The sequence below is a fragment of the Bos mutus genome, chromosome 17 (assembly GCF_027580195.1).
Source record: "Bos mutus isolate GX-2022 chromosome 17, NWIPB_WYAK_1.1, whole genome shotgun sequence".
NCBI lineage: Eukaryota > Metazoa > Chordata > Mammalia > Artiodactyla > Bovidae > Bos > Bos mutus.
This window is the reverse complement of record NC_091633.1, coordinates 65,801,722-65,873,810: the sequence shown is the minus strand read 5'-3', so window position 1 is coordinate 65,873,810 and position 72,089 is coordinate 65,801,722. Positions and strand designations below refer to the sequence as shown.

Genomic DNA, 72,089 nt, shown 5'->3' with positions numbered 1-72,089 from the left:
CGCGCCACCAACTCGGCTCGGCCCAGGCCTCGAGGCAGCGGTGAGCGTCTCCACTACCCGTGTCTCCGCGACCTAAAAGCACTGGCAGTTTGCCTGGGTCACAATCTGAGGGACCTGTTTTTGGAACCTTAGGGCCAGTAGGTTGGGCGCCTGGCTACCTCAGAGATGAAAGCTTTCAGTGACTTTGGGGTTCTTAGGGCTTGAGCCACCCGTCTTCTTGTGTGAACCTTCCTCTGTTCCAGACTCCAATGTTTTAGTGTTATTTGGCCTCACTGTGTTGGACACTTAGACTTGCATTGTTCGGTATCATTGTCAGATGAGACTTTGGGCTTGGGGTGCATTCTGAGGTTAGTTATGAGGGTGAGAAGGTAAAACCGGTAGATTCCATGCATGACCAGAACACCCTTTCGTTATTGAGTAGCATGGGGAAAGATGTATTTTGTTCATCGTTACAGCCTCATAAACCACAAGGGTGCCTGGCACACATGTTCAATGCATAGCTGTCAAATAGAACACAAATAGAAAATGTTTTTAACGATTTAAAGTTGACTTTATTGTTCATTTGATTACATTTTATTCTAACCCGGATCCTTGTGTACACTGCAATGGTGAGGGAATTTCTACTCTAAGAGTGTCTCACTGAAACAGCATGCTCCAAGACCGCAAGAAGTTTTCTTGTTGCGTTTTCAGTAGTGATGAGGATATGTTTGCCACTTGGTGTTATCAGTACGGCTGGCACCAGGCTCTGGGCTGAGGCGGGCAGCAAGTGGACACGAAGCTCAGCGATCAGGGTCCTTCCTGGCGGCCTCCCTCGAGGGCCCCCCCTCCCGCCCCAAAGCGCTGCCACCCGGGGTCCCAGTCACCTCTGCTCTGAGATGTCGAGTGTGGATTTGGATGTTTGGCCAAGGAAAGGAGGCCGCTTTTCAGATAAAGAGGGAGACACTGGGAAGATGGGAGTCGCTGTTACTTACAGCAGCTCAGTTCAGTTCAGTTGCTCAGTTGTGTCCAACTATTTGTGACCCCATGGACTGCAGCATGCCAGGCCTGTCCATCACCAACTACCAGAGTTTACTCAAACTCATGTCCATCGAGTCAGTGATGCCATCCAGCCATCTCATCCTCTGTCGTCCCCTTCTCCTCCTGCCCCCAAAACCTCCCAGCATCAGAGTCTTTTCCAATGAGTCAACTCTTCGCATGAGGTGGCCAAAGTACTGGAGTTTCGGCTTTAGCATCATTTCTTCCAAAGAACACCCAGGGCTGATCTTTAGAATGGACTGGTTGGATTTCCTTGCAGTCCAAGGGACTGTCAAGAATCTTCTCCAACACCACAGTTCAAAAGCATCAATTATTCAGCTCTCAGCTTTCTTCACAGTCCAACTCTTACATCCATACTGGAAGAAGCACAAGCTGGAATCAAGATTGCCGGGAGAAATATCAATGACCTCAGATATGCAGATGACACCACCCTTATGGCAGAAAGTGAAGAGGAACTAAAAAGCCTCTTGATGAAAGTGAAAGAGGAGAGTGAAAAAGTTGGCTTAAAGCTCAACATTCAGAAAATGAAGATCATGGCATCTGGTCCCATCATTTCATGGGAAATAGATGGGGAAACAGTGTCAGACTTTGTTTTTTTGCGCTCCAAAATCACTGCAGATGGTGACTGCAGTCATGAAATTAAAAGACGCTTACTCTTTGGAAGGAAAGTTACAGCAGCTGCTGCCTCTTAGAAAGCTCCAAACCCCTTATCCATGGAATGGGAGGCGGGTGGATGTTAAGGATGTTCCTGAGGAGGGACGGACCAGCTGATGATGGATGGGATGTAGGCAGCGCAGCGAGGGCCAAGTCCAAGGATGCTGACCTGTCCTGACTCGGGAAAAGAAGCTTCCGATTGACACCTTCCCCTGGAGAGGGGAAATGATACACAAGGTTGAATAGTAAATCTTAATTAGAGCCTGTTTGCTCTTCCTGTTAAGCAGTGTGAAGAGTATTCATGTAGCACTCGGAACAAGCCTTTCAGTAGCTCCTTGAGCACATGAATTGTGTAAACCTTGAGGAACGTAATTTGGTACTGATCACCTCATAGGTTTCCGACGAATGTTTAATAAAGGTAACGAAAAATTAACGGTTTTAAGTGCAATAGTCTTTAATTCTTTGCTTTATTCATTGAAAATGAGATTTCTTGTAAGTAGGTTTTTAAAAGTACCAACTTTTTAGCATGTCTGAACAAAACATTTTATTGATCAATCAGTAACTAATTTTGTGTGTAAAGTATGCCAGGAACTCCTGTTAACTAACACAGAAAGTTAGGTTTTGTTTTCAAGATGAGAACAATGAGGCAGAGAGAAGTAGAGCTGGAATTTGAACCCCTGCAGTCTCTTTTTCTCCTTTAATTTTTAAATTTACATACATAAACTTACACATATAGTGTTGACTTCTTTTGGGTACATATTTTTGTGAGCTTTAATAAAGGTATTTATTCATGTAATCACCTCCATAGTCAGAATACAGATGCTTCATCACCTTGAAACTCCTGTGCTTCCTGTTGTAGTCAAATCTTCCCTATACCCTGCAACTCCTGATCTGTTCCATGTCTTTGTAATTTTGCCTTTTAATGGAATCATTTCTGCCTGCACAGTGTGGAGATTCATTCATGTTGTTCCATGTGTCAGTAGTTTGTTCCATTTTGCTGCTATTCAGTATTCAGTATTCAATGAATGCACCACAGTTTGTTCATCCACTTACCTGATGAGGGATACTTAGGTGATTTTCAGGTTTTGGTGTTTGTGAATAAGTTGCTCTAAACATACAGGTTTTTGCATAAACTTAAGTTTTTATTTCTCTAGTTTTAAGTACCTGGACATTGTTTTGATGGGTCATATGGTAAGTGTATGCTTAACTTTATAAGAAACTACCAAAGTGTTTTCAGAGTTGTGTTAAACCATTTTGCATTATCATCAGCAATGGATGAGAATTCCAGTTGCTCTACATCCTGATCAACCTTTGGTATTGTCAGGTTTTTTGCTTTGGCTTTTGTTTTAGTCTTTCTGATGAATGTGTAGTGATATTTTCTTGTGGCTTTAATTTGAATTTTCTTAATGTATAATGATGATGAGCATCTTTTCATGTGGTTAATTGCCATCCATTACATCATCTTTGGTGAAGAATGTCAAATCTTTGCCCATTTTAAAATTAGTTTGTTTGTTTCCATATGATGAAATGTTAGAGTTTTTAATATATTTTGCATTCAAAATATTTATTTTGCTGGATGTAAGATATGAAATATTTCTCCTGGTCTGCCATTTACTTTTTCGTTCTGTTAGCAGTGTGTGTAGCTCTTTGAACTTCCTGAAAATAGTTGATTTAAAGTCTTTGTCTGTGCTGTGCTTAGCTCAGTTGTGTCTGACTCTTTGTGGCCCCGTCGACTGTAGCCCGCCAGGCTCCTCTGTCCATGGGGATTCTCCAGGCAAGAATCCTGCAGTGGGTTGCCATGCCCTCCTCCAGGGATCTTCCCAACCCAGGATCAAACCCAGGTTTTCCACACTGCAGGCAGATTCTTTACTGCCTGAGCCACCAGGGAAACTCTAGTAAGTCCAATATCTGGGCTTTCACAGAACTGTTTATGTTGATTACTTTTTTTTCTGTGCATGTGTCTCATAATTTTATGTTGAAAACTGGGCATTTTGAATATTACAATATTACAACGCTAGAATCAGATTTTTATTCCTCCCTAGGGTTTATTATTGCTGTTATTATAATTGTTGTCACTTGTCTAGTAATTTTTCTGAACTAATTTTGTAAAGTGTATAATTCTTGTGTGATGTGTGGCACTGAAGTCTCCGTTTCATTAGCTTAGTGGACAGCTAGTGATTAGACAGTTTTCCTTAAATGCCTAGAACAACAGCAAGAAAACCACCAAAAACCTCCCAGTCATTGCAGGGGGGCTCTGTGTGTGTATCACAGCATACCTTCAATACTCAGCCAAGTAGTGGACACGACTGAGTGACTTCACTTTCACTTTTCACTTTCATGCATTGGAGAAGGAAATGGCAACCCACTCCAGTGTTCTTGCCTGGAGAATCCCAGGGATGGGGGAGCCTGGTGGGCTGCTGTCTATGGGGTTGCACAGAGTTGGACACGACTGAAGCGACTTAGCAGCAGCAGCAGCAGCAGTGTACAATTTACCTTAGCCTTCACTTTCTGCTTGTGCAGAGCTTGTAGGTCAGTCACAGATGAGAGCTTAGGGCCATCTCAGATTGTTTCTGAGCTTGAACCCACCCTGAGAATGCACACGGACTTTCAGATTCCCAGGAATATATGGGAGCTTTTCAAAGCCCTTATTCCCTAAAGCATCTCATCCTCTAGCCTTTCCTCCCAGTTTCTTTGGTTAGTCTGTTGTTTGCCCCAACTATTATCTATTGACTCATGCAGCAGCAACTAATATATTTATTTGTCTGTAAATGATTTCAATAAGCTTTCTCTGGCTAGCCACTTTTCAGGGTTTGGAGAGTTTTGGGTTAGGCAAGATAAAGGCAAGTATTTTGTGCTGGCCTTCTGCGGTGCCACCAGACAAGTCAAAACAAATTATTACAATTCTTTGTGAATGAAGTCTTTTCTGCTCCCTCTGGTACTAGTACTGGTACCAGGTAGACAGGTTATTATTTTCAAGGCTACCACTGAGCTGGAGAATGGGGAATGAGACCAGGGTTAGTTAAAATGCCACAAAGCTTGCTACTCCAACCAAAACTCACCTTGTTTTTCTTGATTGAATGTTGCATTGTACTTATATACATCAAGTGGTTGCTGCAAACTTTTGGTTAGTTTATAGAGGTCAAAAAAAGGTGATTCTGCCAGTTTCCGTTTTCCAGGTTCCAGTTTCCCATTGCTTTTCTGGAGAACAGAGTTTTGAAGTTCTTTACTCTGCCATTGTCACTGATGGCGCTCAAGTATGGGTTTAAAAGTAACTAAGATTGTCGGTCTTTTTAAGAGCAAAGTGGCCAAGTTTTTCCCAATAAAATACTAAACGAGAAGATGTGGATAGGATAGTCTTACTCATTTTGAAGTGTTTGTACATCCTACAGTAGCATTATCAAGGTATTTGAGGAGCCGCACTCATCGGTTACTGTGCTGGGGTCAAGACCCTTTTTCATTTAAACCCTGCATAGGCAGCTTGCTTATTTTAGTTCGAGGCACAGACACCCCCTAGCCTGCTGTTACTTTTATTTATTTATTTATTTTCACTTTTTAAAAAAGATAATTTATTTATTTTAATTGGAGTCTAATTACTTTACAGTGTTGTGGTGGTTTTTGCCATACATGATGTGAATCAGCCATGGGTGTACATGTGTCCCACCACCCTGAACCCCCCTCCTCTCTCCCTCCTCACCCCATCCCTCGGAGTTGTCCCAGAGCACCAGCTTTGAATGCTCTGCTTCATGCATCAAACTTGCACTGCTGTTACTTTTAAAAACCTGATTTTCAGGGAATATCTGGCCAGGAGAATCCATATTCCTCTTTGCTTTTTAAAGAATGACTCAGAGAAAGTAGCTTTGTTGCTATGTTCTGATATAAATCAGTCATTGTTAGCACTGGGGAGGGGAATTGAGGGCATGGAGTGTCACTTTATACACTTCTGTATTGAGTTTCCTCCAATGAGTATTACTTTGAAAGTTAAAAGAAAGGGACAATAAATTTAAAATACCATGTGAAATAATTGCTGACCTAGTGTATCTGTTGCTTATGTTGTGGTATTTTTTTTTAAACCTGTTTTGCCTTAAGATGAGCTACTGCAATGGCAAATGCTGTCATGTTGATAAAAGAAATGATTGATGAGTGTTAGAGAAAATGATAGTAGGAAAGAAGTATATAATTCTGTTTCCTCTGAAGATCATTTTTCAAACACCGGCTAATTTATCATTTGGTCACCTATTCCATCTTATGACATTCATTGTTTTTATGAAAGCCATAATCATTTAAAATGCAAATCCTCATAACCACACTGTTGAAAACTGTTTAACATAATCAAAACCTACCCTTTGTGTTCTCTACCTTTTTTCCTGTGTGTTTCATCTTCAAGTCGTGACCCAACAGAATCTATTCCAGAAAAATGGATTCAGGAAACCTGCATTCTAACACTCAACTTTCCACCAGCCAGCTGTATGTCCTTGATTTAATCTCTCTGGGTCTCAGATTCCTCATTGACAATATGAACAATTTAGACCAGGAATCTGAAAACTGTATTTCTGTGGTCCAAATCTGGCTCACTTCTTGTTTTTGTAAATAAAGTTTTATTGGGACACAGTCATGTTTATTCATTTATATATTATTTATGGCTGCTCTTGTGCCATACCTGCAGAGCTGAGTATTTGTAACAGGGTCTGTGTGGTCTGTGAGCCTAAAGTATGTACTGTTTACCCCTTAAAAGTTTGCTGACTCCAGACTATAAATTTTTCTTTCAGGTTAAATTTTTTTTAAAATTTTTGGATGCTTGGGCCAATTATTTCTTTTTTCCCATTAGATTGCTGCTTAGGAGATCACCAGAAAAATGCAGCTGGAGGAGGGGAAATACAGATCATGCATTGTTATTTGCTAGACGCCTGTATCCATCATACATCTGGCATATTTTGTTACTGCTGTGGTTATAAACTGTAACCACAGTGAGCTGTAGCTCAGCCTCACCTGTCTTCTTCATTCTGGGATCCTGGCTGTAGGTGTAATCCCTTACTGGGAAAAGGAGCAAGGAACAAATCGTGTGCCAGCTTTTAAAACTTCTCAGAAGTAGGTGTGTATTACTTCTACTCACATTGGCCAGCTGGATGTTAGTGGTGCGGGGAAGGGTAATCCTTCTGTAGGAGGCCCTGCAAGTCACCTGGTACCTTGAGTGGGTGTATCATCTTTCTGCACGGAGAGCTGGGAAACAGTGGGAACAACATCATCTACTGTAGCTTCTTTAAAGGTTCCCTAATGTGAGCAAACTAAAAGTAACGGCAGAAACTTGCTTTTAGAATTCTTTGTGTGTTACATTTTTAATGAACGTTCTGCAGCTAACAAGTAACTAGAAATTGGCCTGTTGAGCTTTTGGAACATATTCTAATTCTCTCTACTTACTTATTTAACAAATGCTCATTGTAAGAATGCAATATCTGTTTGGATTTCTTTTTATAGACTCTTGATGTCTGTAACTTATAATTCTCACCCCTAAGCTGCCTTTTCCAAGGTCCCATGTCTCGCTGAGACTAACACAGCTCAAGTTCCTGAAGCCAGAAATCTGGGTGAAATTCTTAAACTTCCTCCCTTACCAGGATTACTTCTAACCAGGCAGTTACCAGAGTCTGTTGAATACATCCCCTCTGCAGCCCTGACTGAGTCCTCCTCCCTCCTCCTACCATCCTGGACCGAGCATCTCTCACCATTCCCAGCAGCCTTATGACTAACTAGGCTTTCTGCCTCCTGTAATTCATTCTCTATACAGTGGCCAAAGTGATTTTTCTAAAATGCGAACTGATCATGTTATTCCTGTGCATTAAAACCTCTGTGTCTTATTTAATCTACCCCTTAAAGCTCAGATTTCTTAGCATGGCCTTGAACCTTTTCTTTCTTTCCTGGGAATTCCCGAGTCAGTCCTGTTATCCTTAGCTTACATTCTTGGCTGGAAAATATAATCTTTGTTCTGGAAAGATTTTTCTCGTTGTTCTGGAAAGATTTTTCTCGACCGTGTCCTATGAACTCACATAGTATCTGGTAGATGTTTTTCACTTGAAGAGACTCAAACACTAGATAAAAAGTGCTGTGCAGCGCTGTCTGTGCGGTGTGCAGGGCGCGCTCCTCCTAGTGCTCAGTGGCTTGCCCTTTCCTGGAAGGGCTTGGGTAAGCCAGGTGGGCTCCCGAAGAAAGGCTGACTGACACTGGTTTTGTTTTACTTTCACTGAGACCTGTTTTTAGAAGTTTAAAATGTGCCCCTTTTGGAACTTGTCATTTATTGGTCCTCTTTTCAGTGAGCTAACATATTTTTCCTTATGATACCAACTCAGCAGCTTCTGGACAAAAGGAATATGAAACAAATGCATCTTAAAAAAAATACTGTCTCCTGTGGGTCTTTCATGTTAGCTCTCTGTTTCAGAAATAAAAATAGCCTCATCGAACTCATAGGGGGATAGGAGAAATTCAGATACTTGCCTTTGAAGATACTCTAGTGATTTTAAATTTTCAGGCCAGAATGTTTTCATTATTTAAAACTCATTGACACAAAATTTCTTTGATCAACCAACTGCTTGCTATCCTTTCTTTTTATCTAGCCTAGTTATATGGAATTCTAATAGAAGAAATCAAAAGTCTCAACTCTGAAGCTTTGCAGCTGTTGTAACCACAGATTTCTGTTATCCTAAGCTAATTTTAAAAAGTAAGCTTAATTGAAGGGAAAAAAGCAAGATTAAAAGAAACTGTTTATCTGTATAAACATTTAAAAAGCAGTCTTACATCTTTAAGCAAGAGGAGAACATGTAAAGGGTAACAGTGATGAACACAGTGGTACGTGGGAATTTGAACTTTCTACGTTAGATATTTCTGTAACATTGGATTTTTTTACCACCCTTATGGCAGAAAGTGAAGAGGAACTAAAAAGCCTCTTGATGAAAGTGAAAGAGGAGAGTGAAAAAGTTGGCTTAAAGCTCAACATTCGGAAAATGAAGATCATGGTATCCGGTCCCATCACTTCATGGCAAATAGGTGGGGAAACAGTGGAAACAATGTCAGACTTTATTTTTTTGGGCTCCAAAATCACTGCAGATGGTGACTGCAGTCATGAAATTAAAAGACGCTTACTCCTTGGAAGGAAAGTTCTGACCAACCTAGATAGCATATTGAAAAGCAGAGACATTACTTTGCCAACAAAGGTTCGTCTAGTCAAGGCTATGGTTTTTCCTGTGGTCATGTATGGATGTGAGAGTTGGACTGTGAAGAAGGCTGAGCGCCGAAGAATTGATGCCTTTGAACTGTGGTGTTGGAGAAGACTCTTGAGAGTCCCTTGGACTGCAAGGAGATCCAGCCAGTCCATTCTGAAGGAGATCAGCCCTGGGATTTCTTTGGAAGGAATGATGCTGAAGCTGAAACTCCAATACTTTGGCCAGCACATGCAAAGAGTTGACTCACTGGAAAAGACTCTGATGCTGGGAGGGATTGGGGGCAGGAGGAGAAGGGGACGACAGAGGAGGAGATGGCTGGATGACATCACTGACTCGATGGACGTGAGTCTGAGTGAACTCCGGGAGTTGGTGATGGACAGGGAGGCCTGGTGTGCTGTGATTCATGGAGTCGCAGAGTCGGACACGACTGAGCGACTGATCTGATCTGATTGGGGAAAAGGTTTTTTGTAAGAAAGATTTTTATTTTTAAATGAAGAGAGTTACTTGGTTTCCTTTTATTTAGGGAGGGAGCAATCATCTTATCAGGTTAGAACAGGCTGCTTTGTGATTACTTACACTAGAGATTTCAGGAAAATAGGGATTCTTGAACATCTTGAAATTTCGTGAAAAAATGTGTTTGCGGTTGAGTGCTTTTTTGGGATGCAGGGTTAGAGCAACGTGGGGAAAATGATACACAATTCAAACAGATTCTTCTGGTTTTATTTGTCTAGTCCTGCCCTCTCTGAGCTCCAGACTGCTTACTCAGCATCTCTACTTGTATATCTAATAGACATCTCAAATCTAATATATATGTATTAGTTTCTCATAGTTATAACAAATTGCTATTGATACGGATTTAGTGGCTTCAAACAGCATGGATTTATTGTCCTACAGTCCCAGAGGTCAAAGGTTTGAAATCAGTTCAGTGGGCTAAAATCAAGTTTGGTAGGGCTGCATTGTATCTCTAGACCTAGGGGAGAATCATGTTTGCCCTTTTTCAACTCCCATAGGCCGGCGGCACTCCTTAGCTGGTGGCCCCTTGCTCCATCCTCAAAGCCAGCAGCATAGCACCTCTGTTCCTCTCTCCTTTCAGCTTCCATCCTTCTGCATGGTCTCATAAACATCTCTGACTCTCCTGCATTCCTCTTTAAAAAGATCTGTGATTATATTGAGCCCCCCCGGATAATCCAGGATATTCTCCATATCTCAAACTATTTAAGTTAATCATTATGAAGAGTTGCTTTTACTGGGTAATGTAACATAGTCAAAGGCTGTGGGGAATTAGACAGGGACGTCCTTGGGGGCCGTCACTGGATTTGATAGCCCAGCAAATCTATTCCTCCCCCAGCCTTCCTCATTTCCTTTAATAGCATGGCCATCCTCAGACCAGTAAGCTAGCAGCCCTTGTTGACTTCTGTTCTCAAATCTCTATCTTCCCCATTCTCCTATCCCAGTTACCACCCGCACTCCCACCACCCGCATCCAATCCACTGAGTCACATTCGAACCCACTCAAAATGCTTTCCCAGTCCTGCCACACAACTGCATCTAGAATTTGTCCACTTCTCACTAATTCCCACTGAAATCAGGATGCCTTCAGCATTGTGGAGCCTTCGGCCTCCATCCTCTTCTTTTTACTCCTGGATGTTAATGATCATCGTTAATTACGGTATAAGGCGGTGTGGGCTAGGTGTCAGAAGAGTGGTGCAAAGAGCCCAGGAATATACCTTAGTCACTTTATTGCAGCCACATGAAGATGGCAAGTGAAGACGCACATGCTAGAGGACACTGTGGAGGGAATTTGGGCTGGTTGAGGATAATTATCCTGGAAGCAATTCAAATTTCCCATGAAAGACTTCAGTCTTTTTTTATTCTCATGACAGTGAACATTTCCTCTCTATTGTTGGTATGGAATAAAATTAATCTAATCTCTGTTTTTTTTAAATGACTCCTTTCCTTCCTCTCCTTCCTGAAGAAGGAACATGTTTAACAAAATTCTCAGGCAACTGATTTCCAGTAAATGACCTGTACATAGTCAAAATTGGTGTAGAGAATATAGCTTCAGAATGAAGCCAAGTGTCTAAAAAGATAAAATACCCATTGTGGAAATAATATAAAAATATAACTTCCACATTTTATTGTTCTGAATTTTTTCTCTGAAATACTCCCATATGTTGTGGGAGACTTTACAGTTTAATGAAATAAAGGAAAGAAGTAGGTGATTACTTGGAATAGTCTGTGTTATACATAAGATCTGGAAATAATTGTATTTCCTCACTTTTAAGAAAAAAATTGTGGTTGGATTTTTAGCAGGCTAAGTATATATAGTTTTATATGTTCAGTATGACCTTAGCAAAACCAACCTTAATTAAAATTCCTCAAGATAAGAAAATGAAAATTGGAGCATATTAAATCAGATATTCCAAGGAATAAAGTGTTCTGCAAATTAAAATAAAATCTTAAGGCAGAAAAGCTATTGAAACCCCCATCCAAAATAAAGTATAAAGATGTTCCTATTAAGTTTCTCTGCATTTGGTCAGTGGTAGCATGGACTAAATTCATTACCAGTAAGCGTGACATTTTAGTTTTGTGAATACAAATGTTTATTGATTTATTTTTGTCTTCCAATAATGTGTTTCCAGGTGCTGTACTCATATATTGGGTTAAGCTTTATATTTTGTGTTTTAGCAGTGGAAACAGAAAATATATGTAGTTTGAGCCTTTTCTTAGAATACAATCACAAGAATTATATAGAAGATCCTAGAAAGCCCTAAATAACCACAGGCTAGTTGCTTCTTAGAGCAGGGAGAAAACTTCCCTGCTCATTTGTTTAAAAAATAGCTTTATTGAGACATAATTCACATACCATGTATTTCACCCATTGCTTTTTAGTTTTTAAAACCGTTTCCTAGGGTCCTTTCAGTGTATTTTTTCAGATATTCACTGCCTCCTTTTCTAATCAACAGATTGATTGGGTTGAGGTGTACAAGAGAGGGGTATTCCAAGTACAGAGGACAGATTTAAGGCCTTGAGGCAGAAAAAGAAGGAAGGAATGGGAAGAACATTGCCCTGGGTAAGAGGGGAAACAACAAGTAGTAAGATAGGTATATTAGTGATGAATTATAAAGTAGATGTTAAAAAACTTAGACTTATGCCTTCATCACCTTGATTACTGGGGCCTTATTATAAGGGTGGAGCCAGTAGAGAACAGGGAAAGCTAAAAACAGCCACAGCCTCAGAGAACCTTCCTTACTGATGTTCTAGTACTGTAGCCTTTTGGTGTTTTGCTGGTTAGCTCATTGGTATTGATTCTCATTCTCTCTGCTGCTTGTCTCATTCTGCTCCCAGCCAGCTATCCCGTCTACCATCCTAGCTCCCTCATGGCCTCTGCAGACTACCATGAGCAGTAATGTGTAATCTTCTTCTGTTCTGTTCTGTGATCATTCCCCTGCTCTCAGCCCTCAATGCCCTCTCATCCCACTGAGAATTTGATTCAGAGTCCTCCCTGCAGCTACCAGGGTGCTGCCCCCACTGCTCTGAATTTCCAGCCATTCCCCACCCCCGACCCCCAGCAATGACCTCTGTTCTAACACACAGACAGCATCCTCACACCTCAGAGCCCTTGTGCTTGCTGTTCTGTCTGCCTGGAATGTTCTTTCCCAGGTATTTGCTTTGCTTTTCTCCTTCATATGGCCTCTGTAAATGTCACCTCCTTAGAGAAACTTGCCTGACCACCCTACCTAAAGTGGAATCCCCACCCTCATACTTTATCTGCTGCTTCTATGTTATTTTCCTTTGTCAGATTTTCTTGTACTTGACATTATAATAAACATTTACAGTTGGCCCTCTGTAGGCTGGGGTTTTTGCATCCATGGGGTTGGTTGAATCTATGGATGTGAAACCACAGGTATGGAGGGTCGACTTACTGTGACGTTTTCTGTAAGGAACTTGAGCATCTGTAGATTTTGGTATCTGTGGAGGTCCTGGAACAAACCCCAAGTGAAGACAGAGGGAGGACTATATTTTGCGTTTACTTAATGTCTCTTGCCCACTGGAATGTCAACGCCTTCAAGGCAGGCTTGGTGCATTATAGACGCTGCGGTATCCTCAGTACCTGGACCGTGGTGGGCACTTAATACTGTTGATTGCACACTGACATACTATCGGGCTCATGTTCAGACTTCCCAAAAGAAGGATTCTGTTGGGTTGTCCAGTATTTAGTCCATCTGTTGGTTAAGATGCTAGGTCCGCTGTCCCACTAACCTCTAGGCAGCTCTAAAGTCAGATGCTCATCCCTAGCAAGTCCAACCAGTAGTGATCAGGACAATGAGGTCATGTGATCTTCTATGGATATCCCTTTCTTCCCACTTGAATGGCCTGGTCTCTCCAAAAGGTCTGTGTTTCAACTCTTGGTTCATGAGAACAATTTTGTCAGACCACCATGCTGTGGAGCGGTTGCTTCCAGAGGGTCTGGAGGAATGACTGGAAGCAGTGTTTTGGCTTTCTTCACCTTATTTATGTCCCCCTGCTGTGTGGTCCTGGCCCATGCATGTGTTTTCTCTTCCTATTTGTTCTTGATTTTCATCTGTCTTTTCTCCATTTTCCTTTCTAGCCAGTCTTTTATCTTGCGTGTTCTTTTCTCTCAGCTACCATTTTGCTTTGTCCTCTGAATCATTCCAGAACTTGCTTAGCTTGTCTCTGAGAAACATTTCAATCTCCCTGTTTTGTGTACTCTTTGCTCCTTTGTGCCTTATAGCTGGAGAGAGGTAAGAAAGAGAACGGGGCTGAAACATTCTTTCCTGCCTCCTTTTATTTAACCAGTATTTGAAAACCTGCTTTGTGTAAGATATTGTGCCAAGTTTTGGGCTATCTCTGCAAACAAAAAACCCGAGTTCTTAGTTGGTGAGACAAAGAGATTGTGTATTTATTTATCATTCATTTATTCATTCCCTCATTCAACAAATACTTCTTCTTTTTTTTTAAAGCATGTATCTAGGAACAATCTGAATAAGAGCTGTAGATTAGAGAATTTTTTTTTAAGGTCAGATTTTTATTTTTTCAGTTTATTTTAATTTGGAGGATAATTACTTTACAATATTGTGATGTTTTTTGCCATACATCAACATGAATTGGCCACAGGTATACATGTGTCCAGATTTCCCTGATAGCTCAGTTGGTAAAGAATCCATCTGCAATGTAGGAGACCCCGGTTCAATTCCTGGGTTGGAAAGATCTGCTGCAGGAGGGATAGGTTACCCACTCCAGTATTCTTGGGCTTCCCTGGTGGCTCAGCTGGTAATGTGGGATGACCTGGGTTCAATCCCTAGGTTGGGAAGATCCCTGGAGAAGGGAAAGGCTACCCACTCCAGTATTCTGGCTTAGAGAATTCCATGAACTATACCCATGGGGTCACAAAGAGTCAGACATGGTTGAGCGACTTTCACTTTCATACTTGAGTCCTGGAGAGGGAAATGGCAACCCACTCCAGTGTTCTTGCCTGGAGGATTTCATGGACAGAGGAGCCTGATGGGCTACAGTCCATGGGGTTGCAAAGAGTTGGACACTATTTAAGGACTAAACAATACATGTGTCTCCCCGATCCTGAAACCCCCTCCTACCTCTCTCCCCATTCTATCCCTCTGGGTTGTCCCAGAGCACTGGCTTTGGGTGCCCTGCTTCATGCACTGAACTTGCACTGGTCATCTGTTTTACATATGGTAATGTATATGTTTCAGTGCTATTCTCTCAAATCATCCCACCCTCGCCTCTCCCACTGAGTCCAAAAGTCTGTCCTTTATGTCTGTGTCTCTTTTGCGGCCCTGCATGTAGGATCATCAGTACCATCTTTCTAAATTCCCTATATGTGCGTTAATATACAGTATTTTTCTTTCTCTTTCTGACTTACTTCACTCTGTATAATAAGCTCCAGGTTCATCCACCTGATTAGAACTGACTCAAATGCATTCCTTTTTATAGCTGAGTGATAGTCCACTGTGTCTATGTACCACAATTTCCTTATCCATTCATCTGCCAGTGGACATCTAACAGATAGTTCTTGAGACTTGAATATAGTGACTGACAAAAAACAAAAATTCCTACTCTCCTGAACCTCTCTACTTTTTGATAACACAGATGTACATTTAGACAATTATACAAATGAATGTTAAGTTACACCTGTGTTGAGTCTGATCAAGGAGAGCTCTGGAGTTTGAGACTATACTGGGGGGATTTGTTCTCATCAGGAGAGCTGGGAACAGCTCCCTTGAGGAAATGAAGACTGAATTGAGATCTGAAGGCACAGAAAGAGTTAACTTGGCAAAGACAGCAGAGGAGTGGAAATGGCAGGTGTGAAAGTCCAGTGTTTATAAGGGGCTTCTGAAGCACTTGAGGACGTTGAGAGTGCAGAGAGCAGTCCAGGTGAGGATGAATGAGGCTGAAAACGCAGGCTGGGGTCAGATCCAGCAGGGCCTTTTATGTCCGGTTAAGGACTTGGGTCCTTATTTTCTAAGCAGTAGGATGCCTTTGATGTGTGGTAATGCCTCAGTGGTAAAGAATCCTCCTGCCAATGCAGAAGGCATGGGTTTGATCCCTCGGTTGGCAAGATCCCCTGAAGAAGGAAATGTTAACACACTCCAGTATTGTTGCCTGGAAAATCACATACTATACAGGGGAGCCTGGTGGGCTATAGTGCATGGGGTTGCAGAGTGAGACATGATTTAATGACTAAACAATAACAACAACAACCAGGGAAAGGAGAAGAGCATTTTACACATCTTTTAAAACACTAGTCTGAAATCTGGGGAGAACAAATGCAGTTGAGCATAGGTATGAGCGGCGAGTGGCGGCTATGCGGAGTTGGAGTAGCCAGCGGCCGAGAGGAGATACCCCACGTCCAAGGTCAGGAACAGCGGCCGAGAGGAGATGCCCCACGTCCAAGGTCAGGAGCAGCGGCTGTGAGGAGATACCCCATGTCCAAGGTCAGGAGCAGTGGCCGTGAGGTGATACCCAACGTCCAAGGTCAGGAGCAGCAGCCGTGAGGAGATACCCCACGTCCAAGGTCAGGAGCAGCAGCCGTGAGGAGATACCCCACGTCCAAGGTCAGGAGCAGCAGCCGTGAGGAGATACCCCACGTCCAAGGTCAGGAGCAGCAGCCGTGAGGAGATACCCCACGTCCAAGGTCAGGAGCAGCAGCTGTGTGGAGATACCCCACGTCCAAGGTCAGAGAAACCCCAGTAAGACCGGTAGGCACTGGAGCAGCTATGAGGAGATAACCCATGTCCAAGGGCAAAGGAGAAGCCCCAGCAAGACAGTAGGAGGGGCGAATTCACGTTCAGAATCAAACCCTATTCCCACCAGAGATGCTCAGAGGGCTCAAACAAACCTTGCGTGCACCAGGACCCAGGGGCCCCACAGAGACTGAGACAGAACTGTGAGCGTCTCCTGCGGAGGCACGGGTCGGCAGTGGTCTGCTGCAGGGACGGGCTTTGGGTGTGGGTATGGCGTAACTCCTCTTGGAGGAGGTCGCCATTAACCCCACCATAGAGCTGCCAGAACTCACATAAGACTGGGAAATACACTCTTGGAGGGCACCACAGAACCTTGTGCACCAGGACCCAGGAGAAAGGAACAGTGACCACACAGGAGACTTGCCTGTGAGTGTCTGGGAGCCTCTGGCGAAGGCATTGATCGGTGGTGGCCTGCTGCAGGGTTGGGGGCACGGACTGTAGCAGTGCATGCATGGGATCTTTTGTAGGAGGTCACCATTATCTTCACTACCTCCACCATAGTTTGGCCCAGGTAAATAGGGAGGGAACACAGCTCCACCCATCAACAGAAAATTGGATTAAAGATTTACTGACCAGGGCCTTGCCCAACAGGTTAAGATCCAGTTTCCCCCTCAGCCAGTCTATCCCATTAGGAAGCTTCCATAAGCCTCTTATCCTTCTCTATCAGAGGGCAGACAGACTGCAAACTACAGTCACAGAAAACTAATCAATCTAGTCACATGGACCACAGCCTTGTCTAACTCAATGAAACCATGAACCATGTTGGGCTGTGTGGGGCCACCCAGGATGGACAGGTCATTCATGGTAGAGAGTTCTGACAAAATGTGGTCCACTGGAGAAGGGAATGGCAAACCACTTCAGTATTCCTGCCTTGAGAACCCCATGAATAGTATGAAAAGGCAAAAAGATAGAACACTGAAAGAGGAACTCCCCAGGTTGGTAGGTGCCCAATATGCTACTGGAGATCAGTGAAGAAATAATTCCGAAAGGATGCAGACGGAGCCAAAGCAAAAACAACACCCAGCTGTGGATGTGACTGGTGATAGAAGCAAGGTCCGATGCTATAAAGAGCAATATTGCATAGGAACCTGGAATGTTAGGTCCATGAATCAAAGCAAATTGGAAGTGATCAAACAGGAGATGGCAAGAGTGAACGTCAACATTCTAGGAATCAGAGAACTAAAATGGACTGGAATGGGTGAATTTAACTCAGATGACCATTATATCTACTACTGTGGGCAAGAATCCCTTAGAAGAAAATGGAGTAGCCATCATAGTCAACAAAAGAGTCCAAAATGCAGAACTTGGATGCAATCTCAAAAACGACAGAATGATCTCTGTTCATTTTCAAGGCAAACCATTCAATATAACGGTAATCCAAGTCTATGCTTCAACCAGTAATGCTGAAGAAGCTGAAGTTGAACAGTTCAACAAAGACCTATAAGACCTTCTAGAATTAACACCACCCAAAAATGTCCTTTTCATTATAGGGGACTGGAATGCAAAAGTAGGAAGTCAAGAAGCACCTGGAGTAACAGGAAAATTTGGCCTTGGAGTACAGAATGAAGCAGGGCAAAGGCTAATAGAGTTCTGCCAAGAGAATGCACTGGTCATAGCAAACACCCTCTTCCAACAACACAAGAGAAGATTCTACACATGGACATCACCAGATGGCCAACACTGAAATCAGATAGATTATATTCTTTGCAGCCAAAGATGGAGAAGCTCTATACAGTCAGCAAAAACAAGACTGGGAGCTGACTGTGGCTCAGATCATGAACTCCTTATTGCCAAATTCAGACTTAAATTGAAGAAAGTAGGGAAAACCGCTAGACCATTCAGGTGTGACCTAAATCAAATCCCTAACGATTATACAGTGGAAGTGAGAAAGAGATTTAAGGGACTAGATCTGATAGAGTGCCTGATGAACTATGGATGGAGGTTCATGACATTGTACAGGAGACAGGGATCAGGACCTTCCCCAAGAAAAAGAAATGCAAAAAAGCAAAATGGCTGTCTGGGGAGGCCTTACAAATAGCTGTGAAAAGAAGAGAAGCCAAAAGCAAAAGGAAAAAGGAAAGATATACCCATTTGAATGCAGAGTTCCAAAGAATAGCAAGGAGAGATAAAAAAGCCTTCCTCAGCGATCAATGCAAAGAAATAGAGGAAAGCAATAGAATGGGAAAGACTAGAGATCTCTTCAAGAAAATTAGAGATACCAAGGGGACATTTCATGCAAAGATGGGCTCGATAAAGGACAGAAATGGTATGGACCTAACAGAAGCAGAAGATATGAAGAAGAGGTGCCAAGAATACACAGAAGAACTGTACAAATAAGATCTTCATGACCCAGATGATTACAATGGTATGATCACTTACCCAGAGCCAGACATCCTGGAATGTGAAGTCAAGTGGGCCTTAGGAAGTATCACTATGAACAAAGCTAGTGGAGGTGATGGAATTCCAGTTGAGCTATTTCAAATCCTAAAAGATGATTCTGTGAAAGTGCTACACTCAATATGCCAGCAAATTTGGAAAACTTAGCAGTGGCCACAGGACTGAAAAAGTTCGGTTTTCATTCCAATCCCAAAGAAAGGCAATGCCAGAGAATGCTCAAACTACCACACGATTGCACTCATCTCACACACTAGCAAAGTAATGCTCAAAATTCTCCAAGCCAGGCTTCAACAATACGTGAACTGTGAACTTTCAGATGTTCAAGCTGGTTTTAGAAAAAGCAGAGGAACCAGAAATCAAATTGCTAACATTTGCTGGATCATTGAAAAAGCAAGAGAGTTCCAGAAAAACATCTATTTCTGCTTCATTGACTATGCCAAAGCCTTTGACTGTGTGTATCATAACAAACTGTGGAAAATTCTGAAAGAGATGGGAATACCAGACCACCTGACCTGCCTCTTCGGAAACCTGTATGCAGGTCAGGAAGCAACAGTTAGAACTGGACATGGAACAACAGACTGGTTCCAAATAGGAAAAGGAGTACATCAAGGTTGTATATTGTTACCGTGGTTATTTAACTTATATGCAGAGTGCATCATAAGAAACGCTGGGCTGGATGAAGCACAAGCTAGAATCAAGATTGATGGAAGAAATATCAATAACCTCAGATATGCAGATGACACCACCCTTATGGCAGAAAGTGAGGAAGAACTAAATGGCTTCTTGATGAAAGTGAAAGAAGAGAGTGAAAAAGTTGGCTTAAAACCCAACATTCAAAAAACGAAGATCATGGCATCTGTTCCCATCACTTCATGGCAGGTAGATGGGGAAACAGTGACAGACTTTATACTGGCGGGCTCCAAAATCACTGCAGATGGTGATTGCAGCTTACTCCTTAGAAGTAAAGTTATGACCAACCTAGACAGTATTTTAAAAAGCAGAGACATTACTTTGCCAACAAAGGTCCATCTCATCAAAGCTATGGTATTTCCAGTAGTCATGTATGGATGTGAGAGTTGGACTATAAAGAAAGCTGAGTGCCAAAGAAATGATGCTTTTGAACTGTGGTGTTGGAGAAGACTCTTGAGAGTCCCTTGGACTGCAAGGAGATCCAACCACTTCATCCTAAAGGAAATCAGTCCTGAATGTTCATTGGAATGCCTGATGTTGAAGCTGAAACTCCAATACTTGATGCGAAGAGCTGACTCATTTGAAAAGACCCTGATGTTGGGCAAGATTGAAGGCAGGAGGAGAAGGGGACGACAGAGGATGAGATGGTTGGATGGCATCACTATCTCAATGAACATGAGTTTGAGTGAACTCCGGGAGTTCGTGCTGGACAGGGAGGCCTGGTGTGCTGCAGTCCATTGGGTCACAATGAGTCAGACATGACTCAATGACTGAACTGAACTGATAGGTATGAGTGAAGAAAGGACATGGGAAGGGTAGTTGGGAGGCTAAAGTAGAGGTCTAGAGGAGAGGCGAGGTTGTGGGTTAGCAAGAGTTTTAACTTTTCAAACCTAGCTCACTTTCTTTTTAAAAAAATTATTATTTTTTGGCTGTATGACATGCAGAACCTTAAGTTTCTCCAACAAGGGATCAAGCCTGCACCCCTGCAGTTGAAGTGCAGAATCGTAACCATTGGATTGCCAGGAAACCCAAATCCCTCTCAGTTCAGTTCAGTCACTCAGTCATGTCCGACTCTCTGCGACCCCATGAATCACAGCACACCAGGCCTCCCTGTCCATCACTAACTCCCGGAGTTCACTCAGACTCACGTCCATCGAGTCAGTGATGCCATCCAGCCATCTCATCCTCTGTCGTCCCCCTTCTCCTCCTCCTGCCCCCAATCCCTCCCAGCATCAGAGTCTTTGCCAATGAGTCAACTCTTCGCATGAGGTGGCCAAAGTACTGGAGTTTCAGCTTTAGCATCATTCCTTCCAAAGAAATCCCAGGGCTGATCTCCTTCAGAATGGACTGGTTGGATCTCCTTGCAGTCCAAGGGACTCTCAAGAGTCTTCTCTAACACCACAGTTCAAAAGAATCAGTTCTTCGGCGCTCAGCTTTCTTCACATCCTATTAAATGTATTTATCCAAAAATATTGTTTTTGAAAGTTGACTTACCATAAAGTCAACAAAACTCGTATTCATTCAATGAGAAATGAAAGATGATTGAAATAAAAAGAGTATGAGTAGATAGTAGAAAGAGTAGATACTAGGTAGTACAGGAGAAAGATAATGACTGAAATCAAGTATAAAATGTAGCTCTGAGCTCCTCGAAGCCTAAGCAGAAAAGGAAATAATCTAGGTGTTGTGATTATCGAACAAAAAATAGCATGCAGACTTTGCTGGTGGCCCAGTGGTTGAGAAGTTGCCTTCCAATGCAGTGGGCAACGGGTTCCATCTCCGATCCTGGAAAATTCCATATACCATGGGGCAGCTAAGCCGACGTGTCATCACTACTGAGCCTGCGCGCTTAGACCTGTGCTCTGCAACAAGAGACGCCACCGCAGTGAGAAGCCCTGCACTGCAACTAGAGACAGCAACAAAGACCCAGCACAGCCATAAACTTAAAAAGGTAAAAAGAAGCATGCTAGTTAGCAAGAGAAATAATGTTTTCCTTATAAATATTTAAAGTACTTTATTATAGACGTAACCCAGTTAGCAGTTAGGTCTTGATTCTTGAAACCCAAACCTCAGCTCTTGAGCTAATTGCATTAGTCCATTTTTGGTGGTAGACATGTAAGTATTTCAAAAACTAAAAATTTCAGAAATATTCAGAACTGAAACACATGCGTGGATTTCTTATTTGATACCTTGCTACAGAGGGGAAGTATAAGATAGTAGAGGAAGAAGAGAAATATAGACCAGGTAAGAAACTCATAATGTGACCCATGGGCACCAAGTAAAACCTTAATGTACTTTCTTGAGGACCTTACTATTTGCCTTTTTTTTTCTTACTGGCTTCTGTGGACTAATTCATTTGTGTCCACATACTTCTTCATAGAAGGCATCCTTCCTGCCTTGTAAGTTGCATTGTCAAGGACAAGAATGCCATACACAAAATGGCATTCTTTTTTCTCAGCTGTAGGCATTCCAGCCAGTAAAACCTACTTCCAGAATCAAGGACCTCAAAATCATTTCTAATTATTTTAATAAAGTCATCCAGAGTTCCCAATGACTGTGTAAGTTCCCTGCCCCGAGTGCTTATTCTCCACACCTTCCTTCCTAGCCATGTCCTTGGTCAGCAGCGTCAGCTACACTTCCTACTCTCCTCGTAAAATGTTAGATCCAAACACACAGGAGGGTCCCAGTAGAGCCAGAGAAAGCAGTACAATAGAGAATAAGAAGTCAGATAAGTTCAGATTATTGGCACCCAAGACCTCAGCTCTTGAGATAACGGACATAATCCATTTTTGGTAGTAGGTCACATTGGTGTAGATTCCAGGGAAAGAAATACCGCATCCTCTTCCCCAGCTTGACAATCCTATCAGGATCCATATACCATCAATATGACATGCCAGAGGCCCTCCAGAATCACCCTGCAGAAGAGATAAAGATCATGAGCACAGTGAAGAAGGGCCATGAAGAGGAGAGTGGTCATCAGGGGTGGAGGTTCCCTACCACGGAGCAGTGAAGCCCATGGAGCTATAGAACTTGGAAGGCAGCCGGACCTCCTACCACTTGAGGGAGACACCAGAAACTTAGAATCATGGAATCTGAAATTGGCAGAAACCTTAGCTAAATATATGAATGGTTTCAAAATACTTACCTGTGATTAAAAAGAAAGAAAGATTTTGAATTTTTCACTAAAGTTAAATTCACTGAGGGAACTCTCCTTATTTTTCTATTTTTAGGTCCTTATTGCCATTTTTAGTGTTAAAGTAATTTTCCCTTATATAAAAAGGTGGTGGTAGTAGTTCATAGTCTCTTAGTCTTCTGTTTTCTTGGTAACAGCTTTATTAAAATGTAAATCACATACTATTATGTTCAATTTGTATATTCACAGTGTTGTTTGACCATCACCACAACCCTTTTGTGTCACACCCCCTGAGGAAACCTTATACACTTTAGCAGTCACCTTTTCCTCCCATTCCTTCCAGCCCTAGGCCAACAATTATCTACTTTCTTTCTCCGTGGATTTGCATATTATGAACACTTTGTATAAAAGAAACCACATAAAATAGGACTTTTTATGTCTCTCTTCATTCACTTAGCATACTCTTTTCAGGGTTCATAGTGTGTGCATGTACTCCATCCCTTTTTTATGACTGAATAATATTAATTATATTGACATACCACGTTTTTGTTTATCTAGTCATCAGTTGATGGACATTTTACTTTTTACTTTTTAGCTACTATAAATATTGGTGCAGTGAATATAATGTACAAATTTTTATATCAATGTATGTTTTCATTTTTCTTGGGTGTTTACTTTGTAGTGGAATTTCTAAATTATATGGTAAGTCTATACTTTTGTGTGTGTGTGTGTGTATAAGTCTATACTTAACCTTTTGAGGTTTTCTAGAATGACTGTACCATTTTACATTTTAACTAGGTATATGAAGATTCCAATTCTTTGCCAACCCTTATTATTATCTATCTTGATTATAGTCATCCTAGTGGGTGTGGAGTTGTGTCACTGTACATTGATTGCTTTTTTAAATAATGAATATATAGTTAGGAAATTTTGGCAGAGATGTAGAAGAATGTGCGCATGTGTGTAAAAGAGAGGAAGTAAAACCCAAGTGGTGGTTTTAGAACTGAAAAATAAAAATATCTGAAATAAAAATCTCACTAGATGAACCTAGCAGAAAATGTAGATGGCGGAAGGAAGAAGCAATGATTTGGAATATAGGTTAATTTAAAGTATCAAATTTGAAAAACAGAAAAGGGTAAAAATTAGACAAAGAGTATTAGGGACTTGTGTGAAAATATCAAAAGGTATAACATAAACTTCCAGTTTTAACTAGAAGAAGAAAAGAAGGAAATGAGGCAGAAAAATAGTTGAAGAAATCATGAATGAAAATTTCCCAAATTTTGATGAAAGGTAAAAGAATAGATTAGACAGCATATTAAAAAGCAGAGACATTACTTTGCCAACAAAGGCCCATCTAGTCAAGGCTATGGTTTTTCCAGTAGTCATGTGTGGGTGTGAGAGTTGGACTATAAAGAAAGCTGAGTTGATGTTTTTGAACTGTGGTGTTGGAGAAGATTCTTGAGAGTCCCTTGGACTGTAAGGAGATCCAACCAGTTCATCCTAAAGGAGATCAGTCCTGGGTGTTCATTGGAAGGACCGATGTTGAAGCAGAAACTCCAATATTTTGGCCACCTGATGCAAAGAGCTGACTCATTTGAAAAGACCCTGATGCTGGGAAAGATTGAAGGCAGGAGGAGAAGGGGAGAAGGGGATGACAGAGGATGAGATGGTTGGATGGCATCACTGACTCAATGGATTTGGGTGGACTCCAGGAGTTGGTGATGGACAGGGAGGCCTGGTGTGCTGCAGTCCATGGGGTTGCAAAGAGTCGGACACGACTGAGTAACTGAACTGAACTGAAAAGAATGGATTAAAATAACAACTCAGTGAATCCCAAAAAGGATAAAGACAAAGAAAACCACACCTAGCATATGATTCAAACTTATAACAATCAATATGAATGAAAATATATTGAATGAAGCCAGAGAACAGTACATTACACCCAATGGAGGGAGACACAAATAATTGCCGATTTTTCATCAGATAGTTATGATCAGGAGACAATGGAATGACACATTTTAAGTGTACAATGAAATGTTTCTTCCTTGAAAAAATTTAAAAGTTGGCATTTCTATGTTAACCTCTTAATATATTTATGAAAACATGAGACTCTGAAAACCCAAACACCAGTGGTTATCATTACTCTAGATCAATAGTTGAAGAGATTAATAGATAAAGTTTAAGTGATTTATCCAGATGCAAAGAAGAATTTTTGTAAGAACGCTTGTCTTCTGATTCCCAATTCACTGTTGTTTACAGATGGGCAAACCTGGAACCAAATTAAGATGTCATGTTAAAATTAAAAATTTCAAGAGCAAACCCTAACCTGGCAGGTATCCTTCCCTTTCTTAACATCACCGGCACAAATCATGGTTTCCATGATGACTGGCTGTATTTGTGGCAAGAAGGAGCCCAGTGGGTTGTAGATGTTTTCACATTTCTGGTGTTTAATGATGGGTACTTCTGCTTCCTGGAGTATGGTAGGGTAATCAGCATCTGTAGAGATAAATAGGAATGAAAGGAAAAGTAACCTGGAACAGTAGGGACAACATTCAGTCATGATATGCAGACATCTCGGAATGGTAATCCAAAAGCAGAATACAGTCACTTTCTAATCCTGTTGGCTAATGGAACAGTTTTGTGGCATAGTTAATCTAAAACAATGGATAATTAAAAATTCTGTTTGTGATTTTTTGATCGCCCATCTGGGGTATTCTTAATGTTCTAGATAAAGAGAAATTCTGATATATTTTGATTAAGTAAAAATGTGAATATTCTAAAGTATTCAAAGAGTTGACACAACACTTTGAAAACAGATTAAATAAGCACTAGAAGGCAATGGCACCCCACTCCAGTACTCTTGCCTGGAAAATCCCATGGATAGAGGAGCCTGGTGGGCTGTAGTCCATGGGGTCGCTAAGAGTCGGACACGACTGAGCGACTTCACTTTCACTTTTCCCTTTCATGCATTGGAGAAGGAAATGGCAACCCACTCCAGTGTTCTTGCCTGGCGAATCCCAGGGACGGGGGAGCCTGGTGGGCTGCCGTCTCTGGGGTCGCACAGAGTCGGACACGACTGAAGCGACTTAGCAGCAGTAGCAGTAGTCATATAAATAGGCAGATATTTTATTTGAAAACTTCTGGAGAGTGTCGGTTGATCTGGTTTTGTAGAAAATCTTTGCTACAGTATTGAAATGCCCAGAATATGAATACCCTGAAGTGGGTACAAGAAGGTGATGTATAAAACACCCCCTTGTTGTGTGCATTCTCACCTTCTTCTTTCAGTTTTCCCCATCCAGTCACCCAGCAAGAGTCTGGAATTATCAACCGCTTCTTTTTGACATTGGACAAGCAAATGGGCAGGATGGAAGAACTGTAGGTGACTCTAGAGAACAGCCTCAACAGGGCAATGTCTCCACTGACATTACTGTATGTGGGATGGATGACAATTCGGCTCACACGAAGTATCACTCCTTCATCGAGGTTGTCCCTATCAACTGACCCCAGCTGCACAGTGTACAAGAAAGGAATCCGTGTCCTGAGGGGAAGAGAAAGAGGAGAATAAAAGTGGGCTGTGCTTCTCTGCTTACAGCTGGGTCACAGCAAGCTGCCTTTGTGTGGTTGAGTCTTCGGGGAAGAAAGGAGGGTAACAGACTTGGAATTAACCAGACTGCTTCCAGCTTGGCCTAGGTTTTGTATGTCTCCTCTTCTCCTACCCCACCTCCCTGCCACTCTTTCTTTTGTTGTCTACTGTTTCTGTGGTATGCTTTTTTATTCTAATGGCCAGACTTTTGTCTTAGTTTTTCCCTTGTTCTCTTAGTCACCTCTGCTGTTCTCCATTGTTTCAGCCATCACAAATATGCTTAGTAGTTATTGTTTTATTTTCAGTTTTGATTTCTGAGCACTAGACCTTTATTTCTGCATAAGAATTTAAAGCAAAATAAAATCACCAAGTTTATATATGTGTGTGTCTGTGTGTTCATGTAATTTAAAATGTCAAGTAGTTTCATAAGATTTACAAAATAAATGAATGACAGACATCCTCTGCCCTGCTGCCCTCAATTCTTGCTATCCAAAGGCAATCACTTTCAACTGGTAGCTCTTTCTTCTAGCATTTTCCCTATATTTTTAAGAAACCCTATATATTGCCATTAATTGTTTTTTCAATTTTAGAACATTGTATTCTTATGTACATGGTGAGGATTGAACCAACAATTACAGCCACTTCACCCACTTCCTTTCATCATCCTCCTAATCTATGATAACTTTTTGTCAGATTAGTATTGAATAGGTATGTTTTGTGACTATGAAAACATTCACCTCCTGGCCATGTTTGGTACTGTAATTATATTTCTTGTAAAACTTTTTGCTTCTTCTGGAGCTAATATACGGTCTCACTTACTTGCTTTTTTAGTTTTCTGTGCACCTGTCACTACCTCATCAGTTTTCCCCAACTGTCTGCCAAAATTGAAAGTCTCTCAGTATGTTGATACTGTTCGGCATTCTATTGATACTATACTTTTTTTTAAGACCTCTGCCCTATAACTCCAATCTTGGTACTTTTTTTTCTGATTTTCTTGAGGATTCTCTTCTGTGTTGTATTCTGTTTCTGTTTTTGTTTTTTTTGATTCTATGTTTTCCTGTTTTCCCTCCTTCACTTTGGTGAAGCATATTCACTATGGCTTCCTGAGGAATTGTTCATGACAGCTGCTGCTCAAAATGTTCGTGCTTTGTGTGTCTGAGAATGTCTTATTTCTATCCCACACTTGTTGGATAGTTTGTAGATATGGGTAGACTTCTAAGCTGGATTCTCTCAGCATTTTTAAGTTATTACTTTATTTGAACTTTTTGTTATTGAAAGGTTTGGTTGTTTCGTTCTTTATATATGTCATCTATTGTGACACAACAAATTACCATAAAGCTTAGAGGCTGCAAACAGCAAACCTTTCACAGTGTCTGTTCGTCAGGAGTCTGGTTCCTTCTGAGCAGGCTATACTGACGCTGGTGTGCAGTGTCGTCTCTAGTCTCGACTCAGAGAGGGGCTGTCACGTCTTCATCAGCCGTTGGCTGGAGACATCTTTCTTCACGGCTGCTCACCACATGGTACCTTGCTTCTCTCACAGATTGTGTTTGTGACCCGAAACAGCCTAAGACAGAGCTCCTGACTGGTGTGTAGGAGGTGATTTGGTGATAAGTAAGAAAAATTTCTAATATAGTGACCACTTACATCATTCTTTTTTTGTTTTGTTTTTACCTCTGTGCCCTGTCCTGAGTCCAGGATGACCTAGGTTTCCTTCTGCCTGCTTGTCTTGGAACTTGCCTTTGTCTGTTGGTTCATTTGTTCAGTTATTTATCGAGAACCTACCTCTGTGTGTCTAATCACCAGCGGGAACTCACATTTGTAAGCAGTGTGCTGCTGTGACTATCCACCTGTCGCTGAGGAGGGAGCCCCCGCAGACGTGGGAGTTGGAGAGCTGCAGGCTGACCTGCCAAGGCCAGCGCGTGGCGGCAGCATCCTTGCCACCCACAACACGGCCTGAGTATACAGGTCGTCCACACACTAGAGGAAGAGGAGAGAGAAACGTGAAAGTCCGCTTGTCCTGTCCTTCTGATCCCCGTCTTCTCATCATCTCCAAACTCCCATCCATCTCCAGGACCTGAGTCCTCCCTAGCCTCCATTCTCTGTCCTATTCCAGTTCCAAACCCAGCAGTCTTGGACCCAAGTGGAAACCACTCACCTGACTGGAGGGTTTTCTTTTGGAAAGAGGATATGAAAGACCCTAAAACAAATACACTGCATCATTAATATATAACAACACACATATATAATATACAACACCACCTATTATATATCCAGGTTTTCTGAATAGAAAGGCTTTCTGTGACTTCAATCTCTCAGATTCATGTTATAGGCCAAATTTTTATATCTACCTATTAGAAATCTTGCTAATTACATACTTACGTGACTTTTTAGCAGCATATATGGAACATAATTCAACTTTTACTTAATGATTCACCGTCTCCTTCAGGAATATCAAGTATGTGAGGTTGTAAATGCATTCATGCCTTCAGATGTTTTTAAGGTGTATACACTGTTTATTTTTGTCGTGTTTTCTTCAACTGTACTAGCATTTTGCAGTATCTGTGTCTCTTTCTTTTCTGCTACCTATTATCTTTTTGCTACCCTCAGCCAATCCTGCCTTTAAATCACTATGGGCTGGAAAAATAAGTGAACAATATAATTCCTGAAATCAAGGACGGGCATTTGTACTTTCAGTTCCATTTGCTTGAATTACTATTTTCCTTGATTTTTTTAGCCAAATTACTCATCTCGTCCAAGTCTTGGATCCAATAGCTTCTTCTTACAGAAACTTTCCTGATCCACCCTGTTTAAAATATAATGCCTCTGGACACTCTAGAGGTCCCTTTCAGGTCACAGTATTTACTGCTTTCTAACCTGCCTTATAATTTACATATTTGCTACAGGCTTTGACTGTAACCCCGCCCCCCTCCCCAGGGCAGGGATCTTTGTGTTTACTGCCATATCCAAGAGCCCTGATTTGTTTGGAGCCTGGCACACAGGGTCCCCTCAGACTTTCTCAGGGCACACCCTTCAGAAGTCACATCTCATGTGTGCAGTGTCCTAGTAGTCTATATGGTAACTTCTTGAGCCAAAAACCGTCTGCCTCTTCCCACCTCCACCTCAGGGGCTCACCCAGCAGAAGGGACAGCAGGAAGGCACAGCCCCCAGGACCCATATTTCTCTCCTCAGTGTCAGCACTTCCTGCTCTCTGGACTCAGGCTCCCAGGGTGAGGCAGGCTGGGGAGCAGCCTCAGAAGAGGGCAGGACCGGCCTCTCCTCCTGGTTGGATCCTCAGCTGTACCCGCCTCCTCCTGGGTCCTCACCCTGGCCAGGAGCTGAAGAGACCAGACTTGAGAAGTGCAGCTGTGGGACCCAGGAGAGGCACTGGGCTCGAGGTGCCCCCTGCTGTCCAGGAGGGCAAAGTGTCTGGGGCCTTTGCCTCTGGGGGCAGGGAGGGGTGAGTGGTGGGCACAGTTGCTGCTGCCCAGGGCAGGTTGGAGGGCTCGGAAAGGAGTGGAGCCCTGTCTCTAGTAAGGAAATGGAGGATCAGCAGGATTCTTCACAAAAGAAATGAAAAAGAGGAAATTAACCCAAAACCCAGCTAATATTTTCTAATTTTTTTTTTTTTCCATCTTCCTTTACAGTGTTAGTCATAGAATGTATTGCAAGTTAGATTTTCTGGGAAACAGACTGTAAGTCAGAGATTTGTGTGCAGGAAGTTTATTGGGAAGGAGTCTTAGAATCAACACCTTGGTGGGGATGGGGGGGAATGGAAACAGGATTGGGCAAAAGCATCGTGATGCATTGGCAACAGAGGCCTCAGCCAATCCCACAGGTTGCTCTGGAGCTCGGATGGCCCTTCAAATATGCCCTGAAATGAGACGGGAAGGCTGGATCCTTGAACTTCTAAAGGACTGGGTGCAGGTGGCCTCCTGGAGGGGGCATTACCTGGGGAGAAAGATGTCTCTGGTGGCAGCCTTGGGACGGACTTGCCTTTGAGCTGTCAATGGCCAGCACTCCTGGTTGCTAGGAAATGGAAAGCTTCAGTACTGCCTCTGCCACAGAATTTCTCTCTGCGCCTTTCGTGTTTCCTGTCCCCATTGTTTATAGGTGCTAAGTCTGCAGAGGCAGCATTTAGTAGTGTTAAAGCATGTTGTTGCTCTCTTATATCTTAAACTTTTATGAATTTTGAAAAAAACCACCATAATAATTTTTAAAAACACCAGAAAGTGTAGCTGTTTTGGTAATTGTTATTCAGTTATAAGCAACATAGATTCACTTAAACTAGCTTAAACAGTGAGAAATTGTTTTAAAGGTATTGTGTGGGCCAAAATATATCTCCCCACTCTATAGTTGTATAGTTGCAGTCCAAACCCCAAATACCTTAGAATGTGATCAGATTTTTAGATAGTGTCTCTAACAGAGGTAATTGAGGTTAAAGTGTGGTTGTGTGTATGTGTGCTGAGTCACTCAGTCGTGTCTGACTCTTTGCCAACACATGGACTGTAGCCCACCAGGCTCCTCTCTCCATGGGATTCACCAGGCAAGAATACTGGAGTGAGTTGCCATTTCCTTCTCCAAGGGATCTTCCTGACCCAGAGATCGAACAGCATTTCCTGCGTTGGCAGGTGGATTCTTTACCACTAAGCACCTGGGAAGCCCCAAATGAGATCATTACGATAGGCCTTAACCCAGTATGATGGTGTCCTTATAAGAAGAGGACATTTGAATGCAGATGGACGCAGAGAGGGAATAAGGCCCAGGAAACCTGGATCAGACTGTCCCTCTCGTTGCTCTGAAGGAACCCCGCCTGCTGACCTCTTAATCTCAGACTTCTCACGTCTAAAATTGAGAAAACACATTTCTGGTCTTGAAGCCCCCTTTGTGGTACTTTGTTATGACAGCCTCAGCAAACCACTGCAGGTATCTGAGAAGCGTGAGGAGAGCGGAGTGAGAGGACCTCTGGGGCTGTGCTTGGGCAGACGGAGCCCAGAGCTGGAGCCCAGAGCTGGCCGGGGGCTTTGAATCCATGACGTCTCGAGAGCTCAGGGCAGCTGTTCCAAATGCTCACCCTGGTCCTCTGCCGGCAGGATGGCCCAGCCACCCTCCATGTCTTTTCATTCTGTCCCACTGTAAACTACTCAAGTTTTTTCCAAAGAATTTGAACAGTTGATCTTTTCCTACCAGGCCGTAGTTTCATGGCTTTGGACTCTACGTGTCCTTGCAGTACGATGCCCTCGCGTCTGTGCCCTCGTGCGTGAGGAGCATGCAGGGATATGGCCAGCTCAGCCACAGGGACAGTTGTGGTGGGGAAGTGCCACATGTGCTGTGTCTCAGGACAGTAAGGTGTCTACCTCTTGCAACACGTTTTTCAGATTTTAGAAGTGGACACTTCAAAAAAAATTAATCCTTCCTCTATTTGTTTACCTACTGCCATGACTGAATATTGTAACCTAATTGATGTTTTGCAAATCTAGTTGTCTTCATTTGTGATTGCTTGAGGGGTTTGGATCCTGATTTAACACGTCAGCTCTAAGAAAGCATTTTGATAACTATCAAGGAAATTTGATCATTAACTGGGTATTAGGTGGTATGAAAGAGTTATTGTTAATTTTGATAGGTGTAACAGTAATAGTGAGTTATGTAAGCAAATGTCCATTCTTACAAGAGTGAGAACCCATGAGTCCTTTCTAAATCTAAGCTAAACTCTTGGGAATTCCCTGGCGGTCCACTGGTTAGGACTCGGCACTTTCACTGCCATGGTCTCAGGTTCAACCCCTGGTCTGGGAACTGAGATCCCACAAAGCTTCATGGGGTGACCAAAAAGCTAAACTCTTGTACCATATTGGAGAAATCTCCCCTGGTCTTCAGCCTACAGTGCTGTTATTTTCATGGTGATGACTGCACGACCTTAAAGAAGTCACCTTTCCCCTAAGGCCTGTGTTTTCCTGTTGTGCCATGAAGGCTCTAGAATCAGCTGATGCTCTCCAAGTTTCTTTGCAGATGTAACGTTGACTTATGAATTGCTTATCTATTCGTTTTTATTTGTCTTTGTCTATTGCCTCTGTTATCCCTCTACAAATACTTTCTTATTTTTGACTTAGCTATCAAGAAACATTTTGGGTGGGTCTCCCATTTTAATGCTCCTTTGCTTCTTCTAAGAAAGAAAGTACGAGTTGAAGCAAAAGAGCAAGTGTTTAATGTCCATTCTAGAGATTTTCCTGGAGATAACTCTTCCAGCTCTGTGTCTGTCTCATCATGCCCTATCTTTGGGTCCTAGATTCTCTGTTCCCAGACTGTTATTCTGCTATCATTAACGTTATCTTCAAATACCTCTGTTGGTTTGGGAAGTGGCAACATGGTGGTGTTGGTGAAAGCTTTATTAGTTGCCACGTGGCTTGTTGCCTAGTTGCCTTTTCATCTCTGCAAAATGGGAATTACTAATACCCCACAAGATTTGGGTAGGAATTAAATGAGATACAGGGCAAGTACTTAGACTATTTAAGCACAAAACAATAAATAGTAGCCACTGTTTTTATTAGTGTTTTTGTTGAAATAATATCCCAGTTTTAAGTCCTGTCTTGATTCTGTCAAGCAGGTCCTCTTGGTGATGGCTTTGATATTAACGGTGCCTATAGACCAGGATTTCTCAGCCTTGGCACTGTGGATGTTTGAGGCCAGCTGATTCTTTCTTGTGGGGGGCTGTCCTGTGAATCGGGGGATGTTAAGCAGCATCTCTGGCTTTAACCTGCTGGATGTCAGGAGTACCACCCACCCCTAGTTGTGACAACCAGAAATGTCACCAGGTGGGGAGAAGTGGAGTGCAGAGTCACCACCCCTGGTTGAGAACCACTGCTGTAGAGTAAGGATGCCACTGAAGGTTGCAGTCTTCTCTTGCGCACCCTGAGAACAAAACAGGGGCAGCAGTACATTTGCAGGGGTTTTAGCTGTTTATCTGTGGTTCCAGGAAAGGTAGATGGATTCCATTGTCTCTTTTCTAATTCTATCAGATCAGTCTCTCATACTGGAAAATGGATAAATCCCTTTATGAAAGTCTTCTAAAGAATTATTGATTTCTCTAGCCAGTGTGTCAGGCCCTGGCCTGGCAGCAACAGACAGCTATGCCCTCTATTGAAAGATCCAGTTTGGTCTTAGTTTCCACTAACCAGTATGTCTTGGAGCTAGCGCATATGCTTGGCATTTATGTCAGGGCCAAGGCCTGCACGAGCTTCTAGAGACAGCCCTCTTCCTCTTCCTGCCCTTTGCCTCGCTGGCCTGCACTCACTTTCTCCACAGGGGCAGTCCTGCTCTGAGCTCCCGCCTACGTGCCCTGGGTCCTGCTGCCTTTTAATCAGTCTCCCTTTGCAGGAGTTGCTTCTGTTCTTTTGATCACTAAGGTAAAATATTTTTTGTTTATTCACTTGAATTTATAATAAATGAATTTTTCCTTTCCCTTTTGACAGCTAGCTTTCTTAGTCTATTGCTTTCATTTTGTTATTTAGAAAATAAGATTTGATACTTTCTCTTTCAATACAGTATAATAGATACTGTTAGAAAATCAGGAAGATGATGACAGCAGTTTTTCTCTTCTCAAGGTTGTTCTCACCTATTCAGAAGAAGTAAAGCTGTGTGCAGTCAATTTCTGATGGAATATAGCAAGAGGTACAAATAACTAGAATCAACGGGCAGGTGTGATTTTGGAGTTGTACACAGGTCTTTAATAGAGCTTACTAATAGTGAATGGAGGTAATTTGGTATAGTGGAAGGAGCCCAATCTTTTGAGTCAGACAGTCCTGAATAAATCTGTTAAATATTCAGTGTGTGAACTTAGCAAGTTACTTAACCTCTTTGGTCCTCAGGTGTTGTGTGTGTGTGTGTTTTCATTTGTAAAAGTGGAATAAATAATGCCTTCTTGAGTTGTTAGGGCCAGATAAGATAATTGTTAAAGTGGCCAGTATAGTAATTGATACAAAGAAGATATAAAGTGAATACAAGTTCCTGCCATAGTTGGAGGTGAGATAAAGATGTCATGACACCCAGAGAAACCACTTTGGCAGGCAGCAGGACTTGGCTCAAGTCATCTCAGCGTAGACTCTGGACTCAGCTTTTTAGATTCTGAAATTCTTGTCAGAGCACCTAAAATAGATCAAATTCAAGAGACTGACTCACTAAAATTTAAGAGACTTGTGCATAAACCAGGATGTTGATTTGCAATGAGGACTATTCGTGTTTTTCATTTGGCATTTTCATTTTTCCCTACCTGGGCACACCTTCTTGATGTTGAGTAGGGAAACCAAATTAGTAAAAAAGAGTGATGGTTCGAAGAGGCTTCAAAGATCAGAACAAGTGGAACTGGCAAATCTCTACAAGCATTTCACTCAAGAGGATGAAATATCCCTTCTAAAAAGAACTGGGTTGTTTTTCTAAATAAATACAAAGTTTATGTTCATCAGACTCAGAGTCTCTCTCCTTTAACAGCCCAGGGTCTGATGAACACAAAGGCATCTGGCTTTTGTTTTCTTCGATTCCATGTGGAGACCCTTCCTCTTCCTAATGATGTTCTTCTGCAGTCAGTGCCAAATACTGTTGGTAACACTTAAGCTTTCCCTGGTATGGTCTCATTCCTGGTATGCTGCCTTGAGATTATACCCAAATCTCCATGTTTAGCTTATTCCTAAAACACAGAATCATGTATTTACTGATATTTTGTGCATCCTTTCTACAGAAAACTCTCTTTTCGTCTCATTCATTATGTGTATGTTTTACTTGTTAAGTTTCAGTTTTTGAAGATTTTGGTGAGCAGTTGGTAGGGCGGTGCTGTGTAGTTCCCATTCCCCCATCACCAAAGGTCCTTGAGCAGTTAGTTAGTTTTCCAGTGCTACAGTATTAAAAAGTATCATGTCAGACATCTGGTGTGTGAAACAAGCAAACTTAACACTTTGACCTGAGAGTTGTATCAAACAACTTCTAAAGTAACTTACAACTATTTTATGATTTTAAAACATGTTTTTATCTCTTTACTTGATTTCTTGGCTTTAATAGAACATGTTTTTCTAAATAAATACAAAGTTTATCTTCATCAGACTAAGAGTCTCTCTCCTTTTGCAGCCTAGGGTGGATCTTTAGATCCATCCTCTTCACTCATATTCTTTTGTCATTTCTTACTTATTTAGTATCTCATATATTTAATAAGTTCATCTTTTGCTGAAGCATTTTTCCAGTGTCAGTTATGCCTTGCTTGCAGTTCTGTAGTGCTGTCTAAAAAATAAATCCTGACATCTTATAAACATGCACAGTGTTGAGTATAGATTATAATTGGTCTTTGAATCCTGCTTATATTTTGCATAATTTTTGCATTTGGGAAATTAATTTTTTTCAATGTTCTTAACTATTTTCTTCATTTATGGAAGGATTTTTGATGGCCCAGATTTAACTTTTTAAATTAATTTTTATGTAATTTAAAAATTTTTATGTAACTATCTTATAGTTAATTTTTATGTAACTATCTTATCTTTGCAGTTATTAATGAAAATTGTCATTTTCAAAGTGATTTTATTGGTATTGAATGAAATTTGAGCAAGAAATGTTTCACTTTGCTGCTGTTCATTTTACCATCTTCCTGAAACTCCTAATTGTTTTTCACTATTATTTGTCTAGTAATATGGAATATCCTGAATCATTTTAATCAGTATCTTATGAAATTGATAAATTGATTCACTGCTGGCCAGCATAAAATCTTGTGTTCTTAGCAGCTCTTCATATATCAAGAAAAGGATGGGATGCAAGCAGCCATACAGTTCTTAGTGAGACTTGTTCTTAGACCCTTCTCTGCACACAACCGTGCAGTGCTCTCAGTGGGATGAACAGGAGACTCAGAAATACCCTCTGCCCAAACTTCAATTTAGCCCCGCCCCAGGCCTCTGCTTAATGTTTGACTGCTGAAAACAGTCAGTTTTCACCTCCAGACCCTTCCCTATTGCATTTGGAGAAGATGGCCATTGTGTCTGCAGTGATTCTTGCCTCCTGATACTTACACCTTGTCGAGTCACTTCTAAAGAATAGACTACAGCAGAAGTGAGATGTCTTTCTGGTTATAGAAAGACTGCAGCTTCCATTTGGGGTGTTTTCTGTCACTTTATCTTGGATCACTCACTGTGTGTGAAGCCAACTGCCCTCTCTCCCCGAAGAGAGGCCTCTGAGTGTGACACCGAAGCAGGTTCTTCCTGTCAATAGTTGAACTTGAAGATGACTGCAGTTTGCAGCAAGCAGCCTCTTGAAACACCGTTAGCAGGAACTACCTAGTTAAGTCTCCCTGATTCACAGACACTGCTGTTGCTACTGCTGCTGCTAAGTCGCTTCAGTTGTGTTCGACTCTTTGCGACCCCATAGACAGCAGCCCACCAGGGTCCGCCATCCCTGGGATTCTTCAGGCAAGAACACTGCCATTTCCTTCTCCAGTGCATGAAAGTGAAAAGTGAAAGTGAAGACGCTCAGTAAGTGTCCGACTCTTCACGACCCCATGGACTGCAGCCTACCAGGCTCCTCTGTCCCTGGGATTTTCCAGGCAAGAGTACTGGAGTGGCATGCCATTACCTTCTCCATCACAGACCCTGAGAGATAGTAAATGTTGTCTCCAGTTTATCTACAGTTATATCTACAGCAGTAGATAGCTAACATGCTGCGCTAGGCTCCTCTTGCCTAATGTGCTTCCACTGAAACCTGCTAGTCTTCTGAGTCCCTGATTTTTCTTTAGAACTTAGTCTAGTCCCAGATTGGATGGTTTTCACTGAATTCAGCCAAGGGCAAGGTAGTTCACCTCTCTGGACCCTAGCTGCTGCTTCTGTAGAATGTGGGGGATTGATTGGGTCAGGGATTTCCAGATCCCTTTCAGCCCTAAAGTTCTCTGCTTCTGTATTTCCCCAGGCCCTGACTCCAGTTTCATGTGAAAAATGAATATGAGAAATAATAGAATCAACCAAACTTTATTCACACGGGGGACCTTGCTTTCCATGTTGACCTGTAGGAGACAAGGCAGCAAGCGGATTTGGCTCCTGGGGGCTGTGCCTAGAGGTAGCTGACCTGCTTCTTTCTTGCTGAATCTTCAAAATCTCTCCTCAAAACCTCAACTTACAGCATTTCCTCTTTCTCCCTCAGCTAGTTAGGGTGGCCCCAGGAATACGAGAGGCAGAAGCATTACCGGGAAGAACCTGGAGAAGTCTGACCTGGGGGTAGCAGAAAGGTCAGCATGTGAGACGGCTGACTTCTCAATCCAAGACTTGTAGAAACTGATGTTTGTAAATACTCCAGGCTCGTCGATTCCGATGCAGTTTGATCCCCAGCTCATCACTCCTGCTAGAACCCAGAAGTCCTTCACTCTGCACATCAGGGGATCTCCTCTCCTGGCCTGAAGGAGAGACAACGTATGGCTAGGCATGCACAGGGCAAGAGACTCATAGTTCAGCCAAGAGCTGTGGAGTCTGGGCCTGTCCCGGCACTCCTGGGCTCACCCGGGCCCACAGAGCTACGAGACATGGAGGGAGCATGCTGGGGACAGGTGGGGCCTTGAGAGATGCCTGTGGGAAGGGATTCTTAATATACATGCATCTGGCTGCCCCACTGGGAACCGGGAACAAATCATGGCTTCACTGATGGGCTCAACTCCTCGCAACAAGCTTTCTTTCTGATATTTCTTGCATGTCTGGAGATCAATGAGGTGCACTTTTAACTCCTTTAGTGTGTAAGGTGGTGTCATAGCTGTAAGGTCAAAAAGGCAAAGCTGTCTTAAAAATTAGGAAGCAACTTTCAGCTTTGGATTCAATTTCATGCCTTTAATTTTCAGGGATATCTCTGATTTCAAGTTTCTGCCCCCCATCATAAGCAGTACTCTGATTTCTGATTTGGCACATGGTCTCAAGGCTGCAGTCCCTAGGTCTGAACAAGACTAAAGGCAGTTGTTCCTGCTCAGATACCACAGAGAGCCAAAGAATCTTTTGATTTGGGAAAATATACGATAATGAAGATGTGAGATTATGTTGTTTGACTTTGACATGTACTTTTTATGTTCCATAGAATGTAAAAAGGTGGATCTGATATACTGAGAGAGTCAAGACTGCTGGTGTGAAATCCTCTCAGTCTGACTCGGGACCTACTGAGGATCCATGTTCATGTCTGCTTCCCCGTCCGCCAGCCCACACACATTCTACCAGGTGCTGGAGGAGAACTGAGAACTCTGTTCGCATTAAGTTCAGTGCCTTGGCCTTTTCACTTTTAAGGTCTTAGCAGTATTGTGAAATAGGAGCGAAAGCTGCTGCCAATAAGCAGAGTAATTCTAGCAGCGGAAGCATGGAGGGCGCAGAGGGAAGCTGGGGGTTAGAGGGGCACTGAAGTCTGCAGTCCTTCGGATCAGCTGCTGGAGAGGGAGAGCGCACCGTATCTTGCGCCAGGAGTGGGATAGCGAGTAGGGGGAGGGAAGGCCAGTGGAGCAAACCAAGCTCAAAAAGTCTACTTATCCTCACATTGGAATATCCCAGAATTGTCCCATCCAGTCACCCAGCAGGAGGTGGCGTTCTTCAGCTGGACTGCTGATGTCGGGAGACAGATGGGCAGGACAAGGGGGCTGAAGGAAAGTGGGCGGGCCAGCTCTGCCACAGCGATGGCACTAGATGCGTGTCCCTGGACATCGGGGTAGGGAATAATCCTGGACACAGGGATGATCGTTGTTTTGGAGCCTTGGTAGCCAGAGACCTGAAGTGATCCCACCAGAACCTCATATTTTCTGGTGTCCTTCGACCTGAGAAGGGGCAGAACAAGAAACAATGGGTTTCTTGTGCCTCAGCCCCAGCAGAGCCCATAGTTCTGGAGGTTGCATTTTTCACCTGGCTAAGCATCGTTTCTTCAATAAGTGCTTAGTATCTCCTGAATATATAAATGAAACTTAGCATCTGGCTGTCATAGGGCTTTTGGTCTCAAGGGTTGTATGTCTGTGTCAAGATAGAGAGGTTGGGAGAGAGGGAGGGAGGCAGAGACAAAACACAAGTGAACAAGGATAAAATTTTTAAGTGTGAAAAATCTTATGAAGAAAATCAACAGGATTTTAAGGTAGAAAGTAAAAGATGAGGGAAGAGCCTATGAATTGGATCAGGGAAGGTCTTGTTGAACAGAGAACCTTTCAGCCGAGTCCCACAGGGCAGGAGTCAGCTATGTGAAGAGCTATAAAGAAAAGCATTCCAGAGGAAACAGCATATGCAAAGGCACTGAGGGTGGGAAGAGCTCTGCAGTTTCTAGAAATAGAAATAAACCTGGAGTGGAATGGGCTGATGTGGAGATAAGCAGATCCCTGGTAATTCATGGCTTACAGATTTTATTCTAGGTTCCTGAGCAGTGACTGGAGGATTTGAAGGAAGGAATGACATGATTTTGCTTCTGATTAAAAAAAAAAAAATCACTTTGTTGTGTGCATAAAGGTAGCAAAAAACAGTTGTTGTGATGTGGATGAACCTAGAGCCTGTGATACAGAGTGAAGTAAGTCAGAAAGAGAAAAACAAGTACTGAATATGGGTACTGACGAACCTATTTGCAGGGCAGGAATAGAGGCAAGATATAGAGAAGGGACTGGTGGACACAGGGGGAAAAGAGAGGGTGGGATGAATGGAGATAGTAACGTGGATATGTACCCTACCATGTGTGAAGTAGACAGCTAGTGGGAAGCTGCTGCTAACACAGGGAGCTCAGCTCGGTGCTCTGTGATGGCCTTGATGGGTGAGACGTGAGATGAGGGGCTGGGAGGGAGAATTGGGAGGGAGGGGATATATGTATACGTATGGTTGATTCACATGATTGTGCTACAGAAACCACGATGTTGTATAGCAATTATATTCCAATTAAAAAAAAACCTATTATGCTGTTGCAGTGGTCCAGGACAGCTGTGTAGAGTCAAGAGTATTTTGTGGAAGTAAAACTGAAGAATTAAGTGTTTGCAGTGAATGTGGAGGGTAAGGGAAAGTGAGGCTTCATGTTTCTGAACAACTGGCTATGTTACCGCATGAGATGGGAAGAAAGGGAGAGAAAGGTTTGGGATATTGGTGGCGGTAAAATTGTAGTTCTCATTTGATCACGTTGTCTTTGAGATAGCAGTGAGACAGCTGAATAGAAATGCACCAGAACTAGTTAGGAGCTGCTGATGAAAATGTGGATGCTATCAACCAATCTATGACCTTTTAAGCCATAGGAATAGGAGGGCCACCTAGAGAGAGGGAAGAGGGCTCAGAACCATGCACCCAGAATGGCGTCAAGACGTGGGTAGAGAATTAGATGGGGGAGGGTGGGAAATTTTTTTAGACATTCATTTCAGTCAAGATGATTTTCAAATGTGAGGAGCCCTGCCTAGTACTGAACTGAGAGCTAGGGCAGGAAACATTTGGACTTCCTTCTTAGGAACAGGTACTGTTTTGGGCAGTGCTGGACAGACTCCTCTGCCCTTAGCCCAGGAGCCCCAGCCACCCACCTCCCTGATGGGTCTCCCCTAAGCAGGGCCCGCAGTCACCGGAAGCAGCTTGCCAGTGTCAGCACCCACTGCTTTGAGATGAGGGAGGCGGCACAGACGTGAGACAAGCCCTGGCGGATGCTGACCTGCCAGGGCCACTGCCCCACGTTGGCCTCCAGGCCGGAGACGATGCCAGATAAAACCGCGGGCCGCCCGCAGACTGCCGACGGAGAGGAGAGAGGCCTGGAGGCCTGCCCCGGGACCCTGCCCCCGCCCCCCCTCCCCACGCCGGTGTCCTCTCCTCGGCACCAGGCCCCTTCCCGTGCTCCCCGGGCACGTGGACCCTGAGGCGGCGCCTTACTTGACTTGACAAGATCTTTGGGTTCTTCCTCATCTGTGCCTGCAGAGAGAAAGGGGGCAGTGTGGGGGACCCCCAGGATGGCTTCTTATTTACAAGGGCCCCTGAGGCCCCCGCCAGGGCTCTCTTCACCCCGAGTTCACCTGAGATCCCCAACAGAAGAGGCAGCAGGAAGACGCAGCCCGCAGGGCCCATGTTTCTGTCTTCAGAGTCTCCTCCTGCTTTCTGGACTCGGATCCCAGGGCGAGATCCAGGCAGCAGCCTAGGAGGGGGCCGGAACCGCCTTCCCCTCCTCAGGTGCTCCTGGGCTTCCCCCTCTCCTTCGGTCCGCACTCTGTCCAGCCAGATCCTGGAGGGTGCGGCCGCAGGACCCGGGGGAGGAGCCAGGGCCTCAGCGCCCCCTGCTGCCCAGGCGGTCCAGGGTGCGGGGGCTCCTGCCTGTGGAGGGAGGAAGGGTAGTGGGGGTGGGTGCTAGGAGGAGCAGGGCTTGGTTGGCACAGAGACCCTGGTGTGGGCCGAGGCGGAGTTCGCAGGCTCCCTCTGCCTCATCTGCCCCGTCTCAGGGGCCCGCCTAGTTGCTCCCACCTACTCCCACTCTCTGCCCCCAGCCACTCGCCGCGCCAGCCCGTCGTGACCTTCTGAGGCAAGTCCCTGAACTTGGGTCATGAAGGGCCGTGCCGAGGTCTGCCCCAAGTCCTTGGCCTTGAGAATAGCTATAGGACTGATAAGATAAAGAGGAAATAAGGCAGTCAGTTAGCTGACCAATATGTTCTGCTTTCTCGCTCGCCCTTTTGTGCTTCGGTCTCTACCTGTTGTAATTGGTTCTTTGGCTTCCTAAGTCAGGGAATACTTACTGGGTCTTTATGGTGTACAAAGTATTGTGCTAACTGTGGAGCAGATCTGTAAAGGGGCAGGCATCGTGGGCGTGCCTGCCTCCAAGGAGCTGACGCTCTGGTCTGAGAGAGGTGGAATAAGGAAGTAACTCTGGAGATTCTCACTTGTACTTGGTACCTTATTCATTACAAAAGGAGGGGCGAGTGGCTCTGGGAGCCGAGGACAGAGCACTGTGGGCTGGCCCAGGCTGTCAAGCCTCATTCCTGGCTTCACCACAGACTGATTTTTGAGAACTTTTGTTCCTTGGTAGTTCAGATGATAAAGAAACTGCATGTAGTGCAGGAGACCGGGTGCCATCCCTGGGTCAGAAAGATTCCCCTGGAGAAGGGAATGGCAATCCACTCCAGTATTCTTGCCTGGAGAATCCCAGGGATGGGAGCCTGGTGGGGTCTATGGGGTCGCACAGAGTTGGACACGACTGACATGACTTAGCAACAGCAGCATGACAAAACAGTTACTGAGACTCTAATGTTCCATATCAATTGCTTGGCACAGAAGGGCATCATGAGTAAGATAAAAATGAATGAGATTAGAAGACCTATAGAATAAAGAGGAGAGATTATACTTCCAAATATCAAGGATGGTATTATTATAATTACTGAAATAGTTAATTTAACTTGAAGCTTTCAAGAGATCAAGGCACAGGGGAAAAACTGATCAAAAAAACAGGGTGAACTTCCCTGGTGGGTTTCCCTGGTGGCTCAGATGGTAAAGAATCCACCTGCAATGTGGGAGACTTGGGTTCAGTCCCTGGGTTGGGAAGATCCTCTGGAGAAGGGAATAGCAACCCACTCCAGTATTCTTGCCTGGAGAATCCCATGGACAGAGGAGCCTGGTGGGCTGCAGTAACATGGGGTCACAAAGGGTCGGACACGACTGAGTGACTAAGCACAGCACGCAGCACACTTAGCTCACGTCTCATATCTTATCTGATAATAAGAACTATACCCTTTAGTCAGGAAATAACTTTTTTCCCCATTGTCAGTTAATTCAGTGAGTTTGTTACAATATTGTAGAAAGCACAGAAGTTAACACAGTAAGTGGCTTTATAGGTGACTGAGAACATTTCTTGTTTTTTATATTTTTTCTCACAAATCATGATGTCATCATTTTGAGTCATGGTAAAGTCATGTCTCTGATGAAATGAACTAACTTAAAAGAAGTGTTGCTATTTCTTGTTATGTAACTTGAAATAAAAGTAGAATTTAGAGAAGATTCCTCTTTCCTCTTTCAAATACCACTCTCCCCAGCTGTGCTTTGGTGAGGTCCACATTCTCTGCATACCCTTTGGACTATCTTGACTTTTTATTGATGTTTTATTTCCTAAATAAGATAAAGAATAAATAAAGGTTTCCTAAGGAATCTGTCTGATGTTGCTGGTCTGTGAGAGCCCACCTCAGCTTTACCTGATTGTTGACTGAAGGACAATCCAGAGTCAAAAAAAAGTACCCAAAATCTCAAGATATCAAGTCTCTTCTGTTTAGAACAGATAAGGTCTCGGAATAGAAAGCAAAATTAATTATGGCCATGAGGCCAGCAGTTAAATATTATGATTAAAGTACTAATGTGTATAATTAATAAATTAGACAATTAAAAATTCTACAGAGGAAAGGTCAATTTAGTATTGGTTATAATTCAAGTTGGGGTTTTTTCTTTTTTGCTTTACAAAAAGAATAAACTAGTGTCTATAAATATTGAATTGATTCTAAACAGTTTAACATGATATTACAGAAGCTTGACAATATTTTATGTTTGCATAACATTGTCATCTACACAGTGACTCTGGGAAGGGAGTATGTTTTCATCTCTATTTTATAAATGAAACTAAGAACCTTGGAGATTATATGACTTAACTAGTTGTATCATTGGAGAAGGCAATGGCACCCCACTCCAGTACTCTTGCCTGGAGAATCCCATGGACAGGGGACCCTGGTGGGCTGCAGTCCATGAGGTTGCTAGAGTCGCACACGACTGAGCGACTTCCCTTTCACTTTTCACTTTCACGCATTGGAGAAGGAAATGGCAACCCACTCTGGTGTTCTTGCCTGGAGAATCCCAGGGACGGGGGAGCCTGGTGGGCTGCCGTCTATGGGGTCGCACAGAGTCGGACACGACTGAAGCGACTTAGCAGCAGCAGCAGCAGTTGTATCATACTGTGCACTAGCAAAGCTGGGAGTTGCTTCTGTTTCCTAGTCTAGTGCAAATGCCAGTTGCTCAGTCATGTCCGACTCTTTGTGACCCCATGGATGATACAGTCCATGGAATTCTCCAGGCCAGAATACTGGAGTGGGTAGCCTTTCCCTTCTCCAGGGGATCTTCCCAACCCAGGGATTGAACCCAGGTCTCCCGCATTGCAGGTGGATTCTTTACTAGCTGAGCCACCAGGGAAGCCCAAGAATACTGGAGTGGGTAGCCTTTCCCTTCTCCAGGGGATCTTCCCGACCCAGGAATCGAACTGGGGTCTCCTACATTGCATGCGGATACTTTACCAACTGAGCTATCAGGGAAGCCCTCCTAGTCTAATAATCAGATTTAAATCTAGATTTTTTGATTCATGGTCTAGAACTCTGCCTCCACACTACAGCACCTTCCCAAGACCAGGAGACAGAACTCATTTATTCAGCAGTCATGTGTTCAATGCCTGTGCCAGGTACTGTTCCAGAATAGAAGGATGATGACATAGAAAAGGGGCTTCCCTGAAGATCCCCTGGAGAAGAGAAAGGCTACCCACTCCAGTATTCTGGCCTGGAGAATTCCATGGACTGTGTAGTCCATGGGGTTGCAAAGAGTCAGACATGACTGAGCGACTTTCACTTTCAACATAGAAAAAGCCTTGTCATCATGGATTTTTTATTTTAATTTTAGGTCAGATATGACAACTTCTTAGAAAAGTTAAACAAGACGGGGTTGCTGGAGTGGGCATCACTTTTAAATAGAGTGGTTCAGAGGAGGCATCGGTGAGGTGATTTCTGAGCAGGAATCTGAGGAGAGAGGCAGTGAGCCAGGGGGTTAACCGGGGAAAAAGGATTGAAGCCCAGAGTGTAACTTACAAGGCTCTTGAGCAGAGGTGTGTTTGGGATGTTTGAGAAACACTGAAGCTACAGCAGAGTGGGCAAGGGGCTCCCATGACAGGAGTGAGGTCAAACTGGGGTAGGGTCACACCACATGGACTCTCAGAGACTACTGTAAGGCCTTTGGTTTCTAGTTTAAGTAGAATGGCAAGATTTTGGCCTTACAAGGGATCATACTGGCTACTGAGTTGAGAATGGTTGGGGTAGAAACAGGGAGGCCAGTCAGAAAACCATTGCAATAATTTGGACAGGAGGTGATGGTGGCTTTGGACAAGGCCATGGAGGCAGAAGTGATCAGAAGTGGCAGATTTTGGTGGCATTTTTAAGGCAGAACCAATGAGACATGATGATGGATTGGTTGTGGGTGGGAGTCAATAATGACTCCAAGGTTTTGGGCCTGAGCCAGCTGAAGTGGAGACTGTCCAGTTACTGAGCTGGGGCACCTGGAGGAGGAGCAGGTTGTTGAGGGGTATGAGTTCATTTATAGGCACGTTTAAGACACTTGTCAGATTGTCTAACTGGAGATGTCCACTAGGTAAGCTGAATATACGAATCTGTTATCAGGAGATTGCCGCAGAGTAAAGTGCTAGATTAGGGTGGTGTCAGCATGTCATAGTATTTAAAGCCAAGAGATGAGGTCAGGTTGCCTAGGGAATGAGCATAAATAAAACCCTCTGAGTTTTAAGGATTGATCAGACCAAAGTTTAAATGAGATAAGCAGGAACTGATAAGAGACCAAGTGGGTAGCGGAGAGGAAGGCAGAGAGCTGATGCAGTATTCTGGAAGCCAAGCGCAGCAAGTGTTTCAAGAAGGAAGAAGTGATTGGTTGCTGACCGCCGCAAACAACAAAGAAGCAACCGTTGGGTTTGGTATCATGAAGTGAATTCAAGAGAAAGAGGAGAGCTTGGAGACGGCAAATATGCAGGCAATTTTTAAGAGTAATTTTGTTGTTAAAGAAAGTAGAGGCACAGCTGGCAGAAGAGCCTGGGTGGAACAGCGTTTCTAGTTTTTCTTTAAGATGAGAGAAATTACGTCATGTTTGTGTACTAATGGAATTATCTCAGAGAGAGAGAAATTGATGATGCAGGAGAGAAAGTGGGAGAGTTGCTGAAGTTGTGTCCCTGAGATAGGAGGGGACTGAGCCTAACTCACTGAGGATGAGGATGCTTAGACCGGAGCACAGACCCGTCTTTCATACACGAGCCCAAAAAACAAGCATGTGGGCACAGATGCTGGTTGGTGGGAAATGTGGTGGTAGAAATTGTCTACCGATGGTTTTCATTCCTTAGTGAACTAGGAAAGAAATCATCTGCTGAGGATGGGAAGGGAAGTGTTGAGGACTTAAGAAGTGAACTGAGTGTGGGAGATGAATGGACCGGAGAAACAGCAGTGTGACTGCTGGGCACAGAAAGTACCCACTTGAAGTGAAATTGGCAAGGTTGTGTGTTTACATGCAGTGTTCAGCAAAGGGCTGGAGGCATGGGGGGAGCAGGAGGGTGATGAAGTTGAGAATTTCTGATGATTGTGTGGGAAAGTGGGAGGGGAAAGGAATGATTATAAAGATAAATCAGGAATTTAAACTGGAAAAGAGGGAAATTAAGAATGGGGAGGGTAGAGAGTCAAGTGAGGTAAAAAAATCAGTGGATTATAAATCCTAATGGGGTTGAAAAATACTGGAAGTGGAATTCTTGCCATAAGAAGTGTAAGATAACGTGTGCTGGGAAGGTGAAATGCTTCACATTGAGATCGTGGAGAGGATGCAGTTGTTGGTGATGCCAAGGCCAGAGAGGACCACAGAGGTAGTGTCTGAGGCCAAGTGAAAAGACCATTTAGTCCTGAAGACAGATTATGGTGGAAAGGCAGTGACTGTGTTATCAGGAGCATGCAGAGATCTGAGGCACTTGCACTTTGCCTGAGTCCTGCAGAGTGAGGACCAAGGCCCCAGACTGGAGAGCCACTGAAACTTGAGGCTGCAATGCATCCATTGGTTAGTGGACTTTGTTGCCTGATCTTCAGCTGCGATTAATCTAACCAAACTGCTCTTTTTTCGCTACAGCTTTCCATTTGGTTCCTAAAACTTGCCCTGGAAGACAGTTAGATCTAGTGCACATGTGAACAGAGAGAACGCCCCTTCTCTCTTGGCAGGCAGGCAGATGGGAAGAAACCGAGAGTTAATAGTTATTATTAAAATGTTAATAGGCTGGGTTCCCTCTTCTGCTGCATGCTAAATATAATATATGATTGTTTTTTTCCTTAATCATTGTTGAAAATTTAAATAGTAGAAAAATGTATGAAGTAGAGTTTCCTTCTCATTTCTCTACTTCTAGCGAGTCGTGGGTTTTTGAACATCATTCCAGGTCTCTTTCTGTCCTCCTTTCTCTTTCTGCCTATGCTTATATATTTGTGTGGGGTCCTTGTCTTTCTGCCTGTACCTATATATTTGTGTGGAGTTTGTATATACGTATCTGTGCAGATGTATATTTACATCACAGAAAAAAGCGGAAGTATTCTTTTATGCAACGTAACTTTTCCTACTCAAGCTTTTTCTACTTCCTGTGCCCATATATACCAACCTAATTACTTTTCTTTAGAACAGCTACATAGCAGTACACAGTATAGAAATAGTATAGTTTGAAAATTAGGCCAAAAAAATCATGCCCTTGTTGATTGAACACTTAGGTTTTCTTTATTTTCTGCTATTATAAGTTATGCTAAATATATGTGTGTTCTTTATTACTCTTCCTGCATACTTGTACGTTGCTGTGATGTGAATTGTCCCGACGTGGAATTACAGAAGGAAAGGCAGTATGTTTTAGTATGTGTCACAGTCTCTGAGACAGCTTTGAGAGCATGCTGGGCAGCATGCGCCGTGGAGCCAGCGCATGGCCTCCACTCTGCCTCTGGAAGCTGACTGGGGAGGGACCCCTCCTTTGTGGAGGAGGCCAGAGACTTGGCCGCCACTCAACTGGAAAATATCCAACAGCACCTGAGGCAGCCACTGTGATGCCCTTCCTCTTTGACCTTTGAGAAGCAGAGTCAGCCCATGAAGTTACCTGCAGAAGAAAAAAAGAAAAATCTAATCTCTATTGCAAAGTCGTCCTCCAAAAAGCTGGCGCCCCGTTTATTATGCCTGAGGGCATCTCTTTCCACCTCATTCGTACTGGTTGTTTGTCTTCCCACTCTCTCCAGTTCAGCCAATCTGATAAGACCTTGAGGAGAAAATACTTTAACCAGACAGAACTGTAATAATTGGGGGGAATAACTGAAGTTGGGAAATAAGAAAAATAGCGAAATAGTTTTATGCTTATTCCTTATATAGAGTATATAATATTAACGCTTCTCCAAATTCTGAGACTTTGCTAAAACAAAGCAGGCCTTAGCCAACACCTTAAATAGGAAAGTGGACAGAGGCAGGGCTGGAGATTAATAGAAGTCATAGAAAGAAAAGGACAGAACTGATTTCTTTTGTTTCTGAAAATGTTCCCAAATCTATTTTTTTAAATAAGTTTGCAAAGATTTCAAGTCTGCTGGTAAACCCTGATAAAGAATTGATTTCAGATTTTATCTAAGTTTAATTCTGAATTTCTGGTGACTAAATTGGAAAGAAATTTTGTATCAGTAATCAGGTTTCCAGATCTTTAAACTTTGACCTTTTTTGAAAGGAGAGACCTGTAATAGTACATAGTGTAGATTTTGTACTGCTTTTTCAGATTCTCATGGTTATTCTATGGGCTTCCTGGGTGGGTTAGTGGTAAAGAATCAGCCTGCTAATGCAGGAGCAGGAGACACAGGTTCAATCCCTGGGTCAGGAAGACCCCCTAATGGCAACCTACCCCAGTAATCTTGCTAAGATAATCCTCTGGACAGAGGATCCTGGTGGGCTACAGCCCATGGAATCACAGAGTCAGACACAGCTGAGCATGCACGCATGCTTATTCTATATTTATGATCTTGTAGTAAAAGTTATTTCTTGTTGATGACTGATAGCTTTCTGATACTTTTTCAGAGAAACATTTAAGCTTTCAGTATGAAACTAGAAGAGCCAAGTATAATTGTTTTTATTTTATGTAACTAAGAAAATATATTTTAGTAGTGTGACTTTCACAAATATGATGAGGATATACCTAGGATGAAAGGTATGCACAGACTGAATATAAGTAAGAGGATATGTGTGTTTTGGTTACCTTTATTTTGAATTCGTATTTGTCAGCAAAATAATTACATAGCCTTAAGTGCTTTATGGTCGGGTTTTCATGTAAGTGCACATCTGTTTAAAATGCAAAACAGTCTTGTAATATGCTCTTAAGTGTCTTTGAGGCTCACTTTATGTCTTTACAGAGAAGATGATACAAAAAGTAACAGATGGCCAACAAGGATATTAAGTTGACAGGGAAGCAACTGAATTTAGTTACTTTTGTTCTAGAATTTAAGAAATTTAAATCAGTATAAATTCACTTCAAGAAAAATCTTGGGAGTATGTTTCCTCTGAAGTGTGTTTGTTTTGTTTTGTTTTTCTAGGTGGGGGGTGGGGGCAGGGCAGGGAATGCTGGAAAGGAAGGAGGAAGGGAGAGACGGGGAAGAGGAATCAGATAGACTGGAACCCATGTTTATGGTTCCAGAGTCAGTGCTCTTTCTACTTCTCTAAGAGTCTATTTTCTGTTGACCTTTACTAGAAGAAATTCTTGATACTCAGGAAGTTCTGCTAACCTTAGATCCTAAATAGGCTTCTGACTGGATTATGCGTGTTTGAACATGTAAAAATATTTTTTTGGTAAATTAAGTTTAATCTTAATGTTCCCTACTGTATGGGGAGAACTTTGAAGCAAGGATCTGAAATCAGATGACACTAATGCTTCCTAATTAGAGAAATCTCTATTCAGTGCTAACTAAAAATATATTGGCTGGATTTCTAGTCAGCTAGGCTTAATTCTCAGCACTAAATTCCTGAACACTATGGGTAAAACACTTTGTTCAGTTTAGAAGTAGCTAGGCTATTATGGGGGAGGAAATAGCAGATAAGAAAACAAACAAAAATCATTTAAAACTATCTTATTGTTAGAAAATATGGTTAACATGAAATAAGAATGGTAATCTCTGATGTGTCTGGAAGCAGGGTGATCATATTTTAGTATTTTCTTCCTATTGCTTGCTGCCCATGGGCTATTAAAAATAAGTGTTTCTGGAAGTCTCAGTACTGAAGATAGCTAAATGGCAACAGTTACGCTTCCTTTTTTCCATAGGCACCAGGTAGCTTTAAAAGAGCATCGAGAAAGTTATACCACTTGTGCACAGCACCACACTGTTTTCTCTAAAGAACTTTTTCATATAATATAGTCACAGTATATGCAATTCAGCTCAAGATTGGACTCTGCTGTTTTATTTAATCCATATAAAATAGATGCAGGGACTTCCCTGGTAGTCCAGTGGTTTTTAAGACTCCCAATGCAAAGGGCTCAGATTTGATCCCAGGTCAGGGAGCCAGATCCCACATGCCACAATTGAAAGATCCTGTGTGTTGCACCTAGGACCCAGGGTGCCCAAATAAGTTATATGTATATATATATATATTTTATGTGATGCATCTGCTCAAAAACTTTATAGACTTATACTAGTAAGACAAAATGGAGGCGCTGGAGGTCACAGCGGGGGTTGACTCTAAGTGGTCAGAAGAGATCTTTTTAGGGTGTTGGGAATGTTTTAAAATGATTGCAATAATGGTTGCACAACTCTGTCAATTTACTAAAAATCATTGAATTGTATACTTCAAACAGGTAATTTTATGGCCTGTAAATTATGCTTCAATAAAGCTGTTAATGTTTTTTAATGAAATGGAAACTACGTGACCATAGCTGGCCCTGGGAGACAGAAAATCTAAAAGAAAATGTATTATTGATGAAGCCGAGAAATCTGTTAAAAATCTACCCTCCCTTCTCTCTCCTTCAGGTTTACAAGGCAAATCTGTCACACCTTAAGGAACAAATCATCCCAATATGATTTTGAACTGTTGTTTACAAGATAGAAAATGAAGAGAAGTTTTCATTTACCTTTTTATGAAGGGAAAATAACATTGATATTGAAATATCAAAAAGATATTTCTCCTAAAAGAAAACCAAAGATCAATTTTGCTGTGAATATTGAAACAAAAATCTTTGGAAGAAAAATTATAGAGTAGAATTCAGTATCGCATTTAAAAAGTAACATACGAAACAGCAGTGTAGGGTAGTCCCAAGCAGTTTGGGTTCTGGAGATGGACGGGCTTGGAATCTCAGTACCAGGACCCAGCTCTGTGACTTCAGCAATTCTGCTCAACTTCTTTCTTTTCTTGTCAACAAAGTGGGACCAGTAAATAAGAGAACTTACTTCATAGGGTTCTTGTGAAGGCTGAGAGAGTAAAGCACTTAGGAAAGTATCTAACACCCAGTAAATGTTGGCTATGACAATAACTGCATAGCTAATAAAATCTTGAACGTGTCAGAATTTGTTATTCTTCTATTGTTGACCATTAGATTTGCTGTTATAAAGAAGAGTGCAATAATACATATCTTCATATGGAAATTTCTCTCAATTTTCTATTCCTGAACATAGAATTTTAGGAGTAGATTTTAGAGAAAAAATTCATAAACTTAAAAGTGTTTATTGATGTATAGTTGACTTATATTGATTTCTGCTGTATATCAAATTAATTCAGTTATCAGATCAGATCAGTCACTCAGTCATGTCCGACTCTTTGAGACCCTGTGAATCGCAGCACGCCAGGCCTCCCTGTCCATCACCAACTCCTGGAGTTCACTCAGGCTCACGTCCATCGAGTCAGTGATGCCATCCAGCCATCTCATCCTCTGTCGTCCCCTTCTCCTCCTGCCCCCAATCCCTCCCAGCATCAGGGTCTTTTCCAATGAGTCAACTCTTTGCATGAGGTGGCCAAAGTACTGGAGTTTCAGCTTCAGCATCATTCCTTCCAAAGAAATCCCAGGGCTGATCTCCTTCAGAATGGACTGGTTGGATCTCCTTGCAGTCCAAGGGACTCGCAAGAGTCTTCTCCAACACCACAGTTCAAAAGCATCAATTCTTCAGTGCTCAGCCTTCTTCACAGTCCAACTCTCACATCCATACATGACCACAGGAAAAACCATAGCCTTGACTAGACGGACCTTTGTTGGCAAAGTAATGTCTCTGCTTTTCAATATGCTATCTAGGTTGGTCATAACCTTCCTTCCAAGGAGTAAGCGTCTTTTAATTTCATGGCTGCAGTCACCATCTGCAGTGATTTTGGAGCCCAGAAAAATAAAGTCTGACACTGTTTCCACTGTTTCCCCACCTATTTGCCATGAAGTGATGGGACCGGATGCCATGATCTTCGTATTCTGAATGTTGAGCTTTAAGCCAACTTTTTCACTCTCCACTTTCACTTTCATCAAGAGGCTTTTTAATTCCTCTTCACTTTCTGCCATAAGGGTGGTGTCATCTGGAGAAATAACTCCAGAAAGAATGAATGGATGCAGCCAAAGCAAAAATAATACCCAGCTGTGGATGTGACTGATGATAGAAGCAAGGTCCAATGCTGTAAAGAGCAATATTGCATAGGAACCTGGAATGTCAGGTCCATGAATCAAGGCAAATTGGAAGTGGTCAAACAAGAGATGGCAACAGTGAATGTCGACATTCTAGGAATCAGCGAACTGAAATGGACTGGAATGGGTGAATTTAACTCAGATAACCATTATATCTACTACTGTGGGCAGGAATCCCTCAGAAGAAATGGAGTGGCCATCATGGTCAACAAAAGAGTCTGAAATGCAGTACTTGGATGCAGTCTCCAAAACGACAGAATGATCTCTGTTCGTTTCCAAGGCAAACCATTCAATATCACAGTAATCCAAGTCTATGCCCCAACCAGTAATGCTGAAGAAGCTGAAGTTGAACGGTTCTATGAAGACCTACAAGACCTTTTAGAACTAACACCCAAAAAAGATGTCCTTTTCATTATAGGGGACTGGAATGCAATAGTAGGAAGTCAAGAAACACCTGGAGTAACAGGCAAATTTGGCCTTGGAATACGGAATGAAGCAGGGCAAAGACTGATAGAGTTTTGCCAAGAAAATGCACTGGTCATAACAAACACCCTCTTCCAACAACACAAGAGAAGACTCTACACATGGACATCACCAGATGGTCAACACTGAAATCAGATTGATTATATTCTTTGCAGCCAAAGATGGAGAAGCTCTATACAGTCAGCAAAAACAAGACCAGGAGCTGACTGTGGCTCAGACCCTGAACTCCTTATTGCCAAATTCAGACTTAAATTGAAGAAAGGAGGGAAAACCACTAGACCATTCAGGTATGACCTAAATCAAACCCCTTATGATTATACAGTGGAAGTGAGAAATAGATTTAAGGGCCTAGATCTGATAGATAGAGTGCCTGATGAACTATGGAATGAGGTTCGTGACATTGTACAGGAGACAGGGATCAAGACCATTCCCATAGAAAAGAAATGCAAAAAAGCAAAATGGCTGTCTGGGGAGGCCTTACAAATAGCTGTGAAAAGAAGAGAAGTGAAAAGCAAAGGAGAAAAGGAAAGATATAAACATCTGAATGCAGAGTTCCAAAGAATAGCAAGAAGAAATAAGAAAGCCTTCTTCAGCGATCAATGCAAAGAAATAGAGGAAAACAACAGAATGGGAAAGACTAGGGATCTCTTCAAGAAAATCAGAGATACCAAAGGAACATTTCATGCAAAGATGGGCTCAATAAAGGACAGAAATGGTTTGCAACTAATAGAAGCAGAAGATATTAAGAAGAGATGGCAAGAATACACAGAAGAACTGTACAAAAAAGATCTTCACGACCCAGATAATCACGATGGTGTGATCACTGACCTAGAGCCAGACATCCTGGAATGTGAAGTCAAGTGGGCCTTAGAAAGCATCACTATGAACAAAGCTAGTGGAGGTGATGGAATTCCAGTTGAGCTATTCCAAATCCTGAAAGATGATGCTGTGAAAGTGCTGCACTCAATTCAGTTATATATACGTAATATTTTTCATATTCTTTTCTGTCATGGTTTTATCACAGGATACTTCCCTGTGCTGTACAATAGGACCTTGTTGTTTATCCCTCTATATATACTAGCAGCTCAGATGGTAAAGAATCTGCTTGCAATGCGGGAGACTTGAGTCTGATCCCTGGGTTGGAAAGACCCCCTGGCGGAGGACGTGGCCACCCACCCCACGGACAGAGGAGCCTGGCGGGCTGCAGCCCATGGGGTCACAGAGTCAGACACGGCTGAGCGACCAGGCACAGGCACAGGCCCTCACTCCCAGCCCTTCCTTCCCTCAGCCCCTCCCTCTTGACAACCTTAAGTCTATGCTCTGTGTCTGTGAGTCTGCTTCTGTTCTGTAGGTAAGTTCATTTGTGTTGTATTTTAGATTCCACATTAGGTGATATCATATGGTATTTGTCTTTCCGTTTCTGACTTCACTTAATATGATAATCTCTAGGTCCATCCATCTTGCTGCAAATGGCATTACTTCATTTTTTGTTTTAATTTATGGCAAAAGCCATAAACTTTTTAAAGGCCCATATTGCTCTCCATAAAGATCATACCCCTTCCTACGGATGATGGTAAGAGTGTCTGTATTTACCTTATTCCCACTAGAATTGAACATCATCGTTGCAAAGAAAATCTGAGGTAATTTGTTAAGTCCCAAATAGAATGTAATCATTTATATCTTTCATTTATTGAGAGCATACAACACAACTTTAACTCAAACATTGTCCCATTTGAGTTCAATTCAGTCACTCAGTCATGTCCAACTCTTTGTGACCCCATGGACTGTAGCACGCCAGGCTTCCTGTCCATCACCAACTCCCAGAGCTTACTCAAACTCAGGTCCATGAGTCAGTGATGCCATCCAACCATCTCATCCTCTGTGTCCCCTTTCCCAGCATCACGGGCTTTTCCAAGTTCTTTTCTTCAAATCAGGTGGCCAAAGTATTGGAGTTTCAGCTTCAGCATCAGTCCTTTCAATGGGTATTCAGACTGATTTTCTTTAGGATGAACTAGTTGGATCTCCTTGTAGTCCAAGGGACTCTCAAGAGTCTTCTCCAACACCACAGTTCAAAAGCATCAATTCTTCGGCGCTCAGCTTTCTTTATAGTCCAACTCTCACATCCATACATGACCACTGGAAAAACCATAGCTTTGACTAGATGGACCTTTGTTGGCAAAGTAATATCTCTGCTTTTTAATATGCTGTCTAGGTTGGTCATAGCTTTTCTTCCAAGGAGTAAGCGTCTTTTAATTTCATGGCTGCAGTCACTGACTACAGTGTATTTGGAGGCCCCCAAAATAAAGTCTCTCACTGTTTGCATTGTTTCCCCATCTATTTGCCATGAAGTGATAGGACTGGACACCATGATCTTCGTTTTCTGAATGTTGAGCTTTAAGCCAACTTTTTCACTCTCTTTCACTTTCATGAAGAGGGTTTTTAGTTTTTCTTCACTTTCTTCCATAAGTGTGGTGTCATCTGCATATCTGAGGTTATTGATACTTTTCCCAGCAATCTTGATTCCAGCTTGTGCTGGAATCAGCCCAGCATTTCTCTTGATGTACTCTGCATAGAAGTTATGTAAGCAGGATGATAGTATACAGCCTTAACGTACTCCTTTCCCAGTTTGGAACCAGTCTGTTGTTCCATTTCCAGTTCTAACTGTTGCTTTCTGACCTGCATATGGATTTCTCAGGAGGCAGGTCAGGTGGTCTGGTATTCCCATCTCTTTCAGAATTTTCCACAGTTTGTTGTGATCCACACAGTCAAAGGCTTTGGCACAGTCAATAAAGCAGAAGTAGATGTTTTTCTGGAACTCTCTTGCTTTTTCCATGATCCAGTGGATGCTGGCAAATTGATCTCTGGTTCCTCTGCCTTTTCTAAAACCAGCTTGAACATTTGGAATTTTTCGGTTCATGTATTGCTGAAGCCTGGCTTGGAGAATTTTGAGCATTACTTTACTAGCGTGTGAGATGAGTGTAATTGTGCAGTAGTCTGAGCATTCTTTGGCATTGCCTTTCTTTGAGATTGGAATGAAAACTGACCTTTTCCAGTCCTGTGGCCACTGCTGAGTTTTCCCAATTTGCTGGCATATTGAGTGCAGCACTTTCACAGCATCATCTTTTAGGATTTCAAATAGCTCAACTGGAATTCCATCACCTCCACTAGCTTTGTTCTTCATGATTCTTGCTAAGGCCCACTTGACTTTACATTCCAGGATGTCTGGCTCTAGGTGAGTGATCAAACCATCATGGTTATCTGGGTCATGAAGATCTTTTTTGTACAGTTCTTCTGTGTATTCTTGCCACCTCTTCTTAATATCTTCTGCTTCTGTTAGGTCCCTACCATTTTTCTGTCCTTTGTTGTGCCCATGTTTGCATGAAATGTTCCCTTGGTATCTCTAATTTTCCTGAGGAGATTTCTAGTCTTTCTGATTCTGTTGTTTTCCTCTGTTTCTTTGCATTGATCACTGAGGAAGGCTTTCTTATCTCTCCTTGTTATTCTTTGGAACTCTGCATTCAAATGCGTATATCTTTCCTTTTCTCCTTTGCTTTTCTCTTCTCATCTTTTCTCAGCTATTTGTGAAGCCTCCTCAGACAACCATTTTGACTTTTTGAATTTCTTTTTCTTGGGGATGGTCTTAATCACTGCCTCCTGTACAATGTCACGAACCTATGTCTGTAATTCTTCAGATACTCTATCACATCTAATCCCTTGAATCTGTTTGTCACTTCCAGTGTATAATTGTAAAGGATTTCATTTAGTTCACCTCATCAACTCCTTATTGCAAAATTCAGACTTAAATTGAAGAAAGTAGGGAAAACCACTGGACCATTCAGGTATGACCTAAATTAAATCCCGAAATCAAAACATTGTCTCAAAATATTGGAAACCCTGAAATATAGAAATGTTGTTAGTGCTCCTGGAGTTTTCATTTTCATATTCAAATTGTATATGATGTTAGAATATTTACCTTTTGTAGCTTTGCTGTAGCAACTTAATCCAATGGAGAAATTTTCCTAAAAACATTACTTAAAAAATACTCTACTGAAACAATTGCCACCAGGGAAAAAAATTTTATTTTCAGCTTTATTTTATTTATTTATTTTGCCTCCCAAGACAGTTCTAAAGTTATGTGTCTCTCCAATTCTTTATCCAGGTAACCTCATTCCAATCGTTCAGATAATTTTTTTTTTTTCGTCATGCCCCCACATGACATGCAGGATCTTAGTTCCCCAACCAGAGTTTGAACCTGTGCCCCATGCAAAGGAATCACACAGTCTTAACCACTGGACCGCCAGAGATGCCTCCCAGTCGCTTCGGGAACTGAGGATGGGTCTGGTGTCAGAGAAAGCGTCATAAGCCTGCGTTGGGCCAATGTGACTCCATCCATTTAAATCCAAAGTTAGATGACTTTTTAGCAAGAGCAAACTAGGCATGTTTATGGTCTGTCCCGGGACTGTCTAGCAGAGCCTTGGGTACAGTCACCACTAAAAGCTGGGAGGGCGAAAGGAGCCCATCTCTGTCCTAGATTTGGTCTCCTGCAGGCTTGACACTGCAGAGGGAGGAGTCCCTTTTCCTGGAGCAGAGCTGTCATCTGAAATTTTGCCATATAGTGAAGTCCCTTTAGTCTTTACCTAAGAAACAAATTAACAGGGAGGGAGCTATGTCTTGTTATACTTTTTACTCAAGACTTGAATGAATATATTAGTTTTAAGACTTTAAATCAGAAAGGTCAGCAGTGATAAAGTTCCTTAGCAGTTCAATTATTTTTGTATATATTTTAATTGTGCTTAACAGAAATTGCTCCTGTTCTGTCTTGTTTGTTATAATTATGTTTTAAAAACAGACACACCCATTGATACTTGGTTAACATTTGAATCCAATATTGAGAATGTTCTCTGTACAGATTACTTTAAATTGGATAGTACAATTGAGAAGCAGTTCTGATGTACACTTACATCTCAGGCTCTTCCAGAATGTGCATTTCATTTGACATATGTGTCTTATGGCCTCTGACTGTAGCACAGTGTGGTTAGGCCTTTTAAAAATAAACCTTGCATTTATGTTTAAATTTTAGTTTTAAATCTCCTTTTTTCTTATTGTTTCCTTTTAATTCTTTTAGTTGGAGTATAGCTGACATGCTAGATCATATTAGTTTCAGGTGTGCAACATGGTGATTCATCATTTAAACACATTACAAATTGATCACTACAGATCTAGTAATCTATTACCGTACAGAGTTATCACAATATTATTGACTGTATTCCCTGTACTGTACATGACATCCCTGTGACTTATTTACTTTATAATTGAAAGTTTGTACCACTTAATCCTCTGGCCTATTTCATCCTCAACCCCTTATTGTTTTTCCTTTAAGATAATCCTGAGAAAAAGTCATTTCTGCAATCTTCAGATGCAGAGAGAAACAGTTTAGAATCAAGTATTAGCATCCTCACCCACCTGCCAATGCAGGAGACACAAGAGACACAGGTTCGATCTCTGGGTTGAGACTATCCCTTGAAGTAGGAAATGGCAACCCCAATCCAGTATTCTTGCCTGGAAAATTCCATGGACAGAGAGCCTGGAGGGCTACAGTCCCATGGGGTTGTAAAAGTTGGACATGACTGAACACATACAGACACACACACACACACACACACATACACATGCATCCTCCTTTCTTAACCTATTTGCGAATTCTATTTTCCTTAGGTTAATTTGGATGTTGAGCTTTCCCCCATGCCCTATTAAAGTTTTAAACAATTTCTCTAAAATTTAAAGGTGTGATTCCACCAGAATCATGTATTGGGGTGTCTTTCAACTCAAGAAAATCCTTAAGCATTTTCTTTTTTTTAAGATGTGAAATGATTCTGTGGCTTCACAGTCAGATGTCCCTGTCTTATTTACTATAGACTCTTAAAGGTAAAATCAGCTTTTGTTTCCTTGTTATTAAATTTAGGAGCTAGTAGCTATTTCAGTAACCCACAAAAATTACTTAGCCTCCCTACTAATGTCTGCTAATGTCTTGAAGATATGTATGTAACACTTTGGAGTTTAAATATGTATGTAACCCTTTGGAATTTAAATTCCACAATGCATCTTGAAAATCCATTGAGTTTTTCACTTTTTGAAGAGGAAGTATTTGGAAATATACTTCCTGTTCACTTCTTCTTACGAGGATTTGAAAATCTGTTTATGGTTTGTCTCCTTTTTAACAGTGATTCTCAAACCACATCACTCGTTCTTCTCTAAGTTTATATGAAAGAATAACAGTTTCCCTCAGTACTCAGGAAAAGAGTAATAAATTGAGAGTTTTTGAATATTCAATTTTTCTCCAGCAGTTGTGATGCATTAACTTAGGAAATAGCTTTGGAAACACATGGTATAGATCTACTATCTCATGCTTTGTTTTGGTCTTTAAAATGATAACAGTATTGATTACCATATGTTAATCTCATATCCACTTATGACTTAATTTCTGCCAGTAGGCAACATGGTATGAATGCTTAGAACATTTAAGAACTTCATGTTGTCAGTGACATCCTTACCCGAGGTGGGAATCATTTCAATTACCCCATATACAGTTTGGCTCCACATCTTAATGGTGTTTATGGAGAGAAACAGAAAGCAAGAGACATTTCTTTTTCCCTTTTATAGGGTACAGGCTTACATTTTTATTTGCTATAATAATACTTTTTATTTGATCATAACAGAGTACTCTCAATTTACATATTAAGTGATTTTTCTTACAAATATTTGGACGCAAATTTCTAAGGAAGTGCACAAATTCTTGATTGCAGCATTATTTGCTCTTGGCATCATACAGTTTGAGGAGAGAGAACCAGTGAGAAGGCTTTCATCTATACAATGCTTGTTTCTGGGGAAAAGGAAGAAAAGTTTGAAGCTATTCTGTTCTCTCTAAATCCTTTTACAATTTATCTAATAGTCAGAATTATTCTTATGGAATTAATCAGAGTGTCTTTCACTTGGAGTTATTATTGGAAATTTATTTTGCTTATTCTTCCCCCCTCCTTTGATTCCTTCACCTTAATTAGTTGTACTACTATCAAAGCCAAATCTATGTCTAGGAGACTTACAGCTTTTTTTCGAAAGATCACTTATCTTTTTATTTCCCATGTATCATATTTAGAGAGAATCTTCTGGCCCTAGTTAAATACAACCCCCATTACTATGGAAGCCACCATACCAGAGGCTTTATGTCTTAGAATATTGACATTAATTTCCCAATCAGCTGTCACCCAAGGGTATAAAGAACCATTTAAAGTCATATAAAAACCTATCCTTATAAATACATCTTCCCCTTTCTATTCCAGTATAGTTTTTTTTCTTTTTACAAGCAAAATTCTGACTTGTTAGTAGAAATATGATGTTTTTAGTCTCTTTCGCTATTTATTTTAAAAGATCAGAAATGTGCTGTTGTGAAGAGCCATCTTGAGCATGAGATTGGAGTCAGATAAAGCTGAATTCCAGTCTCAGTTCCACCCTTTGCTGATCCTGTGACCCTGGGCAGTTAATTTGTTGTTTAGTCACTAAGTCGTGTCCATCTTTCTGCAACCCTATGTAGCCCGTCAGGGTCCTCTGTTCATGGGATTTCCCAGGCAAGAATACTGGAGTGGTTTGCCATTTCCTTCTCTAGGGGATCTTCCCAACCCAGGGACCGAACCTGTATCTCCTGCTTTGCCAGGTGGATTCTTTACCACTAAGCCACCTGGGAAGCCCTGGCAAGTTACTTACCCTCTGAGAACTTCAATTTCCACATTTTCAAATGAGAATAATTACAGGGCTGTGACAGTTAGGGCTGATGCATGTGAGACACTGAGTGGAAGTAAGTACAGCTCAAATTATTCCCAATTCTCTCCCATTCCACATAGATCTGGTTGGTCAGGCCAGTATGAGAACTTTAAAAATACTTTTCTTAAAGAACCAGAAATCCAATTATGTGCAGTATTTTAAATTAGAAATCTGAACTTTTAAAACATGAATATTCAGGTACTGAATAGAAATTATTTGCCCAGCTCAGACATCTTGTTATAAGATGCCCAAGTCAAAATCTTTTGTATTCTTAGCAATTTATGAGAGGGTGTTTGTTTTATGGAGCTGAAGAAAACCCCTTGGAAACAGTTGGAAGGAATTTGAGGCCCTGGATTCAGTCTCTAAACAATATACTATCTGATGTTGAAAGATAAGCATGGCTTGTGGTAAACAGTATTTCTGCATATTTACTCTGTAGTTCATCAAACAAGTGGGACTGCCAGCCTTCTGATGTAGTGGGAAGAGCAGGGACTTTGGATTCTTCAAATCCAGGTTGAAAACTCATACTTCTTTTTTATTTAACTAGCTTCTCTGAGACTGTTTTCTCACTAGTATGAGAAAGACTTGCATGATGGGACTTCTGTGAAGATTAAGCAAGAATGTATTAAGAATGCCTCTAATATAGTAAACACAGATAATCACGATGGTGTGATCACTCACCTAGAGCCAGACATCCTGGAGTGCAAAGTCAAGTGGGCCTCAGGAAGCAGCACTACGAACAAAGCTAGTGGAGGTGATGGAATTCCAGTGGAGCTATTTCAAATCCTAAAAGATGATGCTGTGAAAGTGCTGCACTCAACATGCCAGCAAATTTGGAAAACTCAGCAGTGGCCACAGGACTGGAAAAGGTCAATTTTCCTTCCAATCCCAAAGTAAAGCAATGCCAAAGAATGCTCAAACTACCACACAATTGCACTCATCTCACACACTAACAAAGTAATGCTCAAAATTCTCCAAGCCAGGCTTCAGCAATATGTGAACTGTGAACTTCCAGATGTTTAAGCTGGATTTAGAAAAGGCAGAGGAACCAGAGATCAAATTGCCAACATCCATTGGATCATCGAAAAAGCGAGAGAATTCCAGAATAATATCTACTTCTGCTTTATTGACTATGCCAAAGCCTTTGACTGTGGGTCGCAACAAACTGGAAAATTCTGAAACAGATGGGAATACCAGACCACCTGACCTGCCTCTTGAGAAATCTATATGCAGGTCAGGAAGCAACAATTAGAACTAGACATGGAACAGCAGACTGGTTCCAAATCGGGAAAGGAGTATGTCAAGGCTGTATATTGTCACCCTGCTTATATAACTTCTATTCAGAGTACATCATGAAAAATTCTGGACTGGATGAAGCACAAGCTGGAATCAAGATTGCTGGGAGAAATATCAATAATGTCAGATATGCAGATGACACCACCCTTATGGCAGAAAGTGAAGAAGAACTAAAGAGCTTCTTGATGAAAGTGAAGAGGAGAGTGAAAAAGTTGGCTTAAAACTCAACATTCAGAAAACGAAGATCATGGCATCTGATCCCACCATTTCATGGGAAATAGATGGGGAAACAATGGAAACAGTGAGAGACTTTATTTTGGGGGGCTCCAAATACACTGTGGATGGTGACTGCAGCCATGAAATTAAAAGATGCTTACTCCTTGGAAGAAAAGCTATGACCAGTCTAGACAGCATATTAAAAAGAAGAGACATTACTTTGCCAACCAAGGTCCATTTACTCAAAGCTATGGTTTTTCCAGTAGTCATGTATGGATGTGAGAGTTGGACTATAAAGAAAGCTGAGCGCCGAAGAATTGATGCTTTTGAACTGTGGTGTTGGAGAAGACTGTTGAGAGTCCCTTGGACTGCAAGGAGATCCAACCAGTCCATCCTAAAGGAGATCAGTCCTGGGTGTTCATTGGAAGGCCTGATGCTAAAGCTGAAACTCCAATACTTTGGCCCCCTCATGCGAAGAGTTGACTCATTGGAAAAGACCCTGATGCTGGGAAAGATTGGAGGCGGGAGGAGAAGGGGATGACACAGGATGACATGGTTGGATGGCATCACCGACTCAATGGACATGAGTTTGAGTAAACTCTGGTAGTTGGTGATGGACAGGCCTGGCATGCTGCAGTCCATGGGGTCACAAATAGTTGGACACGACTGAGCAACTGAACTGAACTGAGATGAATAACAGCTGTCATTGGTGGTGGTGTTGGCATACTAATAGCCAGTTCTCAAATGGATCTCAGTTGTTTTTTGCGACCTGGGACCCACAGAAATGAGCCCTTTGTGCAGCTTCATGTGCTTTTTTGTGGTAATTGCATTGCCTCCCCACCCCAACTTAAACAGTGTATATTTAATCATATGAATACGCTTTTATGAATTCTGCAATTCTGAAGTAGCACTTCAAAATGTTTTCATTCCAAATCAAAATTATTTGAAGCCTTCCCATGGTAACTCACAATCTCTTCTCTATGAATTAAAAACAGCCATCGCCTGCTGCCCCCTCCAAAAAACAGGAAACAACACAAAGCCTGTCCAGTTTGCAGAGGTGTTGGGGAGGTTTCATACCATCGTATTCAATGACAGATACTTACGTTTACCTACTGTGTGTAAGTGGCTCTGCCAGGCATTACAGGGTATGCAAGGCCTTGTCTTGGAGGAACTAAGAACATGAAGACACAGATAAAGAGCATTTTTTTATTGATTTTTAAAAATTGTAACTGCTTTGCAATGTTGTATTAGTTTCTGCTGTACAAGAACATTAATCAGTTTTATGTACACAAATATCGCCTTCCCCTCATCCCATCCCCATCTCACCCCTCTAGGTCATCACAGAGCACTGAGCTGAGCTCCCTGTGGTCGTTGTCTGACTCTTGCAATTCCAGGGACTGTAGCCTGCCAGGGGATTTCCCAGGCAAGAATACTGGTGTTAGTAGGGAATTCTCCAGGGAATCTTCCTGACCCAGGGATTGAAGCCGCATCTCCTGCATTGCTGGTGGATTTTTATTTTTTTTTACCCGCTGAGCCACCAGAGAAGCCTGACCTCCCTGTGTCATATGGCATTTTATCACTAGCTGGCTATTTTACACATGGCAGTGCATGCATGTCCATGCTACTCTCAGTTCATGCCTCCCTCTGCTTCTGCCGCGGAGTCCACATGTCCATTGTCTACATCTGCAGCGCTACTCCTGCTCTGCAAAGAGGTCCATCTGTACCATTTTCTGGGTTCCACATATGCGCCTTAATATATGGTATTTGTTTTTCTGACTGCTTCACTCTGTATGTCCATCCACGTCTCTACAAATGACCCACTTTTGTTCCTTTTTATGGCTGAGTAATGTTCCCTTGTATGTATGTGCCATAGCCTCTGATTAGAATTATAACTTGAGTGTGCTAAGTGCCAACAGGTCCGGGGCACTGTGTGTGTTGGTGGGAGTGAGGGGAAGCATTATTTCTGCTCGTGGGAAACATAAGGCTTCAACCAGAGATGGCAGGTGCCTCTGGAGCTTCCTCTCACCCAAAGGTCATGTGTGTTGAGAACTGTGGATAGTAAGAACTGAGCCACACAGCTGAAGAACAGAGAAGGCTCCTGGGCATGCTCCTTGTTTGTGTCCTGGCAGCACTTTGGAGGTGCTGGTGTGGGTGGCAGCTTGACAATGGAGTGGAGAGGAAGGAGCCAGGCAGGCTGGAGCTGGCAGGAAGCCACGTGCTGTTGTGCAAAGAATAGATTCTCTACCCTTCTGTAAGGTGATGTGCCAGGGCTTGGATATGGCCTGACCTTTTTCTTCATTTCAGCTGTGTTTGAAGATTCAGATCAGAAACCCCTCAGCTGTGTAGGAGGTCACCCACCAGAGTGATGTGCCTGGGATTTGGATGGTGTCATCTTCCCTGTTTCCTGCTTCCCCAGGCAATGGATTCTCTTGGTTACAGTGGTTTCTGTTATTTGCTCACTTTGCAGAGTCAGTTCTAGAAAGGTGAAACCTTGTTGCGACATCTGCAAAATCATCCTGAACTAAAGGAAGGGGAGCAGTGAGAATGGACCTCTTGCCTTAAAGGGCGGAGAAGGCGATGGCACCCACTCCTGTGCTCGTGCCTGGAGATCTCAGGGACGGGGGCCTGGTGGGCTGCAGTCCATGGGGTCGCTAGGAGTCGGACACGACTGAGCCACTTCACTTTCATGCATTGGAGAAGGCGATGGCACCCACTCCTGTGCTCGTGCTTGGAGATCCCAGGGACGGGGGCCTGGTGGGCTGCAGTCCATGGGGTCGCGAAGAGTCAGACACGACTGAGCCACTTCACTTTCACTTTTCACTTTCATGCATTGGAGAAGGCGATGGCACCCACTCCTGTACTCCTGCCTGGAGAATCCCAGGGACGGGGGAGCCTGGTGGGCTGCAGTCCATGGGGTCGCGAAGAGTCGGACACGACTGAGCCACTTCACTTTCACTTTTCACTTTCATGCATTGGAGAAGGCGATGGCACCCACTCCTGTACTCGTGCCTGGGGATCCCAGGGACGGGGGGCCTGGTGGGCTGCAGTCCATGGGGTCGCTAGGAGTCGGGCACGACTGAGCCACTTCACTTTCATGCATTGGAGAAGGCGATGGCACCCACTCCTGTACTCGTGCCTGGAGATCCCAGAGACGGGGGGCCTGGTGGGCTGCAGTCCATGGGGTCGCTAGGAGTCGGACACGACTGAGCGCCTTCACTTTCACTTTTCACTTTCATGCACTGGAGAAGGAAATGGCAACCCACTCCAGTGTTCTTGCCTGGAGAATCCCAGGGACGGGGGAGCCTGGTGGGCTGCCGACTATGGGGTTGCAGAGAGTCGGACAGGACTGAAGCGACTTAGCAGCAGCAGCAGCCCTTAAAGAGGGGGAAAAATCATCTTTATTTTTACCCTAATGGCTGAAAAGGCAGCCTGTGGTTAGAGATGTTACCTATCCTTTGATAGGTAACATTTAATCTTTGTTTTCTGGATGCTTGTGAAAGAAATCCATACCATCCTAAAATATGGAAGCAGATTTCAATAATTTCAGAAACAGATACAGTATCTATATTTAATCTATTTAGTTCCTTTCTTTACATCACTCATTCATGCTCCTCAGGAAATTCATGTTAGAATTCTTGAGTCTCAGAAAATGGCTTTGAGGGCTTAACACCCTCAGAACTTTAACCAGAAAAGACTTGGAAGGATGAGAGGAGTGGTGATCCTTGGCTGGCACAGGTTTTCATCCTGAAGGAACCTCTGTCTGCCTTTTAGTTCTTTCTCTCCCTTCTGCTGCTTACTTTTAGGGCTTATTTATCACTCTGTCAGAGGCTGCAATGGGAAGATGAAAAAAAATGAAAATAATATTTATTAATTTTTCATAGTAGCCCTTGGTTCAAAAGAAGGGGGAAGGGAAAGAGACTGAAGCTGCTGGATGAGGGAAGATTTGGAAATTATTTATTAGTACATTTCTGCCCTCTTGACCAGTAATAGGCCAGCAAAAAATCCTACAGGATTAAAATAATCCATATTGGACAACCTTTTGGATAATTCTACCCACAGTATTATGAACTCTTTGAATATTGTGTATCCCTCATATTATCATCATAGTAGTGAACATTTATTGAGCATTTATCATGGTCAGCCACCACACTATCCTTTATATGCATCTCTTCATTTAATCCTCATTCAGCATGATGAGATGGGTAGTACTGTGATGATTTTCCCACTACAGACATGGATGCTGAGGCTTACAAAGGCTACTACCTTCCTAAGGTCATTCAGGTAATAAACAGTGGAGCGAGAACTCAAAACAAGGCCTGTCTGATCTAGAGTGTCTGCTCTTAACCTCTATCTGGGTTGTCATCATGAAATAGCAGCTTATTTCCCGTCATGGCTGCGACCCATTAGTAGAGACCCAGAGGCACTACATGCGCTCACCTTTTTTGTGGAACCTCTAATTCTAAAATGCACAAATTAACCCAAACATTGCAAAATCAAAGATAAGTAAGTGATGGGCTTAAAGAAAGGACACATTTACTATAATCTTCAAAGATCAGGGTTTGACCTGTTTGGGTACCATGCCTGGCCCTACACCAGCTGGAGTTCAGTTCATTAGAGAAGTGCGACCCACATGTCAGATGTGGTGCTGGACACTGAGCTGCAAATACTAGCTTTGTAAAGGAACCTTGGGTTCCCCGGGGAGGACATGGTGATAATGAGATAACACTGGTCATACTAAGGCACCAGATACCACGTCTGATTTTGTAAGAAACGTTTCACCCTAAAATTGGTTTGGGAAATGCTGGTTAAACAAAGGTAAACAAAAATTTTAATTGCAAAAATTGAGGTACTAATATGCTTTGTAACTACCCTAGAGGTTTTTATATTAATAAGTTGGGAACTACTGAAAGCAATCCCTGTTATTGGGTCACTTCCTCAGGTTACCTTTCTTGAAGCGTCTCTTATTTTGGGTAAAATTTATACCTCCTTTAGAAAAGCCCATGGGAGTGGCCTAGTATTTTAAATATGGGTCTAATATTTTTAATTTGGCAGTAGGGGGAATAGAGATTTATACTTAACTAAAAGGTCTCTTAATCCCTTCTTAAATCGCAAGTCTCCCTTGCTGAAGAAAGTGAGATTCTGTCATAAGAAGAGCTATGGAAGTTATTACTGAGAGACTCAGCAGGGGCTTGCGGTGGGAGCGGCCGTGTGGATGAGGGCCCCTTGCTGTGGAGCCTGCTTTTATCTGCCCCCTCGTCACCTTCCTCCCAGGCCCTTGGTGGCCCTGATGAAATGCCCATCTTCCTAACGTTTCTGCCGAATTCACTCTGGGGTGAGAAGGGGCAGTGTGGATGGTGGCTCCAATTTTCACCTCTGAAACTAACATAAAAATCAGAAAAAGTAGTGAGTTGTACTCAACAATCAAAATGATTCAGTTGAACTATTTGAAGGAAGAATTATTAAAAAGAAGTAGCAGCCTGTTATCAAATAGCTGATTCTTCTTCCAGTTCAAATGTGCTGTGTAGGTTTTTATCTTCTGTGTGGAGTTTGGTTTGCTGAGAGCTACTTTGAGACAGAAGAATAGACCAAATGTGGGTCATTTTAGCGCAGAGAGTCAAACCACTAGGGTGTAAAAATTACGGGACTTCTGTGTGTGTGTGTGTGTGCTCAGTCGTGTCTGACTCTTTGTGACCCCACGGACTACAGCCCACCAGGTTCCTCTGCCCATGGACTTTTCCAGGCAAGAATAGTGGAGTGGGTTGCCATTTCCTTCTCCAGGGCGTCTTCCCAACCCAGGGATCTAACCCACTTCTCTTACATCTCCTGCATTGGCAGGCAGAGTCTTTACCACTAGTGCCACCTGGGAATTTAAAATGGGAATTTTCAGGAGACACTTTTTTTTTAGCAATGTCAGATATATCAAAGAGCCAACTATAGCCTGAAGGATGCAGGTGGAAGGAATAGAGAGGGCTTTGGGTGTTACCATTATCAACAGACATTTGCAGAGGGTGACTGTGAAGCTGAGTCTGAGTCCTACTTTCATCACCCACACTGAAAGGTGGTAGACACAAGCCTGATCCTAAATAATAAAAGAGCACTATTTAGTGTTGCTGAATGTCAAGTGAATGCTGGAGCTTGTATAAGAGTTCTGATAGGATGTGTTAGGGAGAACGATGCTCCCCCCTTGAAGATGTCATGGTCTAATCCCCAGAACCTGTGACTGTGTTATATCGCATGGCAAAGAAGAACAAGGTTCCTTATCCAGTGATCTTGATGTAACGTTATTTTGGGTTATCCCAGTAGGCCCAATGTAATCAATAATAAGGCATCTATACATTGGAAAAGGGAGACAGAAGAAGTCAGAGATTCAAAGATGCTACATTGTTGGAGGAAGGGACCAGACTATAAGCCCAAGGAATGCAGATGACCTCAAGAAGTTGAAAGAGCAGGGAAACTGACATTCCCCTAGAAACTCCAGAAGGAATATAGCCATGCACACACCTCGATTTTAGCCTAGTAAAACCTATTGTAACTTTATTTAAGATAATAAATACATCTTTGTTGTTTTAAGCCACCAAGTTTTAAGTTAATTTCTTACAGCAGTGATTGTTTTTGTTATTGTTGCTCAGCCACTCAGTCGCGTCCAATCTTTTCAGCCCCGTGAATTGCAGCACATCTGGCTTCCCTGTCCTTCTCCATCTCCCAGAGCTTGCTCAAACTCATGTCCATTGCGTCAGTGATGTCATCCAACTATCTCGTCCTATGTCGTCCCCTTCTCCTCCTGCCTTCAATCTTTCCCAGCATCAGGGTCTTCTATAATGAGTCGACTCTTCACATCAGGTGGCCAAAGTATTGTAGCTTCAGCTTCAGCATCAGTGATAGGAAGCTAATACAAGGATGCTGAAGAGAAAGAAGAGTCAAGGATGGTTTCATGAAGAAGGTAGTTCTTGAGCCAGGCATGGAAGACAGTAAGAATACTCATAACAGAATTAGAGTCATGAAGTTTGTCTTCTAGATACTGAGCTAACCTCCTTATACCTTTTCATTTATCTGCACAAAAACTCTATAGAGATACAATTCTTTCCCATTTTGTACATGAGAAAACTGAGGTTTAGAGAGGTTAGGTAACTTGTGTAATCATGAATGTTCAGTACTAGTCGCTCAGTTCAGTGACTCCCTGTCCATCACCAACTCCTGGAGTTGACTCAAACTTATTTCCATTGAGTCAGTGATGCCATCCAACCATCTCATCCTCTATCGTCCCCTTTTCATCCCACCTTCTATCATTCCCAGCATCAGGGTCTTTTCAAATGAGTCAGTTCTTCACATCAGGTGGCCAAAGTATTGGAGTTTCAGCTTCAACATAAGTCCTTCCAATGAACACTCAGGACTGATCTCCTTTAGGATAGACAGGTTGGATCTCCTTGCAGTCCAAGGGACTCTCAAGAGTCTTCTCCAACACCACAGTTCAAAAGCATCAGTTCTTCGGCACTCAGCTTTCTCTATAGTCCAACTCTCACATCCATACATGACTACTGGAAAAACCATAGCCTTGACGAGACGGACCTTTGTTGACAAAGTAATGTCTCTGCTTTTTAATATGCTGTCTAGGTTGGTCATAACTTTCCTTCCAAGGAGTAAGCGTCTTTTAATTTCATGGCTGCAGTCACCATCTGGAGTATATTTGAAGCCCCCCAAAATAAAGTCTGTCATTGTTTTCACTGTTTCCCCATCTATTTCCCATGAAGTGATGGGACCAGATGCCATGATCTTCGTTTTCTGAATGTTGAGTTTTAAGCCAACTTTTTCACTCTCCTCTTGCACTTTCGTCAAGAAGCTCTTTAGTTCTTCTTTGCTAAGGGTGGTGTCATCTGCATATCTGAGGTTATTGACATTTCTCCCAGCAATTTTGATTCCACCTTGTGCTTCTTCCAGCCCAGCGTTTCTCATGATGTACTCTGCATGTAAGTTAAATAAGCAGGGTGACAATATACAGCCTTGACGTACTCCTTTTCCTATTTGGAACCAGTCTATTGTTCCATGTCCAGTTCTAACTGTTGCTTCCGGACCTGCATACAGATTTCTTAAGAGGCAGGTCAGGTGGTGTGGTATTTCCATCTCTTTCAGAATTTTCCACGGTTTCTTGTGATCCACACAGTCAAAGGCTTTGGCATAGTCAATAAAGCAGAAATAGATGTTTTTCTGGAACTCTCTTGCTTTTTCGATGATCCAGAGGATTTGGCAATTTGATCTCTGGTTCCTCGGCCTTTTCTAAAACCAACTTGAACATCTGGAAGTTCACGCATCACATATTGCTGAAGCCTGGCTTGGAGAATTTTGAACATTACTTTGCTAGAGTGTGAGGTGAATGCAATCATGTGGTAGTTTGAGCATTCTTTGGCATTGCCTTTCTTTGAGATTGGAAGGAAAACTGACCTTTTCCAGTCCTGCGGCCACTGCTGAGTTTTCCAAATTTGCTGGCATATTGAATATAGCACTTTCACAGCATCATCTTTTAGGATCTGAAATAGCTTAACTAGAATTCCATCACCTCCACTAGCTTTGTTCATAGTGATGCTTCCTAAGGCCCACTTGACTTCACATTCCAGAATGTCTGGCTCTAGGTGAGTGGTCACACCATTGTGATTATCTGGGTCATGAAGATCTTTTTTGTACAGTTCTTCTGTGTATTCTTGGCACCTCTTCTTAATATCTTCTGCTTCTGTTAGGTCTATACCATTTCTGTCCTTTATTGAGCCCATCTTTGCATAAAATGTTCCCTTGGTATCTCTCATTTTCCTGAAGAGGTCTCTAGTCTTTCCCATTCTATTGTTTTCCTCTATTTCTCTGCATGGATCACTGAGGAAGGCTTTCTTATCTCTCCTTGCTATTCTTTGGAACTCTGCATTCAAATGGGTATATCTTTCCTTCTCTCATTTGCTTTTCGCTTCTCTTGTTTTCACAGCTATTTGTAAGGCCTCCTCAGACAATCATTTTGTTTTTTTGCATTTCTTTTTCTTGGGGATGGTCTTGATCCCTGTCTCCTGTACAATGTCACGAACGTCAGTCCATAGTTCATCACGCACTCTGTCTATCAGATCTAGTCCCTTAAGTCTATTTCTCATTTCCACTGTATAATCGTAAGGTATTGGATTTATGTCATACCTGAATGGTCCAGTGGTTTTCCCTACTTTCTTCAATTTAAGTCTGAATTTGGCAATAAGGAGTTCATGATCTGAGCCACAGCCAGCTCCTGGTCTTGTTTTTGCTGACTATATAGAGCTTCTCCATCTTTGGCTGCAAAGAATATAATCAATCTGATTTCGGTGTTGACCATCTGGTGATGTCCATGTGTAGAGTCTTCTCTTGTGTTGTTGGAAGACAGTGTTTGCTATGACCAGTGCGTTCTCTTGATAAAACTCTATTAGCCTTTGCCCTGCTTCATTCTGTACTCCAAGGCCAAATTTGCCTGTTACTCCAGGTGCTTCTTGACTTCCTACTTTTGCATTCCAGTCTCCTATAATGAAAAGGACATCTTTCTTGGGTGTTAGTTCTAGAAGGTCTCATTAGGTCTTCATTGAACCCTTCAACTTCAGCTTCTACAGCATTACTGGTTGGGGCATAGACTTGGATTACCATCATATTGAATGGTTTGCCTTGGAAATGAACGGAGATCATTCTGTCGTTTTTGAGATTGCATCCAAGTACTGCATTTCAGACTCTTGTTGACTATGATGGCTACTCCATTTCTTCTAAGGGATTCTTGCCCACAGTAGTAGATATAATCTGAGTTAAATTCACCCATTCCAGTCCATTTTAGTTCACTGATTTCTTAAATGTCAGTGTTCACTCTGGCCATTTTTTGTTTGACTACTTCCAATTTGCCTTGATTCATGGACCTGACATTCCAGGTTCCTATGC

The 72,089-nt window shown here is 42.4% G+C and overlaps 1 protein-coding gene and 1 long non-coding RNA gene across 2 annotated transcripts; both read right to left on the bottom strand.

Moving 5' to 3' along the window:
• Window positions 1-20,539: 20,539 nt before the first annotated feature.
• PRSS48 (serine protease 48) lies at window positions 20,540-29,709 on the bottom strand. The gene is given in 8 exon segments (XM_005902372.2): window positions 20,540-21,864; window positions 21,867-21,915; window positions 21,918-22,181; window positions 24,726-24,895; window positions 25,672-25,937; window positions 27,797-27,959; window positions 28,138-28,179; window positions 29,115-29,709. Coding segments are annotated over 8 exon segments (1,221 nt in total). The 5' UTR covers window positions 29,158-29,709; the 3' UTR covers window positions 20,540-21,640.
• Window positions 29,710-36,538: 6,829 nt separating this feature from the next.
• LOC106701165 (uncharacterized) lies at window positions 36,539-41,169 on the bottom strand. Its single transcript, XR_011467395.1, has 3 exons — window positions 40,966-41,169; window positions 38,498-38,772; window positions 36,539-37,386 (listed from the first exon to the last, which is right to left on the bottom strand). It is a non-coding gene; the product is annotated as an uncharacterized lncRNA (long non-coding RNA).
• Window positions 41,170-72,089: the final 30,920 nt, after the last annotated feature.